Raw genomic sequence first — 72,089 nt, 5'->3', positions numbered from 1 at the left:
AACAAACGACGCCGCTCATCAGGCATGATAACAACATCCTTAAACCACCTCCCAAACACATTAGCCATCCACAAGAAATAACTCATATAGAATACATATAGCATATAGCACACAACGGGCCATGCCCTGGCATCATGCATATTTTAACTCATTCATCATGCTCTATATAAGATAAGCAGGAAAGTAGAGCATTCAAGCACATATTCAAGCATATTAATCAATCATACCAACCAACCCTGAGTCGAGCTTGACTTTGACAACGAGCGTACATGTTTGGTCAATCTCCAGAACCATTAACCTTGGCTCGCTCTGATACCAAGTTCTAATGCCCTACTACCTTAGAGCCATTACCAAGGGAGTATAAAACGTGCAACCACTTGCTAATTGAGGTTTTTTAAAGCAAACGTGTGATTAAGCCTTAATCAGAGTAAAAACTTTAGAAATAACGCTATACCATTGAAAATCATAAAAGTTTAATACTTGGGATCTCAAAATACTGTTTAGAAACATTTACAACATATATATACAACCAAGTCAGCTAAACGACAAAATCTAGGTTTTATTACAATCATCTCCCAAAATCCACTGGCTGTGGCAGTCAGGCAGACCAAACATGAACACGCCGCCTCATGCTTCCTACACTTAAGGTTGGTTGACTTTCTCCTTGCCCTTACTTGCACCGCAGAGCATCCGTGAGTCAAAGCCCAACAAGAAAACCCACAAACAGATAACATATGCAAAAATCAACACAGAGCATATAAACAGGCCATCAACAGGGCTAAACACATATGGCCAAGCTGACCCAGGTGCTTAACCAAGCCCTGGATTTGCGGTCCACACCGTGACGATATCATAGGTATCCTTTAGGGTCCCGCCCTGGAAGCTCGCACTCCACGTGCTCAATACCGCTCCCGACCCTTTGCCGTACTCGGCCTTGCACTCAATGTGCCCAACGCCATTCTCGGCCCTTTGCCCTTCCCGGTCCCTGCCGACCTCGGCCTACACCGTTCCTGGTTCTTGCCGAACATTCACATAATTGCCCTCATAGCATAATAAACATATACTGAACACTAACAAATTCAATCAAAGGGCTATGCCCTGCAATTCAAACATATTGGGCTCAGCCCTGCATACAAGCTCTATGGGAACACGGGTTTTCTTACCTGAGTCCCGAGCTCTCCGAGCACCGCTATCCCGAGCACAGTCTTCTAACTTGAGCCTCACCGAAACCCTAGTCACAACACATTAACAATATCCATCCATCAAGTTCTAATCCATTAAATAACTTTGAGCTATAACTCTAATCTCTGAGACCTTGAATTCTGTCAATCTGGGTGATAAAATCCATCCCGAGCCTTAACCATTGAGTTCCAAAGCCTAAACACACTTAAAAACTCAAACTGGCACTAAGAGCTGCGACCCTACCCACAAGCACCGCAGCTAGCCTTGAAACAAAGGCTAGCACTTCCTTGCAACTCACACCGGCCGCGGCGCGCCTCAAGCTTCTCGGCCTCCCATGGGCGCGCGCAATCACGGGCCGCGACATGCCCCTCCTAGGGCTGCGGCTCTCACCTCCAAACCCAGAATTCTTTACCCTTTTTCCTATGTTTTTCTCAGACCAATTCATCCTATAATCAAGCTAACCGTTCCAGATAATCAACACAAATATTCTAGCCCAGTTTGAACATCAAAACCTGCTCCACAAACTCAACTAAAACACCTAAGAACAGATCAAATTCTACCCACATGCATACCCTAAGAACATAGCTGAAATTCAAGCATAATTCCCATAGTTAAAGCTTACCTTTGCTGATTTATGCTTCTGAACTGGTTCCTCAAATGCCCAGCTTTAGCTCCTTAACTCTAACAGCCCAAAGTCCTCAATTCTTTACTAGTTCCATCAAAGCTTCTAGACTGGTTTTTCACTAACTTGCCTCCTTGAGTTGCCTTAGAGAAGAAAAGGTGAGAGAGGGTATAGAATTAACTCCAGCTGAGAATGAAAGAAGAATGTCAGTTTCTACAAGTCTCCAAATGTGTAACGACCTGAATTTGCTAATCGGGCTTAGGGCCTTGATTAGTGTGCCTGGAGGGCAATAAATGATTTAATATGTTAATGGGTGAATTAATGTGAATATATGATAGTGATGCATGTTTAGTGAGTTAAATGTGCATGTGGGCCCCGTCTGGATATTAGGGGCATGAATGTGATGTATGTTATGTATATATGTGAAATGTCTGTGCGGCACGATCCGAGACAGTCCTGGGGAGCGGTTAGCCAGAGAGTCGCAACAGGGTTGAGATTCTGACTTGGGGCGAGTCGAGGGGTAATTTGGGTACTAGGTGTGTTATGGGATTATCGAGACATGAAAATAAATATTTGGAGATATATTTGAGGATAGAATGTCTAGGCGGGAATATTGGGGAAATTTACTATTTTGCCCTCGGGGACGTTTTGGTACCCCGAGCCTTGAGGTAACCATATAGACTTAAGCTGAATAAAAAAAAAAGGGGGATTTACTTAGAAGCTTTGGGAAACCGACCTCTATACTTCTCCTTCTGAACTAAGGATAGCATCTCACCATTTACATCTTTCTCTCCTTCATTCTGTAAGGCATATCAAAGGGAATTTTTGGTGCAAGCTAGTTTAAGCAAGGGATTGGGCTGAGGAAACTTAAGAGCTTAAAGCTTGAGGATTGAGGATCAGCTACAGGGACTGAATTTAGCAAGGTAAGCTTTAATTATTGGGATTATGTTGAGAATTGTTGCTGGTTTGCTAGAATATGCATGCTAGTTAAGTTTGATATGTTCTTGAGTACTTTAGTTGGGTTTTGGAGTAGATTATGATGGGGTTTTGGTGTTGTTATTGAGCTGGAGTATATGTGTTAAATATCTGGGTTAGATAGGTGAGTTTTGGGTGAATTGGCTTGGGGAAAGGTGTGGAAAAATGGTGGAAAATCTGGGTTCGGTGGGGAGCGCTGCGGCCCTAGGAGGGGTGCGCCGCGGCCCGTGCGCGCGCGCGTCCATGGGAGGCTGAGAAGGTTCATGCGCGCCACAGTGCTTGGTGGGCGCGTCACGGCCCGTGTGGGGGTCAGTGTGGTGCTGGCCTCTGTTTTGAGGCTAGCCGCGGCTCTTGAGGGTGGTGCCGCGGCCCTAAGTGCCAGTTTTCATTTTTAAGGGTGTTTAGGCTAGGGAATTCAATGGTTAAGGGTCGGGATGGATTTTATCACCCGGATTGATAGAATTCAAGGTTCCGGAGGTTAGGGTTGTGGCTCGAAGTTATTCATTGGATTAGAACTTGATGACTGGATATTGGTGATGTGTTGTGACTAGGGATTTCGGCGAGGCTCCAGTTAGAGGACTATGCTCGGGACATCGGTGCTCGGAGAGCTCGGGAGTCAGGTAAGAAAACCCTTGTTCCCATAGAGCTTGTGTGTAGGGCTGAGCCCAATGTGTTTGAATGGATTGATATGCAGGGCCGAGCCCAATATGTTAGAACTGCTGAGCGTAGCTCTTTATCTGTTTATGCTAGAATTATGTACTTATTGTTATATCATATATGATATTATGTGAGTAATCGGCAAGAGCCAGGAACGGTGTAGACCGGGAACGGCGAGGGGCCGGGAACGGCGTCAGGCACGTTGAGTGCAAGGCCGAGAATGGCAAGGGGCCGGGAGCAGCGTTGAGCACGTGGGGTGCAAGTTGCCAGGGCGAGTCCCTAGAAGGATACCTGGGATATCCTCACAACGTTGTCCTCGAATTAACGGCTTGGTAAACGCCTGGGATGGCTAGGCCGTATGTGTTTAGCCAATTGGTGCCCTATTTATATGCCTGACATATGTGTTGCATATGTTATCTGTTTGTGGGTTTTCTTGCTGGGCTTCGGCTCACAGATGCTCTGTGGTGCAGGTAAGGGTAAAGGGAAGATCAACCAACCATGAGTATAGCAGGCGTGGGGCGGCGTGTACATGTTTGGCTAGCCTAGCTGCCACGGCCAGAGGATTTTGGGAGATGCTTGTAAATAAACTTTGATTTTGTCGTCTAGTCGACTTGGTTTAATTAATATGTTGTAAACATTTATAAAATGTATTTTGGGATCCCAAGTGTAAACCTTTTATGATTTTCTATGGAAACTACTATTTCTAAGGTTTTTCCTCTGTTTATAGCTTAGTTACACTGTTTGATCTAAAAACTCGATTAGCGAGATGAAAGCACGTTTTTAAACTCGCTTAGTATCGGCTCTAAGGAAGTAGGGCGTTACAACTTGGTATAAGAGCAAGCCAAGGTTATTGGTTCTGGAGATTGATCGAACATGTACACACGCAGTCAGTGACAGGCTCAACTCAGGGTTGGTTGGTAAGATTGGTTAATATGTTGAATATGTATTTGAATTCCCTGTTTGCCTGCTTATTTTATAAATAGAGCATGATGAATGAATTAACATATGCATGAGATACTGATAGGGCCTGGTCCTTGATTATTGCATGAAGAGATTGAAGTGTGCTGAATAGCATTGCTAATGCATGTGGGTGAATATTGGGATAATGGTTTGCATACTGAGTGTGTGTTGTTAACTGCCTGAATTGAATCCATATGTAATACCTGTTTATTGGCCTGTAGGAGGCATAGTGAAACATGGGTACTTAGTTGTGGTATGACTGGGTAACTAAATGTTTAGTGTTGTGGATTTGGTTTAATATGCTTTATGTGTGTATGAATATTGTGATTTTTGGACCTGGATGTGGTTTGGTTCGGAGTGTGAACCTCAAGGTAGAGAAGTTTAGTCAGCGGTGGCGGATGAACTCAGATGGTTTGCATCCGGGATGGTTAAGTAGACCTGGCATCGTAAAATAGGAGAGTTGCAGATGATAATTGGGGTTGGAAATTTCCATCTACCCTGAAAGTCCAGAGATGTCCGCTAGCATATGAGTAAATGGTATCGGTACAGTATAAGGATACAGACAGATAAAGAATAGTAACTGGAAGGTTTAAGAAGTGTTAACCTCTGGTTGGAGAGGAAAGTTTGGGTTGTCTAGGAATTGTTTAGTGGATGGACAAAGCTAACTTCATTCTTGGTTATATGGAGGCGAAAGGTCATTACTAAAGGATTGTGCTAAGTACTTGTGACAGGAGGACACTAGAAAGTGGTGTTCAGGTTGAGATATTGACGTGATGGGTTGGAAAGAACTCAAATGGGGATTCGATAAAAGAAGTTATAAGGACGAGGAGATTAATAAATCTATGAGCTCGACTTGAAATGATAAGACAATGACAACCTGTGTTAGTAAGTGTTAGGAGTTGGATACCTCACTTTGGAAATGTATGCAAGTGGAGGTGGTTGGAGATAATGACCCATGTAGGGATTGAAGTCTGGAATGGTTCAGGGTGTTAGGGTCGCTCTAGTGTATTAGATCTTCGGTGGTATTTGAGTGGCGGAGAGAGCCATGTTATTTGAGATCTGTGGAATGAGGTAAAGAGCATGAGTGCTACGGGGCAAGGGATGTGAAAGACAGTGCTTCTATTGGTAGAATTTAGTAAGGACAAATTCTCAGTTTTTTATGTAGAAGTACCCCAGACAGTGCTAGGGCACCTGATTTGTGATTGGAAAGGAGCATGATTGAAAAGGTAGTTATCAAGATGGTGATAGGAACCAGGGAGGTTATTTGGTATGCACCTGAGGGAGAGGATGCCACCTGAGAGGATGTCGGGTGAGGGCACGACGTCTAAATGAAATAATTCGGTATGTTAGGGTGGATTTTCCATGGTAAGGGAACGAAAGACTAGAATGCCTCGTCACACTCGAAGTTCGAGGCTGATTTCTCGAAGATGAGTATTTAACTGGAATTTTTATGTTTTAATCATGTAACAAGCTGGAGGAACTCGGTGTTGAGAATGTTTCGAGAGGGAGTTAAATATGGAGAGAGTTTGCCACAAGGGTGCTACGTGAGAAGCTAAGGATAAGAGCATTTATTGAGGAGGAATAAGGAACTTCTGGTAGATGAATTGGGATATAGGCAATTAAGAGGTTCATAGTGAGAACAATAGAGTTCGTCTTAAGGAAGCCTCAGCATGAGGCAGAGTGAAAGAGGATCTGTTAAGAGACAACCATGTTTTATAAGAGATATCATTTCGAGTGTTTTAATTGGATTGAATGGAAACTGAGCTAACCAGTGGGAAACTTTTATAGGTATATAAGGATAGATTGGAGTTATTATTAAGTCGGGCAACAGGTAGATCGGGTATCAGGAATGTTGTGGGAGACGGCACTGGCTGACAGAAAGAATTACTTGAAGCAATTAAAGAAATTTTACCTTGGATTAGTCGGAGCATCCTATGGCAAGAATTGTTGGCATCAACGGTTAAGAATGAAAAGTTTGATATTGGGCACAAGATGGAGCAATGTTTCCAGGAGTTGATCTATGACCTGGTTATTACCAGCTCAAAATCAAGGAAAGAGACATTTCAAGAGTTTTTATTTTGTACTGAGTAAGGTGTGAGGAGTTGGTAACAAAGACTCTAGAATGGCTCAAGCTATAGTAGCACAGGTAAGTTCTTAAGTAGAGAATATTAGAACGGTATGGGCAAGTCCCCTTCAAGTTCACGAGCAGTATATATGGACTACCTCCAGACGGAAATGGAGAGCGAATGACTATTATGCTAAGGACGCTAGTACCAAGGAAGCAGGGTCACAAGTAAGGTTCTACGAGGTGTCAGTTTGGGTTTCGTCAGGAGTACTCAGAGTAGAGATATAAGAGGAAAGGACAGGTATGAGAAGATTTGATCTGAAGTCACGAAGAAGCTAATGAAGAATGTCTAAAGAACAGAAAACATAACAAGACTGGCAAGCGCGTCATCTACTGCATAAGTATCTCCGCAGACAACTACGTCAGAGATGGGAAGAACAGCAAAACTTGAGGCTAAATGGAATGAATGTTGTCAAATCAGAATTCAGAAGACAAGGTAAGAGTTGATTGGTATCTGGTGATGCAGGAATATGTGTGTGTTATGGTTAAGTATAGAGGATAGCATAAAGGACCTGATCTATGGTGAGAGTATGAAACCGTGGGGGTGCACCACAGGTTGGGCACGCCCAGGCTCAGTTTGGCGCGAGGATGGGTCGAACCCCGCGGGAGGGGAAAGAATGGAACATGGTTGATATACTTGGAATGTTAAGTTGACAATTATGCATAGTATAAGGTACTTGAGTGTTTGGTTGTTAGTAAGAAAGATAATCTTGAGACTGAAATTTAGTGGAACGCAACAGATGGAAGGTTGATGTTACAAGTCTTCGACTGTACGAGGAGGAGATTTAATATGAGGTGGATCTCTTACTTGGAAGGTGTGTGTCAGTTAAAAGAGCGCCACAGGTTACAATGGAGTGGACAGGATAATGATTGAAACTGGTATAGTGTTAGTGTGTGGTGATGGACACATATGTTTTCTTTGGATAATGGAATCTAGAGCTTTGGATTTGTGGAAACAGGGAAGAACCCTACGAGCATCATACAAGATAGAGTACAAGAACCAGATGAATGGTCCAAGGAGGATTTGGTGTGGAGATATGAATTATAAGTGGGTGTTGTTTCACCTCCTATGGTTTGTGGTACTGGGCGGTTTTAGCTGATGATAGAACCTGAGATACTTGAATATTGAAAAGTAAAATGATACGATGATGGATCATAAGAATGGATCACATTAGACTGTAAATAAGGTGTTGGATCAGGGCAGGAGTTGTAACTCAGCTGAAGAAGATAGTATACCCTAGTTTGTATAAATTGGTAATGAAATAGGGCATTGGTAATGATGAATTGAGACCCTATAGTTTCTAAGTTATGGAAAGGGACCTGAGATCGAAGAAAACAGAGTAGTAATCTGGAATTACTGATTGATTGCGGAAAGGATATCAATCTGAGGGCTTAACAATCATGTTAAGGGTTTAAGCATTGAATGTGCAACTTTTAGAATATCAAAGGAGGTGTATTCTTTGATGAGACAGTCATGGTATTGGATACTGGAGTACAGCTAAGGTGACAAGGCCTAAGATTTGGTAAGATAAAAGCAAAGAATTAAGAGTTAGTGGATACTGCAGTTCAGTAATAATTCAGAGGAAAAGCAAAGAGGATGTTGGAATTCTTAGGGCAGGGGATGTCTGCCTATTTGAAAGTTTATAGGAATCTGTAAACTGTTAACTTTGGAGTACGAGGTTTCAGAATGGCAATTGTATATTCCTTCAAGTTAAGCATCGAGGAAGAATATGATAGTGAGGAAAGAAAAAGGGAGTATGATTTTCGTTTGGACAAGAGTTCTAAAGTCGTACTAAGGATTTGGCCGCGGGCCTATAAGTTGATCTTATCCTGGTAAGGATGATGATTCAGAAGTATTTTGACATTGAGAATAATCAACAAGGAGACTGATGTGAATCAAGCAGACACTGGAGTTCTGTAGATTTAATGTATAAGTAAAAGTTAAAGAAAGTATGGTTATCAAACAAGATCTTGTGGAACAAGATTGTACTCGCACGTGGGTATTATTAATGATTAAGGGTAAAGGCATTGGACCTTGGGAATTGTCATAAGAGGTATGAGGTACACAGCCTGATGTGTTCAAGTAAATTTCAAGGATGAAATTATATTAAGGAGGGGATAGTACAAAGACTTGAGGAGCAGGACCACCACCTTGGTGAAAGTGCTGTGGAGAAACAGCAAGGTTGAAGGCGGTGTGAGAACTTGAGACAGAGGTGAGGGAGCGGTATCCCGAATTTTTCAGGTAATTTCGAGAATGAAATTTCCGTAAGGAGGGGATAGTTGTAACGACCCGAATTTGCTAATCGGGCTTAGGGCCTTGATTAGTGTGCTTGGAGGGCAATAAATGATTTAATATGCTTTCATATGTTAATGGGTGAATTAATGTGAATATATGATAGTGATGCATGTTTAGTGAGTTAAAAGTGCATGAATGTGATGTATGTTATGTATATATGTGAAATGTCTGTGCGACACGATCCGAGACAGTCCTGGGGAGCGGTTAGCCAGAGAGTCGCAATAGGGTTGAGATTCCGACTCGGGGCGAGTCAAGGGGTAATTTGGGTACTAGGTGTGTTATGGGATTATCGGGACATGAAAATAAATATTTGGAGATATATTTGAGGATAGAATGTCTAGGCGGGAATATTGGGGAAATTTACTATTTTGCCCTCGGGGACGTTTTGGTACCCCGACCCTTGAGGTAACCATACAGACTTAAGCTAAATAAAACAAAAAGGGGGATTTACTTAGAAGCTTTGGGAAACTGACCTCTATACTTCTCCTTCTGAACTAAGGATAGCATCTCACCATTTACATCTTTCTCTCCTTCATTCTCTAAGACATATCAAAGGGAATTTTTGGTGCAAGCTAGCTTAAGCAAGGGATTGGGCTGAGGAAACTTAAGAGCTTAAAGCTTGAGGATTGAGGATCAACTACAGGGACTGAATTCAGCAAGGTAAGCTTCAATTATTGGGATTATATTGAGAATTGTTGCTGGTTTGCTAGAATATGCATGCTAGTTAAGTCTGATATGTTCTTGAGTACTTTAGTTGGGTTTTGGAGTAGATTTTGATGGGGTTTTGGTGTTGTTATTGAGCTGGAGTATATGTGTTAAATATCTGGGTTAGATAGGTGAGTTTTGGGTGAATTGGCTTGAGGAAAGGTGTGGAAAAATGGTGGAAAATCTGGGTTCGGTGGGGAGCGTCGTGGCCCTAGGAGGGGTACGCCGTGGCTCGTGCACGCGCGCGGCCATGGGAGGCTGAGAAGGTTCATGCGCGCCGCGGTGCTTGGTGGGCGCGCTGCGGCCCTTGTGGGGGTCAGTGTGGTGCTAGGCTCTGTTTTGAGGCTAGCCGTGGCTCTTGAGGGTGGGGCCGTGACCCTTAGTGCCAGTTTGCATTTTTAAGGGTTTTTAGGCTTAGGAATTCAATGGTTAAGGCTCGGGATGGATTTTATCACCCGGATTGATAAAATTCAAGGTTCCGGAGGTTAGGGTTGTGGCTCGAAGTTATTCATTGGATTAGAACTTGATGACTGGATATTGGTGATGTGTTGTGACTAGGGATTTCAGCGAGGCTCCAGTTAGAGGACTATGCTCGGGACATCGGTGCTCGGAGAGCTCGGGACTCAGGTAAGAATACCCCTATTCCCATAGAGCTTGTGTGCAGGGCTGAGCCCAATGTGTTTGAATGGATTGATATGCAGGGCCAAGTCCAATATGTTAGAACTGCTGAGCGTAGCTCTTTATCTGTTTATGCTAGAATTATGTACTTGTTGTTATATCATGTATGATATTATGTGAGTGATCAACAAGAGCCGGGAACGTTGTAGACCGAGGATGGTGAGGGGTCGGGAACGGCGTCAGGCACATTGAGTGCAAAGCCGAGAATGGCAAGGGGTCGGGAGCAGCGTTGAGCACGTGGGGTGCAAGTTGCCAGGGCGAGTCCCTAGAAGGATACCTGGGATATCCTCACGGCGTGGTCCGCGAATCCACGGCTTGGTAAACGCCTGGGACGGCTAGGCCGTATGTGTTTAGCCAATTGGTGCCCTATTTATATGCCTGATATATGTGTTGCATATGTTATCTGTTTGTGGGTTTTCTTGCTGGGCTTCGGCTCACAGATGCTCTGTGGTGCAGGTAAGGGTAAAGAGAAGATCAACCAACCATGAGTATAGCAGGCGTGGGGCGGCGTGTACATGTTTGGCCAGCCTGGCTGCCACAACCACAAGATTTTGGAAGATGCTTGTAAATAAACTCTGATTTTGTCGTCTAGTCGACTTGGTTTAATTAATACGTTGTAAACATTTCTAAACTGTATTTTGGGATCCCAAGTGTAAACCTTTTATGATTTTCTATGGAAACTACTATTTCTAAGGTTTTTCCTCTGTTTATAGCTTAGTTACACTATTTGATCTAAAACCTCGATTAGCGAGATGAAAGCACGGTTTTAAACTCACTTAGTAACAACTCTAAGGAAGTAGGGCATTACAAAATGATTCTTCATTTTTGTTTTATTTAACTTAATCTATGTGGTCACCTCAAGACTCGGGGTACCAAAACGTCCCGAAGGCAAAATGGTAAATTTTCCCCAACATTCCCTCCTAGACATTCTATCCTCAAATATATCTCCAAATATTTATTTCCATACCCTGCTAACCCAATATAATAACTAATGCCCAAATTACCCATCGACTCGCCCTGAGTCGGATTCTCAACCCCGTTGTGACTTTCTGGCTAACCGCTCCCCAGGACTGTCTCAGTTCGTGCTACACAGAAATATATCACATGCATATCATATTTATCACATTTACGCCCTCAGCGGGCTAAAATCACAAACATACCCCCAACATCCAAACGGGGCCCACATGCACATTTAACTCAAATAAACATGCATCTTTATCATATATTCACATATTAACATATTAAATCATTTATTGCCCTCCAAGCACTCTAATCAAGGCCCTAAGCCCTATTAGAAAATTCGGGTCGTTATAGCTCCCTAGAACTATCTCGGGTCGTGCGACACAGATATATTGCAGATATATGACAATTATCACATTTATGCCCTCAGCGGGCTAAAATTACAATCATGCCCCTAATAGCCAGACGGAGCCCACATGCATATTTAATTCACCTAAACATGCATCAATAATCACATATTCACACAAATTCACATATTAAACAATAGCTCATTTATTGCCCTCCAGGCACGCTAATCAAGGCCCTAAGCCTTATTAGTGAATTCAAGTCATTAGAACTATTCCCTCCTTACAGAAATTTCATCATCGAAATTACCTAAATATCTCAGGATACCGCTCCCACATCTCTGATTCTAGTTCCCAAGTCGCCTCCTCAACCTTGCTGTTCCTCCACAACACTTTTACCAAGGTGATGGTCTTGCTCCGAAAGACTTTGTCCTTCTGGTCGAGAATCTGAACTGGTTTCTTCTCATAAGACAAATCCTGATCCAGCTCCAAATTCTCATAACTCAGAACATTCGTTGAATCAGACACATACTTCCAAAGAATGGATAAGTGAAACACATCATGAACCCCTGATAAGGCTGGAGGCATTGCCAATCTATAAGATACCTCTCCAACCCATTCAAGAATCTCGAAGGGGCCAACAAACCCAGGGCTCAACTTGCCCCGAACACCAAATCGTCTCACTCCCTTCAAAGGTGAAACACTAAGGAACACATGGTCACCAACCTGAAACTCCAAGCTCCTGCGTTTCAGATCTAAATAACTCTTCTTGCGAATCTGGGATGCGAGCATTTGAGCTCTAATCTTCTCAACTGCCTCATTGATCCTTTGAACCATTTCAGGACCTAAATACCTCCTCTCACCTGTCTCATCCCAATGGATAGGTGATCTGCACTTTCGCCCATAAAGCATCTCATACGGAGCCACTCCGATAGTCGCCTGATAACTGTTGTTGTACGAGAACTCAATTAAGGGAAGATACTTACTCCAAGATCCCCCAAAATCTAGCACACAAGCTCGTAGCATGTCCTCCAATATCTGAATCGTCTTCTCAGTCTGACCATCTGTCTGAGGATGATAAGCGGTGCTAAACCGTAACTGCGTGCCCATAGACTTCTGCAGGCTTTCCCAGAACTTGGAAGTGAAGGTGGGGTCTCTGTCGAATACTATCGACCTCGGAGCCCCATGCAGTCGAACAATCTCCTTCACATATAGCTCAACATACTGCTCCACAGTATAAGTCGTCCTGACTGGTAAAAAGTGGGCGGACTTGGTGTACCTATCCAAATTCATCCACACCAAATCATGTTGTCCCACGGTTATTGGCAACCCAACCACGAAGTCAATGGCGACATCTTCCCACTTCCACTCCGGAATCCCTAGAGGCTGCAGCAACCGTGCTGGCCTCTGATGTTCATCGCTGCCCTACAGGAGATGGTACTTGTCATGAAGGCCACTCTTGCAGCCTAGGGGCTGCGAGTGGACCCAAATGGCCATGTACTAGCTGGGCACCCAGCTGGGGTGCCACCTATGCACCCTGTTAGAGTGCCATCTGTCACTACAGCAGGAGTGCCTCCCGAGCATCTAGATGTAGAGGCGCGAGATCTGCCTGCAGGAATGCATACCAAGCACCCAGCAGGAGTTGGAACCCCGATGCCACCACAAGATCACGGCAAAGGGAAAGTCGATGATAATCCTGCTCCAAGGAAGAAGAAGGCTCGTCAAGTTCCCAACGAACACTAGAGTCCCAAACGGGCAGGTAAGGATAATGGCCCAGAAACACCTCACTGAATCGAGAATGTGGCATCAGTGTCTCGGTAAATGATGAGCATGTCGAGTTTGACGGTGAAACAGAGGTGGCCCATCCCAAGGATAACGATGCGTTCCGAGGTCAGGTTGACCTGTGAGACAACCTTAATGCCCAGAGGTGCAATAAGGCAAATGGGTGCGAGCCTGCCGAGAGAGGTCTATCAGACCTCAGAGACAATTTCAATGCCCGGAGAAGATATAAACCAACTCAGAGCATCAACCAAGATTATGACTCGCTCTGCGCGAAGTTGGAAAGCCTGAATGTAACGACCCCAATCCGCTATTAAGGCTTAAGGGCCTTGATTAGCGTGCCAGGAGGGCATGATGGAATTTATGTGTGATTTTAATGATTTAAATGCATGGTTATGATTTAAAGCATGTTATATGACCATTTGTTTATCTGAGATGCATGACTATGTATGTTAGTATGCATGTAGGCCCGGATCGTGTTAGAAGGGCATAATTGTAATTTTGGCCATGTTGGGCATAACTGCATTGATATGTGATGATTGTTGAGACCACAGTGGTATGTGGGTGTATCAGTGATTTGTGACTCGAGGCGATCCCAGTGAGCAGGCTAGCGGAAAGTCTTAGCGGGAATTTATACCCGGCTCGGGGCGAGCCTGGGGGTATGAACAGGAATTCAGAGAAATAGATTGAGATTTATTTTGATGATGGGGGATAATTATTTGGTGATTTATCAGGTATTGGGAAGCAACGGGAAAATATTAGAGACACTTGAGGATTATCGGGAATTGGGTAAATGACTAAAATGGCCCTACTTGGGAAAAAGGGTTTAGAATTAATAGGGAGGGCATTTTGGTCAATTGGATTTTGAAGATAGAATAAATGAGGCTTTATACACTTAGTGGATTTTGTAGAATAGAGTAAAGGGGCTGAAAAAGAAAGGTAAAAGGAATGAAAGAAAAGAGAGAAAACTGATGGGTTTTCTAAGGGATCGGTTTGGGGGTTCTAGCACCTCTTCTCTTCATTTTTTTCTTGAGGTCAAGCTCAGTGGGGAGCTAGGATAGGCTGAGCATCAAGAATCTTAAGGTTACACTTGAATACTTGGCAAGGATTAGCAAGAACATCTGAAACTTGAGGTAAGTTCTTGAGGATTTTAGTTTTAGGGCTTTAGTGGTTTTGAGCTGTGTTTTTGAGCTAAATGGATGGGACTTTTGGGGAAAAGCAGGTCAAGCTTTGATGATGATCAAGCTAAGGAGGCCTAGGGTTGAATCAAGGTCGAAATTGCATTAATGGTATGATTTCTAAGACTCTATCTTTGTGGTTTACATGAATTTCTGGTTTAGGGTTGTTCATGGTAGATTTTGAGTTGTTGGGTTGCTTGAGCTTGGGATTGAGTTCTTGGGATGCTTGGGATGAGTGTGAGGTGTGTATAAGTTTGTTTTTGGGCTTGGGAAAGACTTGGACAAGTTTGGAGTTGAAATGAGAGAAGAAAATCGCAAGAGGCGATTTTTGGTTTTGGCTGCCTGCAACTAGCGCTACAGCGCTAGTCTTTGGGCGCTGTAGCGCTAGGCCTTCTTTCTGGGGAGGTGCTGATTCTGCTTGAAGCGCTATAGCGCTCTCTTTTGAGCGCTGTAGCGCTACCCTGCGCCCAGAATGGGGTTTTTGGGCTATTTGTGAGAGATTTTGACCTAGGGTTCGGGGTTCGGCTCCGCCACCTTGTTTTGTGGATCTAGGACTTCCCGGGGGGGGGGGGGGGGGGCTCGGGATTGGTCCCGAGGCTAGGTTTTCGGACTTGGGGTTCGGTGTTGACTTTGACCTATGTTTGTGCCTAGGTGTGCGCTAAGGCTCGAGTGGGATCGTGCTCAAGGAGTCAGGTGATTTTAACTATCGAATTGTCAGGTAAGAAAACTATAACACCCGTAGGATGGGGCGTGGGCCCATCGTGTGATTGCGGGGCACGACCCTATATTGCATGTTTCATGATGAGATGATTGCCGGGCGTGGCCCTATACTGCATTACATGTTAGGGTGCAGATTTAATTGAATTAGCATTTGTTTGAATGTTGCTTGATTTATGCTATGTGTGATTATGATGAAATGAACGGCAAGGGCCGAGTGCGGCGTAGGCCGGGTACGGCCGTGGGGTCGAAAGTAACACACAGCACATGGGATGCTTATATTCAGGGTGGGACCCAAGGGATACATGAGTTATCCTCGCGGTGAGAACCGAAACCCCAGGCTTTGGTAAGGCCTCGGGGGCGGCGCGGCCGTACTTGTTTATTATGATGGTTTTCCTATTTATCAGTGAATTATGCCAGTGATATTATTATTTGCATATGTTATGTTCTGCATGAGTTTTCTTGCTGGGCTTCGGCTCACGGGTGCTCTGTGTTGCAGGTAAGGGCAATGGCTGAGTCAACCAACCATGAGTACGGAGAGCGTGAAGCGACGCGTACATGTTTGGCCTGCCCGACTGCTTTGGTTGGGGGTTTATTTGAAAATGGCTGTAAAAATCTATGATTTTATGATTTATCAACTGTAAACTTATTTCAAGATGTAAATAGTTTTCAAACCTTATTTGGGGATCCCAAATGTTTAATACTAGCAGTTTTAAATGAAACGACGCATTTTCTAAGATTACAGCCTTAAATTTTAATTAGTCACACTTTTGTCTCAAAACCTCGGTTAGCGAGTTCATTGCACACTGTTTTGTCTTAAAAATCACTTAGTAACGGCTGTAAGGAAGTAGAGCGTTACAACTTGGTATCAGAGCGAGCCAAGGTTTATTGGTTCTGGAGATCGACCGAACATGTACGCTCGCTGTCAGTGACAAGCTCGACTCAGGGTTGGTTGGTATGAATGATTGACATGTTTGAATATATGTTTGAATGCCCTGTTTGCCTGCTTATTTACATGGAGCATGAGAAATGAGTTGACATGTGCAGGAGATATTGTTGGGCTGGGCCCTTGATTATTGCATGTTGAGATTGATGCATGCTGAATGACTTTATTATGCATATGGATGAATATTAGCATAATGGTTCGCATATTGAGTGTATGTGGTTAATTTTCTGGATTAAATTCATATGTATATCTGTATATTGGCTTGTATGAAGCATGATGAGCATGGATATACTTAGTGGTGATAAATCTGGTAGCTAAATGTATATCATTGTGGATTTGAACTAGTATATGCTTGTGTGTGCATTATACCTGTGGATATTTGGACCTAGTGGTGGTTTGGTTCAGAGTAGGGACCACAGAGTTCAGGAGTTGGTCGGTTTTGACGGATGAACTCGAGTTGTTGGTTCCTAGAAAGGTTTGGGGACCTGATATTGTGTTGAAAAGGGGGTTTCTAGATGTAAGTTGGAGTTGAGATCTCCAGTTATCCCTGAAAGTAGCAGCAGAGAGTCACTAGTGTGTGAGTAAGCTGCGGAGTTTGTTAGTTGAGATGGGATAGAAGAACAGCGGATTTTCTCTGGGGAATAGCTGATTTAGATGTTTCGACAGTAAGGTTACCAGTGTTGGTTTGCTGTGAGGTATGGACAGAAAAGGGTATAATATGAAAGGCTTAAAGGGTATTATCCTCGGGTGTTGAGGAGAGTACAGGCTGACAAGGAAATTATCAATAGACGGGCAGAGTTAATTCCACCCTTGGTTAAGAGGATGAGAGAGATCCCGATTAGAGGGCTGCGTTAAATGTTGAAGCAGAGAGATGCCTGGATTTGGTACTCGGGATGAGGTACTGACTCAATGGGTTGGGAAGAACCTAGATGATGATTGTTAGAAAGGATTATAAGACATGATTTGAACCGTGGAGACGGGTGGACTTATAAGTTTGGCTTGGACTGTTGGGGGTAACAACAGTGTAAATCAATGGGTTTGGTAAATTGGATAATTCATTTGGGAATTTATACTGACGGATGTATCCGGAATTGGATGGCGACCCATTTAAGGATATGAGATCTGGAATAGTCTAGGGAATTTGGGCCGCCCTGATATAAGGAATTATCGTATGTATGTGGATGGCGGAGAGGGCCATGATGTCGAGGAACTGATGGTTGATGATTAGATCATGAGTGCTAGAGCCGCAAGGGCAGTGCTTCCTTTGATGGAATTAGTAAAGATAGATTCGGGACAATCAAGTTAAAAGAACCCCGGATAGGGTTGTGGCTTCTGGAATTGCCAAGAAAGGGGAGAGGTCTGGTTGAAAGGATGGTACTTTTATTTGATAGAACGCAGCAAGGTTGGATTCACGATTGTTGAGGTAGAAGGACCCCAGACAGTGCTTGGGCACCTAATTTGAGATTTGAAAGAAGCTTGATTGCTAAGGTGGTTGTCGAGCTGGCGACAGGAACCAGGGAGGTTAGTTAGTATGCGCATGGGGGAGAGGATGCCACCTGAGAGGAGGTCAGGTGAGGACTTCTACATAGAATGACTCGATATGTTGGGATGGATTTCCCATGGTGAGGGAACGGAGAACCAGAGTGCAGCGATACATTCAAAGTTCGAGGCTGAGTCCTCAAGGGTGAGTATTTAACTGACGAGCTTATGCTTTGGTCATATAGCGAACTGGAAGGATTTGGTGTTGAGAATGCTCCGAGAGGGTGATGGACATAGAGAGGTTGCCTCAATGGTGCCATTCGAGAGGCTGAGGACAGTGATACTTATTGAGAAGGAATTAGAAACTCTGGCAGATGGATTGCTGAGGATATCATCTGGAGTACGTAAAGGAGACAGAGCTGATCAGTGGGAAAATTACGTGGGTATGTAAAGAAAGATTTAGGGGATACTTCAAGGTCAGACTACAGATAGGATTGGTATAAGGAATGTTGTAAAAGACGGTTTTGGCCGACAGAAAGTCTATTGAAGCGATCGAAGGAATCTGAGCCTGGTGTAGCCAGTGTGCTATACTGCGGGGATTGTTGGCATCGTCAGGTTAGAACAAGAGTTTAATGTTGGATACAAGACGGGACGATGTCCCCAAGAGTTGATCTACGACCTAGTTATTACCAGTTGGAAACCAAGGATAAAGACTTTTCGTGAAGTGATTAGGTTGCACCGGGTAGGGTGTGAGGAATTGGTAACAAGGATTCTGGAACGGTTCAAGCTGCAGCAGCACAGGTAAGTTCTTTAGGCGGAGAATGCGTGAACGATATGGGCAAGTCCCCTTCAAGCTCACGAGCAGTGCATGTGGATTACTCCCAGACGGAAATGGTGAGCAACTGATAATTATGCTGAAGACGTTAGTACCCAGAAGGCAGAGTCTCAGGTAAGGTTCTACGGAGTGTTAGTTGGGTGTCGTCAGGAGTTCTCAGATTAGAGTTACGAGAAGAAAGGACAGGTAAGAGAAGAATTGATCTGAAGCCGCAAAGAAGCTAATGAAGAGCGTCTGAAGAATTGAAGGCATAACGAGGCTGGTAAGCGTGTCATCTATTGCACAAGCATCTCCGGGGACAACTACATCAGAGATGAGGAGAACAGTAAAACTTGAGGTTAGACGGACTGAGTGGTGTCAAATCAAAAAGAAATTCAGAAGACAAGGTAAGAATTGATTAATATCTGGTAATGCTGGAATGTGTGTGTGTTATGGTTAAGTTAAGAGTGGTGGCATAAAGGACTTGATCCATGATGAGGTACTTGAGTGTTGGGTATTAGTAAGAAGGTTAACGTTGAGACCCAGATGCGGTGAAAAGTAACAGACGGACGACCAGTGTTTGAAATCCTCGATTGAGCGAGGGGAGTTATAGTTGGAGGCGGAACTCCTAACTGAGAGGTGTGTGTCAGTCAAGGAATAGCGCCTTAGATTGTAATGGAGGATACAAGGCAACGACTGAGATCTGCGTAACGTTAGCAGGTATGATTAGCTGGTGAGTGTCACTGAGCTATGGAATCCGAAGTGACGGCTTTGGTTGAAGCAGGAAAGGACCCTGCTAAGGTGGTACAAGTTGGGATACCAGGAATGGATGAAGGATCCAATTAGATTTGTTTTATGAACGAGAATTCTGAATGGATATCATTCCACCCCCTAGGGTACGTCGTACCGGGAGGGTCGAGCGGGTGTCGGAATCTAGTGTTTTCCTTTGGACCCTGAGGGGTTAGGTGATGTGGTAGTGTATCACGGGAATAGGCCACTTTGGACCTTGAGTAAAGTGATTGGACATGAAAAGTTTTAACTCGGTGGTTTGAGTTAATGTAGTTGGTTCAGGTGAACTGGTAGTAGGGTAAAACGCCGATGATACGGAATTGAGACCCAAGAGTATTTTAAATTTTGGAATGGGTCTAGAGAACAAAAAAGAACAGAGTGGGAACCTGGAATTATCAGTTGATTGCAAGTGGAATGGCAGCCTGAAAGTTATCGGATATCTAAAGAATTGAGCGCTGAATAGGCGAATATTTGAGGTATTAAGGGAAGTGTAATCCCTGGTAAGTTAGTCGTGGTGGCAGTTGCTGGTGTCTTGTTAATGTAACGCGACATAGGGCTTGGTAAGAGGTGAAGGATAGTGAATTCTGCGGTTTGGCTTTAGTTCAGAGAGAAAGCCAAAGAGGTCGTTGAAACTTCTTAAGGCAGGAGTGTCTGCCTATTTGAAAGATTAAAGAGCTGGTAAATTGCTAATTTATGAGGAAATAAAGTTCTGGAAGGAAAGAGTTGCGTCTCTGCGTAATAACAGACGAGGATCTGTAAGGTGTTCAGAGAGGGAAGGGAGAGTTCTGACTCTTCATTCACCTTAGCATTCCGAAGTTGTACTAAGGGTAAGGCCAGCGGGGCGTACAAGTTAGTCCCACCTAGTAAAGGTGACGACGTTTGAGTATCTCTGGAATCAGGATTAAGACAATGAATTGGTCATTGTAACCTAGGCAGACCCTGGGCTTCGGCAGGGTTGCGGTGTAACGAGAGGCTATCGAGAGTATGGCTATTAGACAAGATCTTGTGGGGCAAGATTGTTACTCTTGTAAGAGTGTAGTTGGAAAGTAAAGTAAAGGCGGTGGACCTTGGAAGTTATGGTCAGAGTTGTGGGTTTATTGACTGATGTGTTTGGATAAATTTCGAGGAAGAAATTTTATGAGGAGGGGATAGTTGTAACGACCCAAATCCGCTATTAAGGCTTAAGGGCCTTGATTAGCGTGCCAGGAGGGCATGATGGAATTTATGTGTGATTTTAATGATTTAAATGCATGGTTATGATTTAAAGCATGTTATATGACCATTTGTTTATCTGAGATGCATGACTATGTATGTTAGTATGCATGTAGGCCCGGATCGTGTTAGAAGGGCATAATTGTAATTTTGGCCATGTTGGGCATAACTGCATTGATATGTGATGATTGTTGAGACCACAGTGGTATGTGGGTGTATCAGTGATTTGTGACTCGAGGCGATCCCAGTGAGCAGGCTAGCGGAAAGTCTTAGCGGGAATTTATACCCGGCTCGGGGCGAGCCTGGGGGTATGAACAGGAATTCAGAGAAATAGATTGAGATTTATTTTGATGATGGGGGATAATTATTTGGTGATTTATCAGGTATTGGGAAGCAACGGGAAAATATTAGAGACACTTGAGGATTATCGGGAATTGGGTAAATGACTAAAATGGCCCTACTTGGGAAAAAGGGTTTAGAATTAATAGGGAGGGCATTTTGGTCAATTGGATTTTGAAGATAGAATAAATGAGGCTTTATACACTTAGTGGATTTTGTAGAATAGAGTAAAGGGGCTGAAAAAGAAAGGTAAAAGGAATGAAAGAAAAGAGAGAAAACTGATGGGTTTTCTAAGGGATCGGTTTGGGGGTTCTAGCACCTCTTCTCTTCATTTTTTTCTTGAGGTCAAGCTCAGTGGGGAGCTAGGATAGGCTGAGCATCAAGAATCTTAAGGTTACACTTGAATACTTGGCAAGGATTAGCAAGAACATCTGAAACTTGAGGTAAGTTCTTGAGGATTTTAGTTTTAGGGCTTTAGTGGTTTTGAGCTGTGTTTTTGAGCTAAATGGATGGGACTTTTGGGGAAAAGCAGGTCAAGCTTTGATGATGATCAAGCTAAGGAGGCCTAGGGTTGAATCAAGGTCGAAATTGCATTAATGGTATGATTTCTAAGACTCTATCTTTGTGGTTTACATGAATTTCTGGTTTAGGGTTGTTCATGGTAGATTTTGAGTTGTTGGGTTGCTTGAGCTTGGGATTGAGTTCTTGGGATGCTTGGGATGAGTGTGAGGTGTGTATAAGTTTGTTTTTGGGCTTGGGAAAGACTTGGACAAGTTTGGAGTTGAAATGAGAGAAGAAAATCGCAAGAGGCGATTTTTGGTTTTGGCTGCCTGCAACTAGCGCTACAGCGCTAGTCTTTGGGCGCTGTAGCGCTAGGCCTTCTTTCTGGGGAGGTGCTGATTCTGCTTGAAGCGCTATAGCGCTCTCTTTTGAGCGCTGTAGCGCTACCCTGCGCCCAGAATGGGGTTTTTGGGCTATTTGTGAGAGATTTTGACCTAGGGTTCGGGGTTCGGCTCCGCCACCTTGTTTTGTGGATCTAGGACTTCCCGGGGGGGGGGGGGGGGGGGCTCGGGATTGGTCCCAAGGCTAGGTTTTCGGACTTGGGGTTCGGTGTTGACTTTGACCTATGTTTGTGCCTAGGTGTGCGCTAAGGCTCGAGTGGGATCGTGCTCAAGGAGTCAGGTGATTTTAACTATCGAATTGTCAGGTAAGAAAACTATAACACCCGTAGGATGGGGCGTGGGCCCATCGTGTGATTGCGGGGCACGACCCTATATTGCATGTTTCATGATGAGATGATTGCCGGGCGTGGCCCTATACTGCATTACATGTTAGGGTGCAGATTTAATTGAATTAGCATTTGTTTGAATGTTGCTTGATTTATGCTATGTGTGATTATGATGAAATGAACGGCAAGGGCCGAGTGCGGCGTAGGCCGGGTACGGCCGTGGGGTCGAAAGTAACACACAGCACATGGGATGCTTATATTCAGGGTGGGACCCAAGGGATACATGAGTTATCCTCGCGGTGAGAACCGAAACCCCAGGCTTTGGTAAGGCCTCGGGGGCGGCGCGGCCGTACTTGTTTATTATGATGGTTTTCCTATTTATCAGTGAATTATGCCAGTGATATTATTATTTGCATATGTTATGTTCTGCATGAGTTTTCTTGCTGGGCTTCGGCTCACGGGTGCTCTGTGTTGCAGGTAAGGGCAATGGCTGAGTCAACCAACCATGAGTACGGAGAGCGTGAAGCGACGCGTACATGTTTGGCCTGCCCGACTGCTTTGGTTGGGGGTTTATTTGAAAATGGCTGTAAAAATCTATGATTTTATGATTTATCAACTGTAAACTTATTTCAAGATGTAAATAGTTTTCAAACCTTATTTGGGGATCCCAAATGTTTAATACTAGCAGTTTTAAATGAAACGACGCATTTTCTAAGATTACAGCCTTAAATTTTAATTAGTCACACTTTTGTCTCAAAACCTCGGTTAGCGAGTTCATTGCACACTGTTTTGTCTTAAAAATCACTTAGTAACGGCTCTAAGGAAGTAGAGCGTTACAACTTGGTATCAGAGCGAGCCAAGGTTTATTGGTTCTGGAGATCGACCGAACATGTACGCTCGCTGTCAGTGACAAGCTCGACTCAGGGTTGGTTGGTATGAATGATTGACATGTTTGAATATATGTTTGAATGCCCTGTTTGCCTGCTTATTTACATGGAGCATGAGAAATGAGTTGACATGTGCAGGAGATATTGTTGGGCTGGGCCCTTGATTATTGCATGTTGAGATTGATGCATGCTGAATGACTTTATTATGCATATGGATGAATATTAGCATAATGGTTCGCATATTGAGTGTATGTGGTTAATTTTCTGGATTAAATTCATATGTATATCTGTATATTGGCTTGTATGAAGCATGATGAGCATGGATATACTTAGTGGTGATAAATCTGGTAGCTAAATGTATATCATTGTGGATTTGAACTAGTATATGCTTGTGTGTGCATTATACCTGTGGATATTTGGACCTAGTGGTGGTTTGGTTCAGAGTAGGGACCACAGAGTTCAGGAGTTGGTCGGTTTTGACGGATGAACTCGAGTTGTTGGTTCCTAGAAAGGTTTGGGGACCTGATATTGTGTTGAAAAGGGGGTTTCTAGATGTAAGTTGGAGTTGAGATCTCCAGTTATCCCTGAAAGTAGCAGCAGAGAGTCACTAGTGTGTGAGTAAGCTGCGGAGTTTGTTAGTTGAGATGGGATAGAAGAACAGCGGATTTTCTCTGGGGAATAGCTGATTTAGATGTTTCGACAGTAAGGTTACCAGTGTTGGTTTGCTGTGAGGTATGGACAGAAAAGGGTATAATATGAAAGGCTTAAAGGGTATTATCCTCGGGTGTTGAGGAGAGTACAGGCTGACAAGGAAATTATCAATAGACGGGCAGAGTTAATTCCACCCTTGGTTAAGAGGATGAGAGAGATCCCGATTAGAGGGCTGCGTTAAATGTTGAAGCAGAGAGATGCCTGGATTTGGTACTCGGGATGAGGTACTGACTCAATGGGTTGGGAAGAACCTAGATGATGATTGTTAGAAAGGATTATAAGACATGATTTGAACCGTGGAGACGGGTGGACTTATAAGTTTGGCTTGGACTGTTGGGGGTAACAACAGTGTAAATCAATGGGTTTGGTAAATTGGATAATTCATTTGGGAATTTATACTGACGGATGTATCCGGAATTGGATGGCGACCCATTTAAGGATATGAGATCTGGAATAGTCTAGGGAATTTGGGCCGCCCTGATATAAGGAATTATCGTATGTATGTGGATGGCGGAGAGGGCCATGATGTCGAGGAACTGATGGTTGATGATTAGATCATGAGTGCTAGAGCCGCAAGGGCAGTGCTTCCTTTGATGGAATTAGTAAAGATAGATTCGGGACAATCAAGTTAAAAGAACCCCGGATAGGGTTGTGGCTTCTGGAATTGCCAAGAAAGGGGAGAGGTCTGGTTGAAAGGATGGTACTTTTATTTGATAGAACGCAGCAAGGTTGGATTCACGATTGTTGAGGTAGAAGGACCCCAGACAGTGCTTGGGCACCTAATTTGAGATTTGAAAGAAGCTTGATTGCTAAGGTGGTTGTCGAGCTGGCGACAGGAACCAGGGAGGTTAGTTAGTATGCGCATGGGGGAGAGGATGCCACCTGAGAGGAGGTCAGGTGAGGACTTCTACATAGAATGACTCGATATGTTGGGATGGATTTCCCATGGTGAGGGAACGGAGAACCAGAGTGCAGCGATACATTCAAAGTTCGAGGCTGAGTCCTCAAGGGTGAGTATTTAACTGACGAGCTTATGCTTTGGTCATATAGCGAACTGGAAGGATTTGGTGTTGAGAATGCTCCGAGAGGGTGATGGACATAGAGAGGTTGCCTCAATGGTGCCATTCGAGAGGCTGAGGACAGTGATACTTATTGAGAAGGAATTAGAAACTCTGGCAGATGGATTGCTGAGGATATCATCTGGAGTACGTAAAGGAGACAGAGCTGATCAGTGGGAAAATTACGTGGGTATGTAAAGAAAGATTTAGGGGATACTTCAAGGTCAGACTACAGATAGGATTGGTATAAGGAATGTTGTAAAAGACGGTTTTGGCCGACAGAAAGTCTATTGAAGCGATCGAAGGAATCTGAGCCTGGTGTAGCCAGTGTGCTATACTGCGGGGATTGTTGGCATCGTCAGGTTAGAACAAGAGTTTAATGTTGGATACAAGACGGGACGATGTCCCCAAGAGTTGATCTACGACCTAGTTATTACCAGTTGGAAACCAAGGATAAAGACTTTTCGTGAAGTGATTAGGTTGCACCGGGTAGGGTGTGAGGAATTGGTAACAAGGATTCTGGAACGGTTCAAGCTGCAGCAGCACAGGTAAGTTCTTTAGGCGGAGAATGCGTGAACGATATGGGCAAGTCCCCTTCAAGCTCACGAGCAGTGCATGTGGATTACTCCCAGACGGAAATGGTGAGCAACTGATAATTATGCTGAAGACGTTAGTACCCAGAAGGCAGAGTCTCAGGTAAGGTTCTACGGAGTGTTAGTTGGGTGTCGTCAGGAGTTCTCAGATTAGAGTTACGAGAAGAAAGGACAGGTAAGAGAAGAATTGATCTGAAGCCGCAAAGAAGCTAATGAAGAGCGTCTGAAGAATTGAAGGCATAACGAGGCTGGTAAGCGTGTCATCTATTGCACAAGCATCTCCGGGGACAACTACATCAGAGATGAGGAGAACAGTAAAACTTGAGGTTAGACGGACTGAGTGGTGTCAAATCAAAAAGAAATTCAGAAGACAAGGTAAGAATTGATTAATATCTGGTAATGCTGGAATGTGTGTGTGTTATGGTTAAGTTAAGAGTGGTGGCATAAAGGACTTGATCCATGATGAGGTACTTGAGTGTTGGGTATTAGTAAGAAGGTTAACGTTGAGACCCAGATGCGGTGAAAAGTAACAGACGGACGACCAGTGTTTGAAATCCTCGATTGAGCGAGGGGAGTTATAGTTGGAGGCGGAACTCCTAACTGAGAGGTGTGTGTCAGTCAAGGAATAGCGCCTTAGATTGTAATGGAGGATACAAGGCAACGACTGAGATCTGCGTAACGTTAGCAGGTATGATTAGCTGGTGAGTGTCACTGAGCTATGGAATCCGAAGTGACGGCTTTGGTTGAAGCAGGAAAGGACCCTGCTAAGGTGGTACAAGTTGGGATACCAGGAATGGATGAAGGATCCAATTAGATTTGTTTTATGAACGAGAATTCTGAATGGATATCATTCCACCCCCTAGGGTACGTCGTACCGGGAGGGTCGAGCGGGTGTCGGAATCTAGTGTTTTCCTTTGGACCCTGAGGGGTTAGGTGATGTGGTAGTGTATCACGGGAATAGGCCACTTTGGACCTTGAGTAAAGTGATTGGACATGAAAAGTTTTAACTCGGTGGTTTGAGTTAATGTAGTTGGTTCAGGTGAACTGGTAGTAGGGTAAAACGCCGATGATACGGAATTGAGACCCAAGAGTATTTTAAATTTTGGAATGGGTCTAGAGAATAAAAAAGAACAGAGTGGGAACCTGGAATTATCAGTTGATTGCAAGTGGAATGGCAGCCTGAAAGTTATCGGATATCTAAAGAATTGAGCGCTGAATAGGCGAATATTTGAGGTATTAAGGGAAGTGTAATCCCTGGTAAGTTAGTCGTGGTGGCAGTTGCTGGTGTCTTGTTAATGTAACGCGACATAGGGCTTGGTAAGAGGTGAAGGATAGTGAATTCTGCGGTTTGGCTTTAGTTCAGAGAGAAAGCCAAAGAGGTCGTTGAAACTTCTTAAGGCAGGAGTGTCTGCCTATTTGAAAGATTAAAGAGCTGGTAAATTGCTAATTTATGAGGAAATAAAGTTCTGGAAGGAAAGAGTTGCGTCTCTGCGTAATAACAGACGAGGATCTGTAAGGTGTTCAGAGAGGGAAGGGAGAGTTCTGACTCTTCATTCACCTTAGCATTCCGAAGTTGTACTAAGGGTAAGGCCAGCGGGGCGTACAAGTTAGTCCCACCTAGTAAAGGTGACGACGTTTGAGTATCTCTGGAATCAGGATTAAGACAATGAATTGGTCATTGTAACCTAGGCAGACCCTGGGCTTCGGCAGGGTTGCGGTGTAACGAGAGGCTATCGAGAGTATGGCTATTAGACAAGATCTTGTGGGGCAAGATTGTTACTCTTGTAAGAGTGTAGTTGGAAAGTAAAGTAAAGGCGGTGGACCTTGGAAGTTATGGTCAGAGTTGTGGGTTTATTGACTGATGTGTTTGGATAAATTTCGAGGAAGAAATTTTATGAGGAGGGGATAGTTGTAACGACCCAAATCCGCTATTAAGGCTTAAGGGCCTTGATTAGCGTGCCAGGAGGGCATGATGGAATTTATGTGTGATTTTAATGATTTAAATGCATGGTTATGATTTAAAGCATGTTATATGACCATTTGTTTATCTGAGATGCATGACTATGTATGTTAGTATGCATGTAGGCCCGGATCGTGTTAGAAGGGCATAATTGTAATTTTGGCCATGTTGGGCATAACTGCATTGATATGTGATGATTGTTGAGACCACAGTGGTATGTGGGTGTATCAGTGATTTGTGACTCGAGGCGATCCCAGTGAGCAGGCTAGCGGAAAGTCTTAGCGGGAATTTATACCCGGCTCGGGGCGAGCCTGGGGGTATGAACAGGAATTCAGAGAAATAGATTGAGATTTATTTTGATGATGGGGGATAATTATTTGGTGATTTATCAGGTATTGGGAAGCAACGGGAAAATATTAGAGACACTTGAGGATTATCGGGAATTGGGTAAATGACTAAAATGGCCCTACTTGGGAAAAAGGGTTTAGAATTAATAGGGAGGGCATTTTGGTCAATTGGATTTTGAAGATAGAATAAATGAGGCTTTATACACTTAGTGGATTTTGTAGAATAGAGTAAAGGGGCTGAAAAAGAAAGGTAAAAGGAATGAAAGAAAAGAGAGAAAACTGATGGGTTTTCTAAGGGATCGGTTTGGGGGTTCTAGCACCTCTTCTCTTCATTTTTTTCTTGAGGTCAAGCTCAGTGGGGAGCTAGGATAGGCTGAGCATCAAGAATCTTAAGGTTACACTTGAATACTTGGCAAGGATTAGCAAGAACATCTGAAACTTGAGGTAAGTTCTTGAGGATTTTAGTTTTAGGGCTTTAGTGGTTTTGAGCTGTGTTTTTGAGCTAAATGGATGGGACTTTTGGGGAAAAGCAGGTCAAGCTTTGATGATGATCAAGCTAAGGAGGCCTAGGGTTGAATCAAGGTCGAAATTGCATTAATGGTATGATTTCTAAGACTCTATCTTTGTGGTTTACATGAATTTCTGGTTTAGGGTTGTTCATGGTAGATTTTGAGTTGTTGGGTTGCTTGAGCTTGGGATTGAGTTCTTGGGATGCTTGGGATGAGTGTGAGGTGTGTATAAGTTTGTTTTTGGGCTTGGGAAAGACTTGGACAAGTTTGGAGTTGAAATGAGAGAAGAAAATCGCAAGAGGCGATTTTTGGTTTTGGCTGCCTGCAACTAGCGCTACAGCGCTAGTCTTTGGGCGCTGTAGCGCTAGGCCTTCTTTCTGGGGAGGTGCTGATTCTGCTTGAAGCGCTATAGCGCTCTCTTTTGAGCGCTGTAGCGCTACCCTGCGCCCAGAATGGGGTTTTTGGGCTATTTGTGAGAGATTTTGACCTAGGGTTCGGGGTTCGGCTCCGCCACCTTGTTTTGTGGATCTAGGACTTCCCGGGGGGGGGGGGGGGCTCGGGATTGGTCCCAAGGCTAGGTTTTCGGACTTGGGGTTCGGTGTTGACTTTGACCTATGTTTGTGCCTAGGTGTGCGCTAAGGCTCGAGTGGGATCGTGCTCAAGGAGTCAGGTGATTTTAACTATCGAATTGTCAGGTAAGAAAACTATAACACCCGTAGGATGGGGCGTGGGCCCATCGTGTGATTGCGGGGCACGACCCTATATTGCATGTTTCATGATGAGATGATTGCCGGGCGTGGCCCTATACTGCATTACATGTTAGGGTGCAGATTTAATTGAATTAGCATTTGTTTGAATGTTGCTTGATTTATGCTATGTGTGATTATGATGAAATGAACGGCAAGGGCCGAGTGCGGCGTAGGCCGGGTACGGCCGTGGGGTCGAAAGTAACACACAGCACATGGGATGCTTATATTCAGGGTGGGACCCAAGGGATACATGAGTTATCCTCGCGGTGAGAACCGAAACCCCAGGCTTTGGTAAGGCCTCGGGGGCGGCGCGGCCGTACTTGTTTATTATGATGGTTTTCCTATTTATCAGTGAATTATGCCAGTGATATTATTATTTGCATATGTTATGTTCTGCATGAGTTTTCTTGCTGGGCTTCGGCTCACGGGTGCTCTGTGTTGCAGGTAAGGGCAATGGCTGAGTCAACCAACCATGAGTACGGAGAGCGTGAAGCGACGCGTACATGTTTGGCCTGCCCGACTGCTTTGGTTGGGGGTTTATTTGAAAATGGCTGTAAAAATCTATGATTTTATGATTTATCAACTGTAAACTTATTTCAAGATGTAAATAGTTTTCAAACCTTATTTTGGGATCCCAAATGTTTAATACTAGCAGTTTTAAATGAAACGACGCATTTTCTAAGATTACAGCCTTAAATTTTAATTAGTCACACTTTTGTCTCAAAACCTCGGTTAGCGAGTTCATTGCACACTGTTTTGTCTTAAAAATCACTTAGTAACGGCTCTAAGGAAGTAGAGCGTTACACTGAAGCAGATCATGCTCAAAATGGCCGGGTGGCAGGGCCACAAATCTCACTCAGAAGACGAAGAACTGGAGCCCTGTGCTCCTCACATTATTGAGGCCCCTCTATCACAAGGCTTCAAAATTCTGACCATGCTGCCCTATGATGGTTGTAACGCCCTACTATCTTAGAGCCGTTACTAAGTGAGTTTAAAACACAACTGTGCAACTAACTGACTCTACGAGGTTTTCAAAGACCAAAAGTGTGACTAAACAGAAGTTAAAGCTGTAATCTTTGAAAATACTTAGTTTCATTGAAAACTTTAAGTATCAACGTCTGGGATCCCTAAAATAAGGTTTACAAAATATTTACAACTCAAAAATAGATTTATACTTGATTGACTATCAAAAGAACAAGTTAATACAGCCATATTCAAAATGCCCCCAACCAAAGCAGTCGGGCAGGCCGAACATGTACGCACCGCCCCCACGCTCTCCATACTCATGGCTGGTTGACTGACACCTTGCTTTTACCTGCAACATAGAGCACCCGTGAGCCGAATCCCAGCAAGAAAACTCATACAGTAAATAACATATGCATATAATATAATTAACATATAACCCACTGATAACCAGGAAAACCATCAGACTGAACAAACACGGCCATGCCGCCCCGGAGGCCTTACCAAAGCCTGGGGTCTCGGTCCTTACCGTAAGGATAACTTATGTATCCATTGGGTCCCACCCTGACTATAAGCACTCCATGTGCTAAGTGTTACTTCCGGCCCCACGGTCGTTCTCAGCCTTCGCCGCTCTCGGCCTTAGCCGTTCATTTCACTATAATCACACATATAGTACATCTCGAAATAATAATTCAATCATATAATAATTCATTTAAGGTTATACATTAACACGTAATACAATCTAGGACCATGCCCTGCAATAACATTATGGGCCCATCCCCTGTTCTCGGGTGCTACAGTTTTCTTACCTGTATTCTGAGCTTTCTGATCCACTAAAGCCGCGAGCACGGTCCTCTAACCCGAGCTTTTCCAAAGACCTAGTCACAACACGTATAAAACATCCTTTAATACTAATCAATTCAAAACCACTTCCCGGGACCAATTCCACACTCTCGGGACTCCCAAATTCCTAAAACAATTCATTGGAAACATCCCCCGAACCCTCGGAGCAAAAGCTCAAAATTGCAAATTTCATGTCCTGAAAATGGCCTAGCACCGCGGCGCTGCCCAAGAGGGCCGCGGTACCCAGCAAGTCAGAGAGCCCCCCTTGCCTGGAAGCAGCCTCGCGCCGCGGCGCCCAAGAATAGGGTTGCGGCGCTCCTTCGCGAACCCAGATTTTCTGGGTTTTCTCTTGCATTTTTCCCGAGCTACAATCATCCCAAACAAATACCTAAACCCCAAGATCAATTTAAAACTTCATGTGAACCATCTAACAACCCATAAACACTAGTATCAAGATCAAAACACCATCTAACCCAAAGATCCACCCTTTGATTTCTAATTTCAGCAACTCAACCCAAAACTTTAAAAACTTAACTCATGCTTTAGATTTCTCAAATCAAAACAGAAACAAATCTTAAATGTGCATAAAATCCTTACCTCAAGTGGAGAATTCACCCAAAAGCTTCCTTGATCTCCTCTTAAACTCCCACTTCAGCCCCTTCTACTCTTCTTCTTCTTTTTCTTCTTCTTGCCCTAGCTTTTTCTTTCTTCTAGTTTTTCTTCTCTTCAATTTTTATCAAAACCAACAAGTGACCCAATGCCCAAACCGTGTACCCCAATATCTCAGCTGAAAATTGTCTAAATCCCTTGCCAAATGACCACTTTACCCCTTCCTAATAGTCCTTCCTAACTAAACCTTCAAGGGCACTCAAGTCCTTTCACTTCTATTCAATTCTACCATTTTCCATCTAAAACTTGTTACTCAAAGCAGTTACACAGGTTACTCAATCGCCAAAAACTATAACCTTCAGTTCTCAATTCAACTTACAAAATTCCTAAAGTACCCCTAGGCTCCTTCCGAGCCTGGTACAAAATCCCGTTGCGACTTTTAGACTTACTAGCTCACTAGGACCGTCTCGACGCGTGCGTCACAATAAAAACTCCACACTCGCGTGTTACAAATCACATCATACAATTATCACATTTATGCCCTCAACGGGCTAAAATTACTAGTTTACCCCTAACATACAAACGGGGCCCACAAGCATAAATATACCCCCTAAACATGCATTACTAATCACATATTCATTCAAATTCATATATTATCATGTAAATTCATTTATTGCCCTCCAGGCACGCTAAACAAGGTCTTAAACCTTATTAGCAACTTGGGGTGTTACAATGGTGGCTGGGACCCCACAGACCACTTGTCTAAGTTCAACATATTAATGTCAGTGCATTGCGTCTCCGATGACGTGAAGTGTCATGTTTTCCCGATCACCTTGACGAGACCAACAGATGAATGGTTCAAGAAGCTCCGACCATGATCCTTTCAATCGTGGCATCAATTGTCGTCTTCCTTCTGAAGATAATTCATAGGAGTTTGGGAGGTGAGCTTCAAGGTCAATGCCCTGGCTAACATAAAACAAGGGGCCTCCGAGACTCCCAAGGCATAGATCAAACACTTCAAGGAGGAAGTAGTGAGAACCAAGAAAGTTGACGATGGACAACAATTGATGGCATTAAAAGCAGACATCCGCGCGAGGTCCCCGCTTTGGAATTACCTCCAGCAGAGGGGATGCCGATGACTCGATGGCTTCATTCGCCGAGGATAAGAATATATCAGCTGGGAGGATGCCCAGATTGGGGCATTCGGAGTACTCGCCACTTTCCCTACTTCAACTACGCCTGGCCCCGTGGCTTTAGGAATCCAATATTCCCCTTACGCTCCCATATAATCAGGCTTGGGGGAAGTCCAACCCAACCAAAGTGTTCCACCTTCCAGTTTTAGTGCCATGCCCACTCCTGGATTCAGCATGGCTCCAGTAGGACACGAGGCGGCGTCCACTGGGTATAGTGCTTTTCAGCCTGCATTCAGTGCCAGAGTTTGGGATGGGTAAAATAGCCTTTTGGCAGGGGTTTAGATACCTTCAGCTGAGGGAAAAAGTGATTCACGTTTTATACTTAGCCATATTCTGATCTTGCTGAAATTGGAAGAAAACCTAGAGGAGAAAAGGAAAAAAACTAAGGGCAAGAAGGAAGGGAAGAAGGGAAAATCTCTTGGGATCAAGAAGGGGATTAAAGCTAGGAAACTTAGAGGAGTATTCAGCATATTGAGGTAAGTAAATTATGTGCATATGTTGTAAAATTCAGTTAAGAATATCATGGAATTGAGAATTGAGTTGTGTGTTTTGCTTGGTGAATTCTTGGGATGAATTGGGGATAGGTTCAGCTTGAGTTTGTGATTGAGCTTGGAATTTGATTGGGAAAGCAGCTCAAGGTTAAATTCTTGATTGAGGTAAGAGTTTCAAATATCTTTGAATTTTCGTATCTGATGTGGTTTAAGAATTTGGAAGCATGGTTTAAGTTTTTCAAGCTTTGGTTTAAGTTTTTGGCCTATTGGTTTAAGTTTCTGAAGTTTGAAACCAAAGTGTGGATTTTGGGTGTGATTGTGTGTTTGACCTTGTTGCTGATGTTTATAGGTTGTTAAATGGTTTATTTGAGGTTTCAAATTGGTTTTGAGGTTTAGGTATGTGTTTGGGTTGAATTGGAGGTGTTTTGGATCAGGGAAAATGCAGGGAAAACCTAGAAATCTGGGTTCGTGTAGGGGCGTCGCGGCGCAAGGCTGCATCAGGCAGCAGAGAAGTTTCTGGGCACTGCGGCCCTTGAAGGGTAGTGCTGCGGCGCTAGGCTATTTTCTGGGCAGGGAATTTTTGCATTTTAGGGCTTTTGCCCCGAGGGCTCGGGGGATGTTTCCGTTGTATTGTTTTGGGAAATTGGAGGTCCCGAGAGTACGGGATAGGTTCCGGGAAGTGGTTTTGGATTGGTTAGTATTAAAGGGTGTTTTATATGTGTTGTGACTAGGTTTTTGGAGAGGCTCAGGATAGAGGACCGTGCTCGTGACTTTGGTGCATTGTAAATCTTGGGATACAGGTAAGAAAACTGTAGTACCCGTAGAGCAGGGCATCGGCCCATAGTGTTGTTGCAGGGCACGGCCCCAGATTGTACTATATGCTAGGACATAGCCTTGATTGAACTGTTATATGCTTGAATGTTGTTTAAGTTAAGCTATATGTGGTTATAGCTGAATGAACGGCAAAGGAGCCAGAACGGCAAGGAGCCGGGAACGGAAAAAAGGCCGAGAACGGCAGTGGGGTCGAGAGTAACATTTGGCACGCGGAGTGCATACCACTTGGGTGAGACCCCAATGGATACATGGGATATCGTTATGGTGAGGACTGATATCCCAGGCTTTGGTAATGCTTCTGGGACGACATGGCCGTATATGTTTAGTCTGATGGACTATCTGTTTATCTGTGGATTATCTAATGTAAATGGTTATATAATATGCATATGTTATGTGCTGTGTGAGTTTTCTTGCTGGGCTTCGGCTCACGGGTGCTCTGTGTTGCAGGTAAGGGCAAGGAAAAAGTCAACCAGCCATGAGTACGGAGAGCGTGGGGCGACGCGTACATGTTTGGCCTGCCCGACTGCTTTGGTTGGGGCATTTTGAGAAATGGCTGTATTAAACTGTGATTTTGATAGTTAGTTATCTGTAAACCTATTTTGAGTTGTAAATATCTTATAAACCTTACTTTGGGATCCCAAACGTTAGACACTTGGAATTTTTAATGAAATAGGGTACTCTCAAAGATTACCACCTTAACTTTTTGTTTAATCACACTTTTGTTCTTAAAACCTCGTTTAGCGAGATAATTGCACATTTTAAACTCACTTAGTAACGACTCTAAGGTAGTAGGGCGTTACAATGGTAGTAGACTCAATCCCGAGCACCCTAGGTAAAATTCCCATGCTTAAAGTCCCAAAATCCCTTATGGGTCACAGCTCAAGCCACCATGTCGCGGCCCGCCCTCCATCTCCAGCATCCATCAGCTTTAGAGGGCCGCGGCTCACAAAGAACTATACCGCGGCCCGAACCCATCGAACCCAAAAAAACCACCATTTTTTACTCCTAAACATCACTCAAAACCACCCAAAACTATCCCAATTCCACAACTCAATTATCCCAAAACTTCTCACATGATTCCAGCAACACAACCCAGCTGAAACCTAGTCTAGAAACTCATTAAAAGCTCACTTCAATCTCTGAAACTCACTTACTCAAAAACATCAAAACCATTCATACAAACTTAGAATTTAAACTCTAAATTACGAATTGAAGCTTACCTTCTTTGATGAACCAACCTCCTTAACAATTTATGAGCTAAAACCCAAGCTTTCAAGCCTCAATTATGCCCTTCAACACCAAAGTTCATAAATACTTCAGAACCCAGCTATAACATAGAATTTTAATCACCATGAACAAATCTTATACCTTACCTTAACTCTAATTGAACTCCTAAGTTGAACACTGCTTTAATCCTCTAAAACTCTAGTTCAATCCACTGAATTCCAGCTGAGTTTTCTCCAAGTTTTCTGTAGTGCTCTTAGAGAGAGAAAGGGAGATAGAGGGAAGGTCGGTTCCTTGGTTTCCACTGAGTTCTGAGTTTCTATTTAGTCTATCCTTAGGTAATTAAGTTAATCTCGAGGCTCGGGGTACCGAAAATGTCCCCGAGGGAAAAATGTTAAAATTCCCCAGTATTCCCACCTAGACTTCCTAACCTCAAATATATCTCCAATTATTTATTTCCATAACCCACCTATATAACCATCCAATACTTAAAATACCCCTTGAGTTACCCAAAGTCAAGTATTAAGCCCCGTTGTGACTTTCCCGCTACCTAGCCCCCTAGGATCACCTCAAGTCGCATGTTGCAGATTCACCCACATAATAATGTGGTTCTCACAAATATAACATATAATCACATTAACATTTACATAACCATACAAGCATGCTTATCATGTAATCATGCATTAAATCAATAAATTAACACATAAACCAATTATGCCCTCCCGGCACACTAATCTAGGCCCTTAAGCCATATTAGTGATTTTGGGTCGTTACATCTGGGGACCATGAACCTATAATACAAAGCTCCAAAAAACTAGATTATTGATTAAACTCTTTAATATAATAATCTTATTTATTAATTCCATGATTACTCCACTATAAATATGAAATTGCACTCTAAGTATTTATAAAATTATATTTACAAAGTTTTCTCTTGTAGTTTATTGATATAATCAATTAATGTAGTTTTTTCCTCCATTTATTGGTTCGTTAATTAGAATTGTTCAAAACTACCATTTTACCCTTCTAAATACCTCTTGATCCTTAAGTACAATTAATTCACTAGCGAATAATTAATCTATAATCAAATTATAGATTTGAGCACAATAACTATTCAGTTCCAAATTTAACCCTTATGGGAACCAATATTCGATCCGTTAGGAAAGTATGGACTATGTTAATGTAAATCATGTTCCCAACCATTCATGATATTGAATCTCCAAAAAAAAGTCATCAGCCTCATTATAATAGGAAACCTTAACAAGTGAATCAAAAGATCCAATAAACATAAACATGAGTTCATGAATACTCGGGATTTTAGAATGTTATACAAATGATCATCTATTATGATAATAATTAAATCTGTATGTCAAACGGTAAGTTTATAATATAATTAATTCTCATCGGTTCTATCATATGTAACGACCCTCAAAATATACAAGACCAATCATGCGGAAATTTAAAACTTTTTACTTTTATCTCGTAGTACCGAAAATCCATATAAAAAACACATTTAAAAGATTGTGTGCGCACACTTTTAGTTAGCAAACGAAATTACAACTACTCTTTGATAGAGTTAAAGCAAAATAAATGTCATAAAAGAGATAACAAGCTCCCAATATTTCTTTTAAAAATGGTGTTCCATCAAAAACCTCCCCAGGTCGGGCCACATGTACATATCGACAAGTAGACTCCGGCGCTCACTGCTCCACTTTGCTTTTGCACTTACCTAAAACATGAAACAACTAGGTAAGAGAAAACGCTTAGTAAGAATAGCCTTGCACACAAAATATACTAAACCCAATAACGTGTTTCCCTAAGGTAGTTATCACTACCGATCATTAGAGTATTAGATAAATCCCAACCCTATAATAAAATTCAGAAACAATTGCCAAATTAGAATCAAATACTTTTATTGTACCTAGCAAACATCGTTACACATATCATATAACCTGCACTCAGAAAATCCTAGAATATTCAAGATATATAACACATATCATAACTAATAAATAAATCAACATCAAGGGATCCGGGCCTAAACCCGATTCCAACATTTAAGTCATGGCTCCAACCCGGACTATATTACCATTTTCCTGGCTCCAACCCAGACTATATTTTTACTATGTCTTGGCTCAAACCTGAACCATGTTACCATTGCCCTAGCTCCAATTCAGATTATATTACCATTGTCCTGGCTTCAACCCGGACTATATACTTACCATGTCCTGGCTCCAACCCAGAATATATACTTATCATGTCTTGGCTCCAACCCGGACTATCTTACGTTAGGGTTCTAGCTCCAACCCGATCCTACTTTCAATTTAGCCGCAGAATGCAAAAGCATTACAAGAGTAGGCATTAAGCATACCCTGGTCTTAATAACCCAAACAAAACTAGTGTAATCTACTACTACAAGCACACACTAGTATATTCATGTTGTAGCCAAGAAAGAGAAAGGCTAACTGGATCTTTAACACTGCTATTCGTTTTCCTTTTTCGCGATTACTGTAATTAATACAGTTTACTTGGATTAAACTATTACATACTCTTATAGCTAATATTCTATGATAGCTATATGCAATAACATTCTCTTAGAGACTCTACACGATAGCCTCTTATACACCTTACAATGTATAAGGCCAGATTTCGTTTTAGTCTTTACAGTATCATGAGGAAATCGGCCTCACCGCAACATGCTCTCTGTGTCATGCATATTAATATTCTTTAACTAGAGATCTTTCTTATCAGATAACTCGTATTTTGGTTTTTGGAAAAAGGAGTTCTACTCAACTCCTATCTTTAGAAAAATACCAACTTGCCGTCCTCTCACGAAAGTTTACCGTTTTCTATCATTTACCAAAATACCGCTTTTTGACCCTTTACAAATAATATATGACAATGTTATCTCATTCTCTTAAAGATTCTACAAAAGCCCAACTCCCATTGTTACCATTTTTATCCATAACCTAGGATCTCTTTCTACATTATATTTTAAAAGAAAGACAATTGGACCCTTAACTTAAAAATGGTAAAAAATCAACTTTTAAATTAACTCAAGCTGATTTGGGATTGGTTAAGTCTCCAAATCCTTAGTTGTCTTTACAAAGTATTATTTCTTTTCATTTCCAAAACATTACTTCTACTATTTAATTTAAGGGGTAAAATCTCCTTTTTAAACTTTTGCCCTAAGTTGAGTTTTGGACAAAAACCCTTAAGCTATCGTTCACATGTTCTGTGCCATAAGGATGGGAACTAGGCAAAAGCCTCACATCAAAACTTGCTTGAGGTTAAGAGAACTAACCTCCCAAAAATCATTTTTCGTTAAGGTTCGAAATTACAACCTTTCAGTTTTTAGGGAAAACTTAGAAAAATTATTTCTCTTAAACTGTGATACATTTTTCTCTAAAAATTTACAGAAGTCCTTATACATATCTTAAATAATTTATCTCAAAATTTCATAATTTTTGGGATGGTAAAACTCATTCAAATTTGTAAAGAAATCTGCGACATGCCTGTTGCCTAGGAGTTTTTCCCAGATTTTAAGGTAAGTTTGAAAATTCGTTTCTCTTACAGAGTAGTCCAGTTTTTTCTAAAATTTTACAGGAATCTTTATAAATTTATAAATTAGGTTCCTGAAAAATTTCATTATTTGTGGAATAATAAAACTCATAAAAATATTTAAAGCAATCTGGGCAGTGGTTGCTACCTAGAAGTTTTGTTTCCATATTCTAGGGAAAACTTTGAAAAATCATATCTCTTATACCTTAACACATTTTCCTCTATACTCTTACAGTGACCCTTATGCATGTTAAAAATAATACCCTACCAAATTTCATATATTTTTTATTAGTAAAACTTGTTCAAAAGTCACAACGATATGGACAGTGCTTGCTGCCCAGAAATTTTTCAGGTTTACATCAAAATGCCAAAACATTCATAAATTGGGTTTAAAAATACATTTTTTAGATTTCCAAAGTCTATCATCAAGTACTCACAAGGAAATATGCAACTACACAAATATTTTTCACAGATAGAGACACTAGAGTGCAATCTGACCCGTTGGATGCCAGAGCACAAAATTTTGGCAGCATGCATTTTTACTCAACCTAACATCAATAAGCACTTCTAGCATAACCCTAGCCACATGCATGCATGAAAATCATCATACCACACATAAATCTCAACCTTCAGCATAAAATAAGCTTAAAAACTATTGAAACACCATATACAACTAGATCTACAAGAATCACCACAAAAGATAAAGAACTCTACTATAGATTCTACCTTCTGAAGCCCTAGCTTTGAGATGTGTTCCTTAGCTCTTCAAAAACTTCCTTTGGTGCTCTAAACTCTCAAAAACAAGCCCCAAGTCCCACATGTATATTTTAAGAAAAGGATTAGGGTAGAAAGAAACTTAGATGAGGGACAAGAACATGCAAGCTCACAAAACCTCTTACCTTGCTTTATTTGATCCCAATGGTGCTCAACTTGGAGATCCAACTAGTAAGGCTTCTCTTGAACCCTAGAATACAAGAACAAGGCCATGCATGGCTTTTAGATCACATGCCTGCACAAGAAACCCTAGGGTTTTGGGTTTGAATAAGAAAGAGAAGAATGATTCACAGGAGAGGATTTCACTTTCCTTGAACTTGGGTTGCTTAGGGTTGAACACTAGCTTCAATGGAGTCTCTCATTGAGAGAGAAAGAGAGAGGAACAAAATGAGAGGGAGTGAGAGAGCCTCTGATTTTTATTTTTTAGAGTTAGAAAAAAAAATTGAAAAAGGGAAAGGGAAGAGGGTGCCTCGATTTTGGGGGAAAAATGGTAGAAAAAATTGTTTTGAGAAAAAAACAAAACAATGATTACACCCTTAGCTTGTGAAGGGTAAGACTCTTCCTATTCTCTTTGGGGTATGTGTCCTTGCTCTTGAGAGCCCTAGGACCTAGCCTTGCTGCCCCCTCCTCTCTCTCTCTACCCTTGGAAATTACTTTTATGCCATTGCATATTTTACCTCATATTTATGGGATCCAAGGGCCCTTTGGGAATTTTGTGCTCTAAATTTTCCTTAACTTTTAACCTATAGTTTTTAAATATCTCAAAGTTTAAATAATTAAATTAAATGTGACCCAAAAATAAATTTGTCACATATCACATATTTTTGGTAATTTTATCAAATTGACCAAAATGCCCTTTGTTGACGCTGTTTTTAGCCAACAATAGATTTAGAGTGGTTATTTACAAACCGTAATGAACTTATAAGAACGCTTTCGTACACACACAAGCTTACGTGGTTCAGTGGTTAAAATCCACCTATTCCACGAGACAATATTACTGTTTTTCTCTCACAATTTCTCCAGAGTTTCAGTAATACAAAAAGGTCGTCCCTTTCCCTGTCCATTATCCCTAATATTTATAGTGGAATTTCCTGGATAGGTTTGGGTAACTGTGTGCATAAATATGGTATACATTTAATATAGAAAATTCCCACTTACATTGAGATATGATTGCATAACAGAATATACTCTTGCTATCTCGAATAATAAATGATAAATGTGTAATACAACTTCGGCATTAATGAGCATACAAAGAGCTTCCAAGTCTCTTGGGATCCTTCAATATGCATTCTCACTAGGTTTCCATGAGCTTAATATCTTCATCGAGTTGGTGATCAAAGATTATCCGAACCTTAATTCGGATTAACTTCAGAGTGCCAAAAGGATGATCTAGGCACTATATGTCTAGAACCTCAAACTGGATCGTTATCCTAAGAGGTGGCTCGATAATAACCTGGATGTTGTATTGCCAAGCCCCAACTCGAGCTTCTCACATCATTATTATCTAGATGTTCTACTTGGCTGCTTTTTCATATATTCATCTGCCAACTATACCCATAGCTGAGTAAATAAACTCGTGCTAATTTTTAGGGTACAACATTTGACCCCTAAGCTCCTTCTCATGCTTGATGTCATCACTTTCTGACACTCACAGTAGGGGCTTTTAGGCCTTTGTCATGTAAAATTGTGCCTTCCTACTACTCGAGTGTTGGACACATGGTCGTCTGTAATTGGCGTCCATTCGGGTTTCAAGGACTGTGACAACTGTCCTATCAACTGTTTGTCGTCGCACAACTAATTTAATCTTGGCCTTTGGATCTCGAGCTGAGTTAATCAGATGGCCCAAATTAATTCTCAAAGTTTATGTACAAATAGGGAGATCAGACCTAAACCTTACCACCTTCACATTCAAAAAATTTCCTTTCACAAAAAAAAATTCCCTTTCTTTCTCAAATTTTTCCCAAAAACCTTCATCGTATTTCATTCTCTCAAAATATTTCATGCTCCTGCCTATGGACGCATCAACATTCTCTTTGAACGAACGTATAAACTATATGTATTTCCCCATCTGGTTTGGATCTTTCATTTCTTTATTTTCCATTGAGTTTTTTACTTCAAAAAACATTCTTTGTTCAATATCGTTTCGTGTTCTGGCCGTGTCTAAGTTTAAATAGGGTTTGGTTTAGGCTAAAAGAACGACCCTAGACTTGTTTAGAAATAAGGTATTAAAAGACTGTGCAAATATTATGGGTTTTACAAAGAAAATGTTATTGGTAAATCGATTAGGATACCTGTTTGGATGTGGAAGCTGAGAGGTTTTTAGGTTTGGCTCTGGGTAGCTTAAGGGTCATGATTCCTTAAGCGGTGTTTGCATTAAACTACTTTCAAAAGAAAAGTAGTGGGTCTGACGAGCCTGACACACGAGTCCCGAAGCATCGGGAATTTCACGAATTCATAGCACGTGGCCTAGGACTATGCGTGGATACACGGGTTGATGCTAGGACACAACTTAGCTCGTTTAAATTTTTAATACCCATAATTAAATCACTTAAACCATAGGATCACCGTACCTTTATCACTATAGCCAGTAATTTTCTTAGGTCGCCATAAATAGGTCACTTTATCATCAGGTGACCTAGATCATGGCCCCACCAAAGAAAAATTTCCCAAGCTCCTCTACTCAGAACAAGAACAAAGGCAAGCAGGTCGTGTCAGAATCTCCAATTCCTCATTTTGGTCCAGTGGTGGAGAAGGAACTTGTCATCGACCCCAACACTTTCTTTGAGGCCTAGCACATCGTGTCTCGAATAAAGTCATAGGGGAAAGTAAACAAAATACTGCTGAGCCAAGGGATCGAGATGGGAATCGATGGCCTCCTCACCTGACCTCTGTTGGAAGGAGAGCGGAGTTGCGCCCCTCTGCAAGATGACTTTGGGGCTTGGAGTGATGAGCACCTGAAGGCAGATGTCTTCCTCCCCCTAGATCAGTACTTCATAGATTTTCTGCACTACGTCAAACTAGCTCCATTCCAGCTCCCCCCGAACTCGTATTGGCTTTTGCCAAGGTTAAAATATCTATTTCTGAGGCACGAGTGGGAGGTCCCCACCTCGGTAGATATTATTTACTTATTTTTACTCAAGGCTAGTCCTGACAAGAAGGGTGAGGTGATCTTTTTACTAATTCACTCGCTTCCCCAACTCTGCATCCGTCATCGACCTCCCCAACCACCCAAATGACTGTAAAAACCAGTTATTTATGTCAAATGGGTTCAAGAACAGCGATCACCGATACTTCAACCGACCTCATAAGTCCTCTAACTTTATGAATTCAGTACGTGAACTCTCTTATCACTTTCATTTTTTTTTTTGTTTAATTATTTTGAATGAATTCATTCCATGTGCAACTATATTCACGAGGAAAGAGCGGTCTGAGACCCTTGGGGATCAATATGAGCCACTGTCTCATCTTTCTTCGAAGGGTAAGGACTTCCGTCAGGTTGTGAATGATGCTACCATGGTGGCCTTTAACCTAACTAGCAAAGGCTAGACACTGGCTATTAGGGCCCGAGGTCTACCTTTCGTTCTTCCCGTGCTCCCCCCTCATCAAGAAGTCTTGACTGCCATTGAAAAATACTGAGGAGGAAGAAGATGTGGAACCGCTGGTGTGTAAGAGGAGAGGTCCTGAAGAAGATCAGGGTCCTCATCTAGAGTGAGCTTCGTCCAGGGCAGCAGCCGACCCCTCTGGCCAAGGTAACCCATATAGAGAATTAGATCGGGATGCTGGTAGTTTTAGGCTAGTTCGCTTCAACCCCCACCAGCTCGTTAGTCGCCATCCTACTAACCTGGACCTGAACACCACACTCCGTCAGTGTGTAGATCATCTGGTGATATGCGATGACCATAGCTATCCCAGATGTACCATTTTGGTTGACAACGCCCACCACTTTAGGTCTTCCATTATTGAGGAATACGGGGAAAATCGTAGGACATGGCCTTCCTTACGTCGGAGTGTATTCGCCCCGGCTTGGAAGAAGAACCTAAACCCCTTAGGACTCAGGATGTAATAATTTTAGAATTTTCCCCACCTCCGGTAGTCCAGGAGTTAGAGGTTATACCTAGCCCAGTCCATAACCCCGAGTAGATAACAGTAGATTCCTCCCATAGCTCAGAGGGTAGGGTTCTTGCTATTGTTCCTTGTCTTTGCATTACTTTGACTTATTATCCCTTGTATCTGAATCTTCTGCTCATTCTTTTTCAGGTGAAGAGATGGACTTGCCAGATGCCTCGGGTCTAAGGGGTGCCTTCAAGCCTGGCGGGGCCGGAGTTGGTCCCATGATGAAGAGGCCAGATTGCGAAAGAAACACGCTTCCAAGATTGGGACATCCACTGAGTCTCTAGTCAAACATAAAGGAGCCAGCTCTACTTGCGAACAACCACAAAAGACTCAACCCCCAGCTCCGGTGACAGCAGTCATAGTTCTCCAGGCTCCGCCTCCTCTTCCTCAACATGTACCTCCCTCATTTCCTTAAGTGATCCAAGGCGAGGCTCCCTCCGTTGAGATCGTGGTAAAGCCACTTGATCTGGCAAGGATCCCCGAGGCATTTCAGGGAAATGTATACGAGATGGTGAGCCATATGGTGGGCCATGCCTATAGAGCCAATTGCAAGGACCTGAGGGCCATGGAGGAGCGTACTCCTGAAGACGTTCTCGAGTCCGCTATGGGGATGAACCTCACTGTGACCCCTTCTCATTCTTCTAACTTTTCTTTTTCCTTTCTTTTTTTTTTTTGAAACTAAAATTGACTTGCCCTTTCCTTTTTGTAGTCTATCTTGGATCAATTTTGTGGAATTGCTTAAGTTCAAGCTAGGAATGAAGAGCTCCAAGTCACCCAAGAGAGCGAGCAGTCCACCAAAGCCGCCCTGGTTTCCTCCCAGGAGAGCGAGCGAGCTGCAAAGGAAGGCGAGCAGATTGCTAAGAGCCAGGTCATGGAAGTGAGTCGTTGCATGGACCAGCTACATGCCGAGAACGAGTGGCTTAAAAAGAAACTTGACAAGGTCAAGGCCAAAGCCAAGGAGAAGGCTGAGAGGGCAAGGTCAGAGATTACGGAGTCATCGAATCAAATGGAGAAAATTCTTTGTCGTTCTGGGCTTTCAACCATGATGAGAACTTCACCTTCAAGCTTCTAGGGTTTCGGGAACCTTACCTTGCCAAGTTCAAGATTCAATTCTCACAAGAACCCTCTAAGACTGTCGAGGCTTTTGATGCTGCCGAAGGAGATGGCGAGGAAGTGACCTCCTCCGAGTGAGTTGACAAACTTCAATGACTTTTTTTAATTTTATTTTATAATTTGTAATTATGTCCCTAGGGACCAAACCAATCGCCTTCGGGCTCAGATCGAGGTTTTTTCTTTCCTCAAGAAAACAATATGCTTTTAAATACATATTTAACTTGTGATCTATTCGTGTTCCCCTTAGTTCTATTATTTTCTCATGCTTGTGAATCCTTGGATTCTTGTACATTCTAAATCTTAGGGGTTGTCTTTAGATCAGGATAGATTTTTGATGGTTCGACTAACTAATTTTAGATGATATCTTAGTTGCATCCAAGATTTTTCATGCCTAATTGCGTCATACCTATTAGGAATTAGGCCTTGGAGCTGGTCCCATCCAAGGGTTTTTAGTAGGCTTAATAACGTTGTACCTGTTAGGAATCAGGCCTAGGACTTGGTTGTGTCTAGGGGTTTTATTTTTAGAAATTTCTCAAACTTAGATTGTGCTTAGAATTTTGAAAATTCGAGCTTTAAAAAGCCGTTGAATAATCAATTTTTCCAAACTCTAAGTTGCAGATTTCATCCGAATTGGCTGAACTCTTTTACAAGATCTCTTCGATTATGTGCCCCCAAGCAACCAGAACTTATAAATGTTCTAGGTTGATTTTACAAAGTCAGCCCAAGATAAAATAATGATAAAATTGATTACATAATAATTCAATTAAAGACAACAAAATCACTAATAGTACTTTTTGAGGTGTAGGGCATTCCAGGTTCGTGGATCTATTTCTCCACTTAGCCATGCTAGCTTGAAAGTCCCTTCATGCAGGATCTCCATGATCTAGTATGGTCCTTCCCAGTTCTGCCCTAACGCATCATCCTTTGGATCTTTACTTGCCAAAAACACCCTTCCGAGAACCAAATCGCCTAACCCAAGTCTGAGTCCTTTTACCTTCGAATTCATAATGGGCGAGCTGTAATTGCGATACCTTTGGTTTTTCTCAATTAGATCAAGGGATGCACTAAGTAGCTCATGGTTCTAATCTTGATCAAAGGTCTTCTGTCTGTGGGTCGTCACCAGCGGTTCAATCAGGAGCATAGCCTCGCTTCGAAAGGTCAGAGAAAAAGGGGTATGTCCCGTGGAGGTTCGGTGTGAGGTTCGATAGGCCTAGAGTACCTGCGGGAGCTACTCGGGCCACAATCCCTTGGCTTCATCTAATCATTTCTTCAAGCTCACCTTCATGGTCTTCTTTACGGCCTCGACCTGCCCATTGGCCTGTGGGTATGCTACTAACGAGAAATTCTTAGTTATGCCATAGTTTTGACAAAAGTTTGTGAAGAGATCACTATCGAACTGAGTTCTGTTGTAAGACACAATCTTTTTTGGGAGCCCAAATCAACATATGATATTTTTTTACAACAAAATTCAGTATTCTCTTCGAGGTGATGGTTGCCAGCAGTTTGGCCTCTACCCACTTCGTGAAGTAATCGATGGCGACAACAACATAACGAACTCCTCCTTTTCCTGTCGGTAAAGAACCAATCAAGTCAATTCCCCATATAGCAAACAGCCAAGGGGATGAGAACATGGTTAGCTCGATGGGAGCGGATCAGGCAACTATGGCAAAGCGTTGACATTTGTCACATTTATGCAAATACGAGATCGTATCCTTTGTCAGCGTGGGCCAAAAATAGCCCTGTCTCAGTACCTTCAGAGCCAAGTTTTGCCCCCTAACATGGTCTCTGCAAAAGCCTTTGTGTATTTCTTGCAAGATAGTCTGCACTTCCTCGGGCATAACATATGGTTGGAGAGATAGTGAATGCCTTCATCGAAATTGAATCCCTTCAACCATAACATATCGCGGAGCTTTATATAGCAACTTTCTTACATCCTTTTGATTCTTAGGTAACTTTCCAGTTGTGAGATACTCCACTATAGGGGTCATGCAGGTTGGTTTTATATCAATCACTCTGACCTCAATCATTTCATCTATTATACTCGGGCTTTCAAGAATTCCCCTCGAACTACATTCAGTGCATCCGCCTCTTTGGTGGTAGCAAGTCGAGCCAGAGCATCAGCATTGGAATTCTACTGGCGAGATACTTGTTCAACGGAGCTAAACTCGAATTCAGACAACTTGCCCTTAACCTTGGCTAAGTAGACCACCATCTTGATACCACGAGCTTGGTATTCTCTCAATATCTAACTAACTACGAGCTGAGAATCACTATAACATTGGATGGCTTTCCTTTAGCTCTTTCGCCACCCTAAGCCCTGCCAATAAGGCCTCATATTCAGCTTCGTTGTTGGATGCTTAAAATTCGTACCTAAGAACTGTATGGAATCGATGCCCTTCAGGTGAGATTAAAATTATCCCAGCTCTTGATCCGTTTTCATTAGATTAAAATTCGTAACGAAGATTTTCCACAATTCCTACACCGGTTCTCTTATCGGCTCATCCTGAAAACCGGTGCACTCGGCCACAAAATCAGCAAGGGCTTCACTCTTGATTTATGTTCGTGGCATATATAATATTTTGAATGGCTGAGTTCGATGGCCCATTTTAGTAGACATCCCGAAGTTTCAGGTTTTTGCAAAACCATCCTTAAAGGTTGGTCGGTTAACATCATTTATGAGTTCTCACCATCAAAAGTTTGGCGCCGTCTGTGGGAAGAACAAGTGCCAATTAGTTGTTCTTCCATATGTTCTATCAAAGAGGTATGCCAAGGCATCCAAAATTCCTCTAGGATGTAGAGGTTCCTCTTGACGGAACCCGGCTGAAAGCATCTATTTGTAATCCTCTGCCACCGAAAAATGGAGGTGTGACAAAAGTGAAACAGTTCCATAGTGAGGAAGAAGGAGCATCTTCTCCAAAAATATAACCCTTGTGGCTCCTCTAGAACCACCAGTTTCTCCTAGAAGAAACATAGAGACGTCACCTCAGCCTAGGTCGTCTACGATTACTTGCTTGGGCCGATGTGGTCTTGACCCCTTAACTTGCCGACCAGAGAGAAACACAAACCAAGTATACTCGACGAGCTCAAGTTCTAGAACTCGAACCTATGAAATAGAGATAGATGAGCTACACATAAAGAACAAAAGGTTAGAAGAAATGGTTGAAAAAATGCTGGAGGCAAACAAGTGCATAACACAAGCGATCCTCCTCATTCGGAGCTCCCTGGAAGTTTCAAGAGAACGGTGCGGTCAAGAAGATGGGGGCAACCACATGTTGCAAACACCTTTGCCCCCAAGAAGACGCCGATGCACGAGAGAGACACATACCAATAAATAGAAGGTGGAGAAAAGGGAGTGAAGGTCCTGCAACTTCTTTCATGAAGAAGAATAAAACACAGGCCCCACCCGCCAATGACCTTTTGAACTCATTATACAGAAGGAGGAAGGAGCTAGACACGAAAATGATGGATCTTAGAAACAAAATAGCAATTGCGCCAGGAGGACAGCTAGGTGAAGATGAATTTGAAAAGAAATCTCCATTTTCAAGAGAGATCCAAGTAGAACCTCTCCCATTCCACTTCAAATAACAACACATGACTTGATGCCATTAATGACTTGATGAAATTGAAAGGAGTCTCCACGAAGGCTAGATGCCAATGTTTTGCAATCACATTAAGAGGAGTAGCCTACAGGTGGTTCAAAGAGCTGACAATTTACTCATGGAGGAAACTTACAGCAACTTTCCTTCACCAGCACCGTGCCTTCGAGAAATACATGACACCCACCATGAGCCTCACCAATGTAAAACAAGGTGAAAATGAAAGTCTGAGAAAGTACATTCAACACTTTAATGCAAAAGTAATTAAAAGTGGGACAGTTTCCTAAGGACGAGATAAAAATGGCCATCACTCCAGGGGTACATTCGAAGAGCAGACTATAGAATAACATGATCAAGAGAGAGATAGAGGACCTAGGTGACTTTTATGAAAGGTCTTTAAAGTACATCCGAGTGGAAGATGTCCATGAGCATTTGAGGATAAGAAGACTGGAGCTTCACTTTAAGACAACTTTCATAAATATCTGCGAACACTCTAGGAAATTAAAGAATGATACAACATCCCACTACGAATATGCACTAAGCTCTGAAAGCTCATGATATCAATGGTTGCGAAAGGGAAGAGACCTATGATGTAACCCAAGTATTTACCTCCAATATACATACGTGGTGGGAATATCTACTAAGGTTTTATATTGGATATAATGTGTAACGACCCAAATTCGCTAATAAGGCTTAAGGGCCTTGATTAGTGTGCCAGGAGGGCAGGTTGGGATTTATGTGTGATTTTATGAGTTAAATGCATGGTTATGATTTAAAGCATGTTATTTGGCTATTTGTTTAACTGAGATGCATGGCTATGTTTATTAGTATGCATGTAGGCCCGGATTGTGTTAGAAGGGCATAATTGTAATTTTGGCCATGTTGGGCATAACTGTATTAATATGTGATGATTGTTGAGACCACAGTGATATGTGGGTATATCCGTGATTGGTAACTTTCGGCACGAGGCGATCCTAGAGTGGATAGCGGGGAAAAGTCACAACGGGGCATTATAATTGACTTTGGACAAGTCAAGGAGTATTTTTGATATTGGGTTATGAAAATAAATAATTGGAGATATATTTGAGGTTAGGATGCCTAGGCGGGAATACTGGGGGATTTTACCATTTTTGCCTCGGGGACATTTTGGTACCCCGAACCTTGAGGTAACCAGCTTAAGTTATAAAAACAAAACAAATAAACCATTTGGAGACTTAGAGAAACCGACCCAGCCTCCACCCTCTCCTCTTCTTCTTTCTTTCCTCTTTCTTTCATGGAATCCACAGAAATCTTAGGAGAAATCAAGCTTGAATTTCTGAGAATTGATGGTGGGATTTGGAGGTTTAGCTCAAGAGTTAATCAAGAACAAATCAGGGTAAAGGTAAGCAATTAACTCTTTTTCTCAAGTTAATTCTGAGATTTTGTTGGGTTGTGAATGTTTATGGATTTTGATATTCAAGGTGGAGTTTGAGGCTTGAAACTTTGAAGATAGGTCATGGGATCCTTTGGGAAACGATTATACAACTGAGGTAAGGTTTAAATTAAAGTTTGATGGTTGGAATTGAGAATTCCATGGTTGGTTTTGAGTTTTAGGTTTGAAATTTCAGAAATTTGGAATTGGGATTTTGGTGAGTGTTAGGTTGGATTTTTGGTGGAATTGTGTTGTTTAAACCATCCTAATGTTGTGATTATCAATTGGTTTTGAATTGGGAGCTTTGGTATGGCTTAAGGTGAGGTTTTAAGCTTGAAAATGGTGGGTTTTTCTGGGTTCGAAGGGTCGGGCCGCGGCCCTTGAAGGCTAAGTTGCGCTGAGGATGGAGGGCGGGCCGCGGCATGGTCCTTGTAGGGCCGCGGCCCTTACCTGTTTCTGGGCATTTTTGTGGCCCTGTTTGGGGGCCATGCCGCGGCATGGTTGGGCCATGCCGCGGCGCTTAAGGAATTTTGGGACTGAGAATTTAGGCTTGGGAATTTAACCACGGGTGCTCGGGATTGAATCTTTTTATATTTTTGGTGAAGTTCAATGTTCCGGGGACTAGAACTTGGTTTAGAAACTCATTTGAGATTTATCTTATCGGTATCCATTATCTTGGTTGTGACTAGGTGTTAAGATAGAGCTCGGGAAGTGGATCGTGCTCGGGGGCCGTCATTTTTTTTCTATTTTAAGCATTTGGAATTAAGGTAAGAAAACTATAACACCCGTAGGATAGGGCATGGGCCCATAGTATGATTGCGGGGCGCGGCCCTATGTTGCATGTTGCATGATGAGATGATTGCAGGGCACGGCCCTATATTGCATCACATGTTAGGGTGCAGACTTAAATGAATTAATATTTGATTGCATGTTGTTGTGTTATATTTTACGTGTGATTATAATGGAATGAACGGCAAGGGCCGAGTGCGGCGTAGGCCGGGTACGGCCGTAGGGCCGAAAGTAACACACAGCACATGGGATGCTTATATTCAGGGTGGGACCCAAGGGATACATGAGTTATCCTCGCGGTGAGAACCGATACCCCAGGGCTTTGGTAAGGTTTCTGGGGCGGCATGGCCGTGTTTGCTTAGTCTAATGGTTGACTTGTTTATTTGTGGATTGTCTGTTATGATAAACTGTATACATTGCATATGTTATGTTCTGCATGAGTTTTCTTGCTGGGCTTCGGCTCACGGGTGCTCTGTGTTGCAGGTAAAGGCAATGACTGAGTCAACCAACCATGAGTACGGAGAGCGTGAAGCGACGCGTACATGTTTGGCCTGCCCGACTGCTTTGGTTGGGGGTTTATTCGAAAATGGCAGTAATAATCTATGATTTTATGATTTCTCAACTGTAACCTTATTTCAAGATGTAATTAGTTTTCAAACCTTATTTCGGGATCCCAAATGTTTAATAATAGAAGTTTTAATGAAACGACGCATTTTCAAAGATTACAGCCTTAACTTTTTATTAGTCACACTTTTGTTTCAAAACCTCGGTTAGCGAGTTCATTGCACTGTTTTGTCTTAAAACTCACTTAGTAACGGCTCTAAGGAAGTAGGGCGTTACATAATGAATCAAAGAGGTTACCCTAGTTAGCCTCCTGATGTAGCAGTAAGGCATCCCTACCTAGCTTAGAATGTCTTAAGCCAAAGAAGTCACCATAGTTGACCTCATGACAAAATAGGAGCATGGTCTCCATTTCTATGCACTTTACTCATTATCAATGTAAAATCAATCATCTATCTTATTGATTATGATCTATGTATTCAAATCATTTAGCTCACTCATATGCCGCCATTGTCCATTGAAATTTCTAGAATGTACATGAGTCCAAAATAATGGAAGTGTTTGACGAGGTGAATCCCGCCAACCACTGGGGGGCATAGCGCCAATTTAAACACAAAGAGCTCCTGGCGTCTATAAGGAGTAGCTACTCTCATTGATGTCATAAGGGTATAAATAAAAGGGAAGCATCAAAAGTGGTACATCTATACAAGGGTAGTCACCCTAAAGGATGACCACCCTACACAATGTCCCAGTCTCATGACCCTTGGCTCAGCGAGACATGCCTCATCCGTATAGCCCTTGGTTTCACGAGATATGCCTCGGTCCCATAGGCCTCATATACCTTGGGCCTTTGAGAAGCTCAAACAAGATGCTTGCAAAAATAGTACTATGCTCAACAACGAAAAGGACGCTTCTCAAAAGAGAATGAAACGCACATGCGAAAATTATACAAGGATGGAAAAGATCCAAAGGGTTAACAAGTCCTTATAAAAATAGTCAGGGTGCACCAATAAGACTATAGGCACTATGTCCAAGAGGACTTCCAGAAATTCCTCACAAAAGAAGACAGGGCTTCTCAAAGTCCCATAAAAATAAATTGAGCTTCTCAATGGCCCAAACTGAAGAAAAAAGTGGGCTTCTCAAATATTCAATCCAATGAGAGAAAGGGAAAAGGTTTTACATTTCCCTTATATTTGGTTTACAATAAAGCCCACAACACTATAGCCAGAGAGTAGTAAGTGTAGTATCACAATAAGTCTATAAGAACACTTAAAAGTGTCCTTCTAGACTAGGGGGCGAGCAAGTGGTAATACATAAAAAATCTATCTCTCAAAAAATAACTATGCTCCTCACGCGAGGGTCACTCCCTCAATGCAAGACCGCACCTCGAGAAAAAGCATCCTTCTATGCAGGACCAATTGTCGCAGCACCCTTATACAAGGTCGTGTCTCGCAATGCTTCTTCAATTTGCCATGCGAAGCTCCTACGTGAGTGACGGGTGTAGTATGTCATACCAAATTTAATTATATTTATTCCTTATTACTCACTACATTATTAGTAAAATGGTAGTAAGGGTCGAACCCACAAGGACTATTATTCAATTTATCATCCAAAATAAATTCAAGAATTAAATAGGGGATTTTGTTTCAAGATTTAATAATATAAAATAAAGTAAAAAACAAAGAACAATGGATAATATGATTTTAAAGAAAAAGTTAAGAATTATTCTCCACCTTCGATAATCAATCTATCAACAATGACAAATAATATTCCATATTCCCAATTAAACTATTAAGCCCATAGATGACACTTAAGCAGTCAATTATTGTAGTTTCCTTATTATAATTAATTAAAGCAAAGCATATTTTACCAAGCAATAAACCCATTAAGCATGCGATCTATTTAACCCAGGAAAAATATTACATTCAATGGAAACAAGTTAATCTAGGCAACAAATTCACCGTGCAATTTATTTAACATAGGTTCTATTCTTCATCACAATTAAAATACATGTCACAATACCTAATTGCAATTTATTACTCTACTTAGAATCCTAAACTATTAGGTGATAACAATCCTAAGATGATAGTAGAATAATGGAAATCCCTAATTAGCGGCTGTCTAAAATAGATTTTACAAGATCCATGACATTTAAGTAGAAAAATAGAAGTAATTTAATATAATGGAATAGAATGAATAAAATTTATCAATGCATTCAAGATCTCATGTCTTGGGTTTTAAATAACCCTCAACAACAAAGAAAACTATTCCATAATCATATTCATATTCACAAACATAAATATTCAATGAAAATAAAGAAGTTTTGAGAAGAAAGAAAAACTAGATTGAAGTATAAAGATGATGATGTCATTTTTTCTCCTTTGCTGCTCTATCCTCTAAAATTTGCAGTCCAAAGTAGTATTAAAAGTTAACCCTAATCCCTTTCACAGCCCTTAAAAAATACAGTTAAAATTAAAAAATTAAGGAAAAAATCGATCACCAGCCGCGACCAATGTTTCTTGGCGGTCGCGACTGCTCGAACATGTATTTTCAAGAAAATCGGGCTCTGACTGTGACTTGGGAGATTTCTGGCCACAACTAGTTACAGGTTTTTAAGGTTTCATATGTGTTGACCAAGAAAGTTCTCATTTTTTCAGTTACTTGGTACAAAATAGTGTTGACAGGGCTTAGCAGTAATCAATTACATAAAACATAAAAGATTATGGAAGACTTTGACAAAATATTGAGTATTAGAGTTGCTGGTTTTGGTTAATCTTTGAATATATTTTGTTTTTTGCTCTAATGTGTGTAATTGGTTACACAAATTTTTATTGTTTAGTCTGAGTTTTCCAGCATTTGTTGTAACTTGTTTTAGCTGTTTCTATGCACTAAATTAATAAACAATAAGATTTATATTGTGTAGAGTGATCAATTAATTTGAAGCAGTAAAATAGAAAGAGTGCAATCCGTATTTACATTATAATATCTATATATACCTCCATGATGAAGCATTAATTTAACTTATTCCATTTCAAAAGGAAAAACAATTATGGGGAAAAAATGACATAAATTAGTTTTTTTATCACTAGTTACAATTTTGATTTCCAAAGTTGATTTTATGTATCTTAAAGTGAATTGATATGATTTCTCCTCTTGAAGAAAAAATTTACGCAATATATAATGCATTAGTGTAACTAGTTTCAAGATTGTTTATTGTATTGTTGTAATATGTTTCCATGCATATGTTGGAGTATTTATGTATTAAATTTGTATATCAATTGAATTTATGCATTAATTAGGCATTCATGCTTAAAAATTGGGCAAAATAGTGTAACCAGTTATAATTCAATGTATCAATTTTTTTTCATTAACCCAGGTTTTGCGGTAACCTAGATTTTGCAGTAACTTGATTTTTAAAATTTTATGTTTAAAATTCCTAATTAATGAGGTTTCAAGATCTATTATCTATTGTATCATTATATTTGACTATTGTACTTGTTTGTGTTTAGGTTATATGATAATCCTTATGTTAAACCAGAAATAATGGCGGAGGAGATCTTCAATGTTGCTTCGGTCAGAAATTAACAATTAAGCTTGGAGATCACAATCAAGATTAGGCAGAGATAATTTTCTCCTTTCTTCTTCTTCTTCTTCTTCTTCTTCTTCTTTATTTTCCAAAACATAGTGGTCAAGCTTTGGTTCTTCTAGCGAGCCTGCTGAAGTGAAGGCTATGGCTGGAGGAATTGACAGCGATGACGAAGGAATCCATGGCAGTGACCAGAAGTGCAGAAACCATCGTATAGCTTTGAAATCAGTTTGTGGTTTCTAACTTTTTTTCTTTGGTTTGAAAGGGTAAAGTTAACATTTTGAGATTATAGGAAAAATTAAAACTTAATTACAAAACAAACCATATTAATTATGACATTTTTCTTATCAACTTTTCAAAACTTAAGTTGTATGGAAAAGCCATATTAATATATATTAACTATTAAAAAATAATATTTTTAAAATGATCCCTAGAATATATGGAAATTATGCAGCGTATGGTTGTTTTCATTTGTTTTCATAAGTATAGATCTTTTTAGATTTTTTTTAAACTATGGTTTTTTTTCTTTAAATAAAGTTAGTTACGTGGATAAATATTTCCATATGTTTTGTGTTTGTTTGAATTATTTCCATATTTTAATTGTTAGTGCATTGTTAAGGGTTTTGTGTGTGTGTGTGTTTGGGTTTTGTGTGTGTGTATTGTTGTGATTTCATTCAATTTTTAAGGACATTTGTGTAATTTTATGTGTGTTTTATTAATTTTTGTTTACTGAACGTCAGTTTTGCATATAACTTTGGTTCCAAATTAGATAACTGTCATAATTAACCTATTACTTTGTGCTAGATTAAGTTACCATCAGGAGTACCAGGTTACTCATTTAGATAACATAAAAGTAACTCGTTACACTAAGAAACATATTAAAACCAACAACAAATAAAGTGTTGACGATGAGAACTCGTCAACGAAGTTAGGTCGAAAAACTCAAAGCTTGGTAAGAAAATGAATAACTTAGAATGAACTTAGAAATAATTCAAAGAAAATGTGCAGAGCAACAATGGAGAGAAAATCGTGTATATTACTTAATAGCTTGAGTTTGCAATGAATTTTCCAACCCATTTGTCTAAGGGGTGAAGACAAGATAGTACATGGGTACACTACCAGTGTAGTGGTGCATGTCCTTATGGTGCAGAGGGTTGTGGTGTCGCCCTCAGTTGTAACGACCCAAATTTGCTAATAAGACTTAGGGCCTTGATTAGCGTGCTTGGAGGGAAATATGTGAATTATTGTTATAATATGAGAATTTATGTGAATATGTAATTAGTGATGCATGTTAAGGTGAATTAAATATGCATGTGGGCCCCGTCTAGCTATTAGGGGCATGATTGCAATTTTAGCCCATTGAGGGCATAAATGTGATATTTGTGATATACCTGCAATATATCTGTGTTGCACAATCTGAGACAGTCCTAGGGAGCAGTTAGCTAGAAAGTCACAACAGGGTCGAAAATCCGATTCGGGGCAAGTCGAGGGGTATTTCGAGTGACAGTCATTTTATGGGGTTATCGAGTTATGGAAATAAATATTTGGAGATATATTTGAGGTTAGAATGTCTAGGAAAGAATATTGGAGAAATTTACCATTTTGCCCTCGGGGACGTTTTTGGCACCCCGAGCCTTGAGGTAACCTTATAGACTTAAGTTAAATAAAAAAAAACATAAGAAGCATGCAGAATACACTAAACCGACCCAAGCATCCTCCCTTCTCTCTCTTTATTTTCTCTAAGTCTTACCAAGGGGAATTTTGCAAATCAAGCTAGGATTTCAGCTTCTAACTTGGAAAATTGCTTAGTATCAATCAGTGGATTCAAGCAGGGCTAAGGTAAATCTTTAATTGTGATTCTAACCATTGAATTCTGTGATTATTTGGCCGAGTTTCTGGTTATCTTAAGGTTCTAAAATTTGAGATGGAATTTTGGGGTTTGATGAGTTTTAAAGCTAGAGTTTGTTAGGTTTTGATGCTGGAATCATAGTAGAACTTATGGGATAAATAAATAAGGTTGTTAGATGGATTTCAGGGGTATTTGGCTTGGTTTTGGTAGAGAAAATGGTGAGTTTTTATGGGCTAGAGGGGTCGGGCCGCGGCACTGTTCTTGCTGAGCCGCGATCCCTTAGAACTTTGCGGCGCCTGGAAATGGAAGCGTGCCGCGGTGCCCTTTAGGAAGGGTCGCAGCGCGTGTAGGCTAAAATTAGGTAGGGCCTCGGGTTGAGCTGGGGGCCGCGGCATGTGTTCCTAGGGCTACGACGCTTAGTGCATTTTTTTGTTTTTAAGAGGTTTTAGGCTCGGGAATTCAGTAGTTAAGGTTCAGGATGGATTTTATCACCCGAATTGATAAAATTCAATGTCCCGGAGATTAGAATTATGGCTCGAAGTTATTTAATGGATTAGAACTTGATGGATGACTATTGTTAATGCATTGCGACTAGGATTTCAGCGAGGCTCGGACTAGGGGACTGTGCTCGAGACATTGGTGCTTGGAAGGCTCGGGACATAGGTAAGAAAACCACTATTCCCGTAGAGCTTGTATGTAGGGCAGGGCCCTATATGATTGTGTTGCAGGGCGTAGCCCTTTGACTGAGTTTATTCATGTTAAGTATTTGCTTTATTATGCTATGTGTGCATATATGTGAATGAACGGCAAGAGCCGAGAACGGGGAGGGCTGGGAATGGCAAAGGCCGAGAGCGGCAAGGCTGGGAGCGGCGAGGGGCCGGGAACGGCGTTAAGCACATGAAGTGCAAGGCCAAGTGCGGCATGGGGCCGAGAGCAGCGTTTAGCACGCAGAGTGCAAGTTGCCAAGGCGAGACCCTAAAGGATACCTGGGATATCCTTACGGTGTGGACCGCGAACCAAGGGCCTGGTAAAGCACCTGGGACGGCATGTCTGTATATGTATTGCATGTTGATGGCTTATTTAAATGCTAAGTGTTGATATGCATATGTTATCTGCTTGTGAGGGTTTTCTTGCTGGGCTTCGGCTCACGGGTGCTCTATGGTGCAAGTAAGGGGAAGGGGAAAGTCGACCAACCATGAATACGGAGAGCGTGAAGCGGCGTGTACATGTTTGGCCTGCCTGGCTGCCACGGCCAGGGGTATTTTGGGAGATGATTGTACTAAACCTAGATTTTGTCGTTTAGCCAACACTGTTTATATTTATATGTTGTAAATATTTCTAAACGGTATTTTGGGATCCCAAATTTTAAACACTTTATAATTTTCAGTAAATGGTTTATTTTCAAAGTTTATGACTCTGATTATGGTTTAATTACACTTTTGTCCTAAAACCTCAATTAGCGAGTTAATTGCACATTTTAAACTCACTTAGTAACGACTCTAAGGCAGTAGGGCGTTACACCGGTACACGGTCAGAGGCATGCAGGTAGTGCCATGACTCTTTGTACTAATTCATACCACCACTACTTTTCTGATATGGATGTTAGGGTCACGCCTTTGACCTCCTTAGGCGCATACATCCCGTACCTGTACGTGTATTGTAACGCCCTACTTCCTTAGAGCCGTTACTGAGTGAGTTTTAAGACAAAACAGTGTGCAATGAACTCGCTAACCGAGGTTTTGAAACAAAAGTGAGACTAATTAAAAGTTAGGGTTGTAATCTTTGAAAATGCGACGTTTCATTAAAAAGCTTCTAGTATTAAACACTTGGGATCCCAAAATAAGGTTTGAAAACTATTTACATATTGAAATAAGTTTACAGTTGATTAATCATAAAAATCATAGATTATTACAGCCATTTTCGAATAAACCCCCAACCAAAGCAGTCGGGCAGGCCAAACATGTACGCGTCGCTTCACGCTCTCCGTACTCATGGTTGGTTGACTCAGTCATTGCCCTTACCTGCAACACAGAGCACCCGTGAGCCGAAGCCCAACAAGAAAACTCATGCAGAACATAACATATGAAGTTTATACAGTTTATCATAACAGATAATCCACAGATAAACAAGTCAACCATTAGACTAAGCAAACACGGCCATGCCGCCCCAGAGCCTTACCGAAGCCTGGGGTATCGGTTCTCACCGCGAGGATAACTCATGTATCCCTTGGGTCCCACCCTGAATATAAGCATCCCATGTGCTGTGTGTTACTTTCGGCCCCACGGCCATACCCGGCCTACGCCGCACTCGGCCCTTGCCGTTCATTTCATCATAATCACACATATAGTACATTCGAAATAATCATTCACACACATCATGATTCATTTAAGGTTAAACATTTGCACACAACACAATCTGGGGCCATGCCCTGCAATCATCTCATTATGCAACATGCAATATAGGGCCATGCCCGCAATCACACTATGGGCCCACGCCCTATCCTACGGGTGTTATAGTTTTCTTACCTGTATTCCGAGCCTCCTGATGCACTCACGCCGCGAGCACGGTCCTCTAGCACGAGCCTCTCCAATAACCTAGTCACAACACACAAGAAACACCCTCAACACTAATCAAATCCAAAAACCGCTTCCCAGAACCAATCCCGCACTCTCGGGACTCCCAAAATCCTAAAATAAGTCATTGGAAACATCCCCCGAACCCCTGGAGCAAAAGCTCAAAAATGGAAATTTTGGTGTCCTGAAAATGGCCTAGCGCCGCGGCGCTGCCCTATAGCGCCGCGGCGCCCAGCGAGTCAGAGAACCACCCTCACCTGGACACAGCCTCGCGCCGCGGTGCCCAAGAACAGGGCCGCGGCGCCCCATCGCAAACCCAAAATTTCTGGGTTTTTCACCTTCAATTCCTTCATTCAAAATACCTCCAAACCAACCCAAACACATATCTCAACCCCAAAACTCAACAATGCTTAGCTTAGGCATTTAAATTCCTCAAATCAACACAGAAAACAAACTTAAGTGTGTATAAAATCTATTCCTCAAGTGAAGAATCCTCCCAACAAGCTTCCTTGATCTCCTCCTAAGCTCCCAATTCAGCCCTTCTACCCTTCTTCTTCTTTTCTTTTTACTAGCCCTAGCTCTTCTTTCTCCTCCTCTTTCTTCTCTTCCATTTTCTATCAAAGCATCAAGTGACCCCAAATGCCCAAACCGTGTACCCCTAAAACCCAGCTGAAAATTGTATATTACCCTTGCCAAATGACCATGCTACCCCTCCAAATAATCCTTTCCCAACTAAGTCCTCAAGGGCACTCTAGTCCTTTCACTAATATTTCAATTCTACCATTTTCCAACTAAACTTGTTACTCACAGCAGTAACTAATGGTTACCCAGGTTACTCAATCACCAATAACCATTACCCGCTAAATCTCAACTTAGCCATAAAATTCCCGAGGTACCCCTAGGCTCCTCCCGAGCCGGCTATAGAATTCCCGTTGTGACTCTTAAGTTAAACTAGCTCTCTAGGACCGTCTCGGCACGTGCACCACAATAATAACACCACACTCATGTGGTACAATTCACAGAATGCAAATATCACATATATGCCCTCAGCGGGCTAAAATTACAATTAGGCCCTTCTAACACAATCCGGGCCTACATGCATACTAATATACATAGTCATGCATCTCAGATAAACAAATAGTCATATAACATGCTTTAAATCATAATCATGCATTAAACTCATAAAATCACACAAATTCCATTATGCCCTCCAGGCACACTAATCAAGGCCCTTAAGCCTTATTAGCGAATTCGGGTCGTTACATGTATCTCGTATCCAATAGTTTTTCTGAAATCTCTAAGATATGCCTTTGCTCCAAGTTGTTGGAAAGCTTGTGGGTTCTTTTCTAAAGTCGTCGACGTACACTTCCATGTTCTTCCCGATCTGGTTGGCGAACATTCTATTTACTAACCTCTGGTATGTACCGTCGGCGTTCTTCAGCTCGAATGGCATGACCTTGTAACAATAGACGTTAGTCGGGGTCATGAAGCTGGTGTGCTCCTGGTGTGCCGGATTCATGGCATTCTGATTGTAGCTTGAGTACGCGTCCATAAAGGACATGAGCTCGTGCCCTGCTGTGGCATCCACCAATTGGTCGATCCTTGGCAAGGGAAAACAATCTTTGGGGCAGGCTTTATTCAGGTCGGAGAAGTCGATGCAGGTCCGCTACTTCCGGTTGGGCTTCGGGACCAGCACGGGGTTGGCGATCCAAATCGAAAACTTGGCTTCACGGATAAAGCCGTATTTCTTGAGCCGGGCTACTTCTTCCTCTAAGGCCTCAGCCTGAGTTGTTCCCAGGCGCCTCTGCTTCTGGGACTTCGCAGGAACGCTCTTGTCCAGATGAAGGGTGTGCATGATGACACTTGGACTGATTCCCACCATGTCTTCGTGTGACCATGCAAACACATCTAGGTTGTCCTGCAGAAACTTGATCAGCTCCGCTTTCCTCTTGTTATAGAGGTTCTTCCCAAGCTTGACCATCCGTGAAGGGTTCTGTGGATCGATGTTTACTTCCTCGAGCTCTTCAATATCCTGGAGCTCAGACTTATCCTCGCCTATTCGGGGGTCAATATCCTCACTTAGGATGATATTTTACCCCTCGGCGCTCTGAGGTTTTTCAATCTCAGGATCAGCTAAAGGTTCCTGAGATTCCTCTCCTCCACCTTGGATGGCCATTGCTAGCTGCTCGGGTTTTGATTTTCCCTTCACGGAAATGCTGTAGTATTCCCTGGCAGCGAGCTAATCGCCATGAACCGTGCATATCCCCGTGGAAGAAGGGAATTTCAGCGCGAGGTGGCGAACAGAAGTGATGGCCTCAAAAGTTATAAGTGTGGGTTGGCCCAAAATAGCATTATACGCAGCGGAGCAGTCGATGACCACGAACTCGAGGAGTTTTGAGACTATTCGAGGCCCTTCTCCTAAGGTGATCACCAGCTCGATAGTCCCTATAGCCGCTGATCCTTCTCCCGAAAAACCATACAACATCATGGAGGTCGCCTTCAGCTCGGCGACAGTCAAACCCATCTTCTCCAGTGTGGACCGGAATAGAAGGTTTACCGAGCTCCCGTTATCGATCATCACCCTCCTAACCCTCCGATTAGAGAGCTGAACTGCTACGACCAGAGGGTCGTTATGAGGGAACTGGACATGGCCCGCGTCTTCCTCTGTAAAAATGATCGGTTGCCTCTCCAATCGCTGCTGCTTTGGGAGACGCTGCTCCAGGACGAACTCTACTCCGTTATGCGACTTGAGTTCGTTTACATATCTCTTCTGGGCACCCCTGCTCGCGCCAGCTAAATGCAGACCTCCAGAGATTGTGGATATCTCTCCTCCTATCACGGGAGGAGGGACGTCCTGATCTACCCGAGATCCGGGCTGGCTGATCGGGGCTTCCGGAGCAGGTCGGCTTGCTGGAACCCTATTCCGTGCGTACTGAGCCAAGGGGTCGGATCTGATGAGAGTTTCGATCTCATCCTTCAAATGCCTACAATCATCGGTATTGTGGCCAATGTCGTTGTGGAAATGGCAAAACTTGGAGGCGTCTCTCTTTCCCTTCTGATGCTTTAACGGCTCCAGCTTCTTCCAGGGGAGTCGAGCAGAGTTCGCTAGGAAGATGTTCACCCTAGAGTGGGTGAGCTCTGTATAAGTCGCGTAGACCGGCTTGACTTTGTCTACGGACTTATTCTTCTTTGGGCCGTGCTGGCTGCACTCGCCGTTCCATTTTCTCTTGCCTCCACTGAACTGGTTATTCTGTGTAACGTTCTGGGTCGCTATCGCGACCTCCGTTCCCACTCCAGCGGGCTGTTCAGGGACCTGGCTAGCTCCTGCAGCTGAGGCTTGGGCTTCCTCCAAGTTGATCCATTCCTGGGCCCTATTTAGGAACTCGTTCACTGAGCTAACTCCCTTCATTTGTATATCTTTCCAGAGTCCCCCTCCGATGAGGATTCCAGTCCTCAAGGCCATGAGCTTGGAGCTGTCATCTGCGTCTCTGGCCCGAGAAGCGACGTTCACGAACCTGCTCAGGTAAGCCTTTAGAGGTTCGTCAGGCAGCTGCCTCACATTAGCCAGGGAGTTGGCCTTGACGCGAGCGACCTGGGAGGCTCGTAATGCCCTCTTGAAGTCTGCAGAGAAAGTTTTCCAGGAGCTGATTGATTGTCTTTTGCTTTGTTTGAACCACTGCCTGGCTGGTCCAGTTAGTGTGGACGGAAATATCAGACACCTCAGCTCAGGGCCAATGTTGTGGGCCATCATCAGGGTGTTGAACATCCCCAGATGATCCGACGGGTCTCCATCTCCGTTGAATTTGGATAGGTGCGGCATACGAAAACCGGGTGGGTAAGCCGTTGCTGCTATGCTGGGGGCGAAGAGTTCCAGCTCATCCCCCGAATCATACTCGTCCTTCTCTTTCTCCGACAGGAGCTTCCTCATCAGCTCCTCCATCTGAGCCAGGCGCTCGAGGGTTTTGTCCTGATTTCCTTGGTTATTCCGGGGCTGCTCGACAGCTCCGGATCCACTGTGTACGTTTGGTGGGTTATTTCCCCTCCTATCTTGTGATAGGTTATTTGGGGCGTTCCCACCGTTACGCACCTCGGACAGGTCTCCCCCTCAGCGAGCATGGCTGCCACCTCCTACTGGTTCCCCTCTATGAGAGTTAAGGCGATCTCGCAGGTCGCCCCCTTGGGTGGTTTGAGGACTTTGTGCCGAGCTTAAATGTTGGCGCAGGTCTTCGCCAGAAAGGTCACTCCGGTGACTGTCGATCCAGTAGCTCCTGTTAGAGAGGCTCGGAGTTCGCCTTTGGGGGTGAGGATCCGGGCTCTCTCTTGGCGTCCTGCTACGTCGGGAAGGTCCTGCGGACGGTGGGTTTCTCCTGCTGCTTCCATAAGCTGGAATATCTCGGATGGACCGAGGAGGAGATGGATACCTTATTGGTGACGGAGGATGCCTGACCGGAGATGCGATCCTTGTTCCATCAGGGCGGATCAAGTTAGGTGGGGGCCTTTCAGCCCTGCCAACCTGCGGGTCCCGCGCCTGGCGATCTGGACGAGGCGTAGGACGGCTGGTGGGGACGGGCTGATGTTGTGAACCCTCCCAGCATCTCCTTCTGGAATTCCTTTGAGCTCTCCTGGGCGCGCTCGAGGCTAGTTGTGAACTGGGAGTTGAAGTTTAGACCTAGCGGCTATACTGTTGTTCGGCTCTAGGCATTTCTTCGAAGTTTGCCTCTCGACGGTGCGATGAAGGAACAGAGTTTGATGCCGGCGATCTGTCCGAGCGGCTAGGCCTGGACTGATTACCCCGGCGGGACTTATGAGTCCCGCCTTGCCTCTTTCCGACGTTAGCGTCAGTTGTAAGAGGGGGTAGTCGGGCCAACACCTCCTTGATCTGCTGATTAGCTTTTGCAAGTTGGCTCCTCAACTGAGCATTCTCCATCTCTACCGCAGTGTAAAAATCTGGGTTTGGATTAGGTGGCCGAGGCGCCGAACTTCCAGTGTCATCTTGGCCCACCGGCTGTTTGCCCGGCCGCTGTTGGACCTCAGGAATTTGTTCACCGGGGATGGCGATATGATGAGCCTCCTGCCCATCATGCTATTCTGTGTCCTTACCTTGTCTTGATCGGGTGGTCACCATAGTTGGATGTTTGCGATAGCACCAATCTAACTCTCTCTCAATGAAAGCACGAAACTGTTGGTGCAGTTCTTTGCCAACAGGTAATTAAGAAAATAAGAGGAAGGGATTAGTACTTATGTTGAACCAAAATAGATGAATGATCATTTTAAATGGACTAGTGACACAATCACGTGTTTTAGGTGGTTCAAAGGTTAAAATCCTTCTACTCCACCAGTCAATATTATTGCTATGTGCTTGGTATTCTTTTACAGGGTATTTCCTTACACAATAGAATCCACCCTTTGCAACTCCCAGGGTCTCCATATTTATAGGAGAGGGCACCTGGGAGTTGGTAAGAAGGTCATCCCGTGACCTTCTTACCTATCATGTCAACTCTGTGACATTCATGATTAATTCCTAAAACCTGACACATGAAGTGTGGTCTAATCAATAGGTAAGGGGGATAATGGGCCACATGGCTCAACCTTGTCGTGGGTGTCTGAATACACACTTTCATGCTGCGTGTCCGAGAAGTCAAGGATATATCAGACACGTGATGTCTGATATATGCACATTTACCTTGCGTGGTTGACTTTAAAAAAGGTTACAGCCTCCAACTCTAGCTCGTACCACGAGCTGGATGCTTCCCTCGACCTGTGGCCTTCAGAGTCCAGACTCGGTCCTTAAGTAATCTTGGCGAACCTTTAGGTTACCTCGAGCTAACGAGGTAGGATCTAACGATGGCAGCTCCGCTCTTGGGGATGTCCACGTGGTAGACATGATTAGGCCGTATCTCAGCCCGCTAACAGCCTGTGGGAAAATCAGGGTGTACAATATGTTTATTACTATTATTATAATTATTATTATTTATTTTGAAAATTAGGTATATTTGTATATATATATATTTAGATTTTTTATTAAAATTTTAGCTATTTTGATTATATATAGTTATATTAAAATAAATTTATTAAATCATTTTAAAAATTAGAGATATATGAAAAGCTTTATGTTTTTGTTGATTATTGAGTTTTTAGTGACTTAGTTCTTAGAGTTTATAAGTCTAAGCTCTATATATACCACATTTTTTGTTTAGGTTAATTAGTGGCACATTGAATTTTTTTTTATTTGTTTAGCAACCATTTATTTATTAGATGTTTAGTGATATTTGTTTAGTAATCTCTTATACATTAATTAATTTAATTTTGTAGGTTGTGGTTTTGTTGGAGTGAGATTTTAGGATTTATTTTGCCTCAAAATTTATATTTCAAGCACACATTTGAGGTAATTAAATTTCTAAAATTACAAGACTAAGTTATATATTGTTAGATATTTAGTGATATTTTATTTATTAATTATTAATTTAATTTTGTTGGTTGTTCATTTAATAGCAAAGTAGATTGCTAAGTGAAGTAATTTTGCTATCTTTGATTATTAATTGCAAGAAGTACATATATATTCTCTTATTTCTACTTTTAATATTATCAAAAAAATATTAGATGAGTTTGAGTATCTTAAATATTCATCCATAGTGAAGTAGGTTCTGAGAAATTTGGTTGTGTGCTGCGGAACTATGAGGAAAAAACTTATTGTATGTTGTTTGAATTGTTTTTGTTTGCTATTCACATGTAGATGGTAGGTCACTATTATAGGGGAAATGCTGCTCGATTTTATATAGGATTACTGTTGATGCGGTTTTTCGCCGATAGTGTATTAAGAAATAAAAAGGTAGATTAGTGCTTAGTAATAAACTGTAATGAAAAATAAAATGAATTCACAATAACACAAATCTTTTATGTGGTTCAGTGGTTAAAATCCACCTAGTCCATGAATCTATATTTTTGTTGTTTTCTCTCTATTTTGGCAGAGTTTCAATATTACAGAATAATGGTCCCCTTCCCTGTCCTACATTCCCAGTATTTATAAGGGAATTCCATAGATAGGTTTGGGTAACCGCATGAGTCAATCACGCTTATACATATTTTTTACATTTAATACATATATTTCCCATTTATAATGAGATATGATTTGATCATACAGTAAATGTTCTCCTAATATTTGGGACATTAAATATGACAGCTTGGTCATAAATAAACGTATAAGAGGCCACGAGTCTCTGGGGATCCGCAGATGTGCAAAATATTTGACTTACCATGAGCTGAATATCTCCTCCAAGCTCGTACTTCGACCGCCATTTGAATATTATGAGCTCGAGCTTCACAACCTTCATGTGTGTAGCTTGGGTTAAACCCAGGACGCCTAATACCACACATGTCCACATGAAACTGGAGTTGTCTACGTGTATAAAGCAGATATAATTCCCATTGTTATTTCTTCGTATATTTATTTGCAAGCTATACCCGAGCTGAGTGAATGAACTCGGGCTAAAATTAGAGTACAAAATTTTCCCCCCAAGCCTCATGCTTGTGTATGATGTCGTCATTTTCTAACCTACACAGTAGGGGCATTTAGACTTCTGTTACAGAAAACCATGCCTGCCCACTACTCGAGTACTGGACACGTGGTGTACCGCAATTGGCGTCAGTTCAGGTTTCGAGGACTACAATAATTGTCTTGTCACCTTTTTGCTGCCGTTTTGTCTATTTAACCTTGGCCCTTGGATCTTGAACTAACTCAATTGGATGGCCCAAATCAATCTACACAATTTACGTATAAAAGGGATGGCCAAGTTTCAGACTTCACCACTTTTCATTTAAAAAATTTTCTCTTCTGCACTTCCGAACCTCTCTTCTTTTCCAGAAATCCCGAAAAATCGTTCACCGCACCCAGTCGCTCAGAAGTTTTCCAAGAACTTCCCTTCACAAAGTCTACATATCACCATCGAAGAACACACTGTAAGTATATCATTCTTTGGTTTTAAGAGATTTTTTTTTTAAATGGGCTTTTGTTCTTCACCATGTTCATCCATAATCTTCACTGTAGTCACTGTTAAACTATTTCTAAATGTTTTTAGGGAATAGGTTTTGACTTAGGTTCAACAGGCGAGTCCAAAAAATAGCTCTAGAAATAAGACATTCATAAAACTGGGAAATTTCTGGGTAAATCTGGATAATTTTAATGGTGAATTAATTTAGAGAATACCCATTCGGGATAAAGGAAATGAAGAGTTTTTAGGTTTCAAACCAGATAGCTTAGAGGTTACGTTTCTTGGGTGGTTTTGTACTAAATTGCCTCCCAAGGTAAGTAGTGGTCTGGCAGTCTGACACACGGATCCCTAAAAATCAGGGGTCTATTAGGAAACCGAGGCGTGTAACTTAGGGTATCGCTTAGCATCACGCAATGGGGCTGAGGCTAACCTCAGCTCGTATAACAAAAGTAAACCATCCCCCCCTTCGTATCCTCACATCATAGACCTTAACTTCTCTTAGGTTGCCTACTAACTAGGTTGTTCTGCTAGTTAGGCGATCTGATGGCTCCTCAAAAGAAAACCACCTCAAGGAAGAATGCATCAAGCTCGTCCACTCAGCAGAAGAACAAGGGGAAGCAGATCGCCCCAGAGTCTTCCATCCCGCACTTCGGTCCGGTGGTGGAGAATGAGCTGGTGGTTGACCTAAATGCCTACTTCAAGGCTGAACGTATCGTATCGAAGATCACGACCCAGGGGAGGGTGAACAAAATCATGCTGAGCCACAACATAGAGGTCGGGAATGGAACTTTTCTGGCTCGACCTGCGTTCGAAGGGGAATGAGCTGCTCCCCTCTCCAAGACAAATTCGCGGCTTGGAGTGATGAGCATCTGAAGGCTGGGGCCTTTCTTCCCCTGGACCAATAATCCGCAGACTTTTTAAATTACGTGAAGTTGGCTCCATTTCAGCTCCCCCCAAATTCTTATAGACTTTTGGCAGGGTTGAAATATTTTTTTTTTGAAGCATGAATGGGAGGTCCCCACCTCGGCAGATATACTACACTTTTTCTGCCTCAAAGCTAGCCCGGAGCAGAAAAGGCAAGGTGACGAGTTCTATTATCTCACAAGGTTTCCCAACTTTGCCCCCGTCATTGAACTTCCCAGCCATCCCAACGGCTACAAAGACTTGTTCTTTATGTTGATTGGATTCCAGAATTGTGAACACTGATACTTCAACCATCCTCGTAAGTTCCTTACTTTTGTGATTTTAGCTCGTGACATTTTATTACTTTCAAGATATTTCTTTTGTACACATCTTAACTGAATTTGTTTCTCGTGCAGCCATATTTGCGAGAACGGGAAAGTTTGTGACCCTCGGGGGTCAATATGAGAAATTGTCTGGGCTTCCACCTAGTAATAAGGACTACCACTAGGTTGTGAATGACCTCACGATGCTGGCATGCAAGTTGATCAGCGGAGGTCAAACGTTGGGCTTAGGGTCCTGGGCTACCTTTCCTATGATTTGCGAGCTTCCCTCCTCTCAAGAGGAGGCCTTGCCAGTCACTGAGGGTGAGGAGGAAGAAGAGGACGAGTTGCCTCTTGTGAGGAAAAGGTGAGCTCCTGAGGCTGTTCAGGGACCTGATTTGGAAGGAGTTGTGTTAGGGGCAGCAGTTGGCCCCTCCGGCAAAGGTAACCCATACCCCTATAGGGAATTAGATAGGGCTATTACCGATTTTAAATTAGTTCAATTTAACCCAAATCAGCTCGTCCATCGTCATGCTCATAACCCATATCATAATGTAACCCTGCTCCAATGCGTAGACCACCTAGTGGTACGCCACGACCATAGTTACCCTAAGGGCACAATTGTTGACAACACTTTAAACATTAGATCTGCCATTTTTGAGGAGTATGGAACCAACCGTAGGACCTGGTCTTCTCTGCTCTAGGGTGCATTTGCCCCTGGATTTAGACAATACGTAGATGAATCCAGCCCTGAGGAAGGACCTGAGTGTGAACCCCTTAGGATCCTAGATATATTAACCGTAGAATCTCCCTCTCCTCCATTAATTCCGAGGCTGGAGGTCGTGCCTATCCTAGCCAAAGCACCCGTGTTGGTGATAATAGACTCCTCCCCCAGTCCGGAGGGTATGATCTTTGTTTTCTCTGTCCTTGTATATGTTTTTTTCAACTTTCTTTGTGAACTAAATCCTTTTTGTTCTTTTCAGGCGAAGAGATGGAACAACTCGGAGCTCCTGACCTCCAAACTGTTTTCCAGACTAAGAAAACCGACTTGGGTCCCGCCGTAAAGAGGCTTAGGATCTCGAAGAAACCCCTCCCCCCCTCCCCTGCAGCGGGCAATACCTCAAGATCCCGTGACAAAGGGAAAGATGCGAGCTTAACTCGAGAATCAGTTCTGGTGAGTTCTGTTACTACTAAGGTTCCCCCTCCTCCTCCTCCACCTCGATTTGCTCCTCCTCAGGCCCAAGTAATACAAGCTGAGCCTTAGCCCCCACCATCCTAGGCCTGACTGTTTGAATAATAGTAGATCCCTAGGATCTGGAAAAGATCCCTGAGGCTTTTTGGGGTATCATTAACGAGACGACGAGCCATATGGTGGGGCAAGCCTATAGGGCTAGCTCGAGGGATCTGAGGACCATCGAGGAGCGAAGCCCAGAGAATGTCATGGAATCAGCTATGGGAATGAACCTTACCATAAGTTATCCTTCCTTGGTGACATTTTCCTTCTTATTATGATCAAGGGTATATCTCTGACTTGTTTTGTTGTTTGGCAGTCTGTCCTGGCGCAGTATCGCAACATAGCCCGGGCTAGGGCTAGAAATGATGAGCTTCAGGCTGAACTAAATGTTGCCAACACTGCCCTGACAGTTGCTCAAGAAGGCAAGTAGATCTCCAAAGCTACCTTGGCGGCTGCTCAAAAGAGTGAGCATGATGCCAAGGCTGCTCTCGCCTCGTCCCAGAAAAGTGAGCGGGTTGCAAAGACTACCTTGTCTGCTCTTCAAGCTCAAACGACACAACTTCAAGCCGAGGTTGATGAAGCCAAACCAAAACTACTTGAGGTCGAGGCTGCAATCAAATAAGAAAAGGTGGCCTCATCATCTTCCATGGAAGAGATGCTATACCAATGTTGGGCCTTCAACCCGGATGGGAACTTCTCTTTCATGGGGCCAAGTTGTGGGATCTGTACCTTGCAACATTCAAGGCTCGGCTCTTGCAAGAGCCGTCAGAGACTGTTGAGGCTTCCAGAGCAGCTGAGGGAGATGGCGAGGAGGTCACCTCGGCTGGACGAACTGGCGGATCTCAATGATAGCTTTTTTGTATATATCTATAATTGTTTAACAGTTTTTTTATTAAACAATTGCCTTCGGGCTTAGTTCGAGGTTTTTCTCCTCGAGATAATTTGCCTACTTTATTTTAATATATATCTAACTTTTTGATCCATTTATCTCTCCTTTACTATCTCTCATGTTTATGAATCTTTAGACTTGTACATTTGAGATTTTAGGAATCAATTTTTAGATCGGGATAGAATTTATCGAGCATGGTTATATCTAAGTTTTGTGTGTTAATTTGTATCATGCCTGTTAAAAGTCAGGCCTTGAACCCAGCTATATTCGAGGTTCTTAATTTATTTAAACTTAGTTTGTGCTAGGTTTATTAATAACACGAGCTTTAAAAAGCCCTTGATATTAAACAATTTTCCCAACTTTCCAAGTTTCAGACTTGGTTGTGTCCACAGTTTTAAATGATTTAAACTTAGTTCATGTTAGGTTTATTGATAACTCGAGCTTTAACAAGCCCTTAATATTAAACAATTCCAAACTTTCCAAGTTTCAGACTTGGTTGCGTCCAGGGTTTTAAATGATTTCAACTTAGTTTGTGCTAGGTTCATTGAAAACTCGAGCTCTTAAAAAGTTGTTGAATAATCAATTTTACAAGCTTCTAAGTTTTGGACCTGGTTGCGTCTAGGGTTTTAAATGATTTAAACTTACTGTAACGCCCTACTACCTTAGAGTCGTTACTAAGTGAGTTTTAAGACGAAACAGTGTGCAATGAACTCGCTAACTGAGGTTTTGAAACAAAAGTGTGACTAATTAAAAGTTAAGGCTGTAATCTTAGAAAAACGTGTTATCTCAATAAAACTTCTAGTATTAAACATTTGGGATCCCAAAATAAGGTTCGAAAACTATTTACTTCTTAAAATAAGTTTACAATTGATCAGTTATAAAAATCATAGATTATTACAGCCATTTTCAAATAAACCCCCAACCAAAGCAGTCGGGTAGGCCAAACATGTACGCGTCGCTTCACGCTCTCCGTACTCATGGTTGGTTGACTTAGTCATTGCCCTTACCTGCAACACAGAGCACCCGTGAGCCGAAGCCCAGCAAGAAAACTCATGCAGAACATAACATATGCAATCTATACAGTTTATCATAACAGATAATCCACATATAAACAAGTCAACCATTAGACTAAGCAAACACGGCCATGCCGCCCCAGAGTCTTAACAAAGCCTGGGGTTTCAGTCCTCACCGTAAGGATATCACATGTATCCACCGGGCCCTGCCCTGACTATAAGCATCCCATGTGCTAAGTGTTACTTCCGGCTCTGCTGCCATACCCGGCCTATGCCGCACTCGGCCCTTGCCATTCATTTCATTCTAATCATATATAGCATAAATCAAGCAACATTCAAACAAATGCCAATTGATTTAAATCTGCACCCTAACATGTAATGCAACATAGGGCCATGCCCGACAATCATCTCATCATGCAACATGCAATATAGGGACATGCCCGACAATCATCTCATCATGCAACATGCAATATAGGGCCATGCCCGGCAATCACACTATGGGCCCATGCCCTATCCTACGGGTGTTATAGTTTTCTTACTTGTATTCCGAGCCTCCTGATGCACTAAAGCCGCGAGCACGGTCCTCAAGCACAAGCCTCACCAATAACCTAGTCACAACACACAAGAAACATCCCTCAATACTAATCAAATCAAAACCGCTTCCCGGGACCAATCCCACACTCTCGGGACTCCCAAATTCCTAAAACAATTCATCGGAAACATCCCCCGAACCCCCGGAGCAAAAGCTCAAAAATGCAAATTTTGGTGTCCTGAAAATGGCCTAGCGCCGCGGCGCTCAGCAAGTCAGAAGCCTCCCCCTGCCCAGAAATAGCCTCGCGCCGCGGCGCCCAAGAACAGTGTCG

Source organism: Humulus lupulus, chromosome X (assembly GCF_963169125.1).
Source record: "Humulus lupulus chromosome X, drHumLupu1.1, whole genome shotgun sequence".
In the NCBI taxonomy this organism is placed as follows: domain Eukaryota; kingdom Viridiplantae; phylum Streptophyta; class Magnoliopsida; order Rosales; family Cannabaceae; genus Humulus; species Humulus lupulus.
Note: the sequence above shows the minus strand (reverse complement) of the source record.